At 47.7% G+C, this 71,911-nt stretch overlaps 2 protein-coding genes and 1 long non-coding RNA gene across 3 annotated transcripts; all 3 read right to left on the bottom strand.

The window, feature by feature from the left end:
- Nucleotides 1-59,108: 59,108 nt before the first annotated feature.
- LOC103633617 (mavicyanin) lies at nucleotides 59,109-60,093 on the bottom strand. The gene is made up of 2 exons (XM_008655338.3): nucleotides 59,883-60,093; nucleotides 59,109-59,787 (listed from the first exon to the last, which is right to left on the bottom strand). Exons 1-2 carry the CDS (start codon nucleotides 60,064-60,066, stop codon nucleotides 59,414-59,416), a joined length of 558 nt encoding a protein of 185 aa, XP_008653560.1. The 5' UTR covers nucleotides 60,067-60,093; the 3' UTR covers nucleotides 59,109-59,413.
- A 1,654-nt stretch (nucleotides 60,094-61,747) lies between these two features.
- On the bottom strand, nucleotides 61,748-63,053 carry LOC103633618 (endoplasmin homolog). The gene is made up of 6 exons (XM_035961256.1): nucleotides 63,031-63,053; nucleotides 62,861-62,927; nucleotides 62,774-62,821; nucleotides 62,613-62,693; nucleotides 62,312-62,523; nucleotides 61,748-62,111 (listed from the first exon to the last, which is right to left on the bottom strand). Exons 1-6 carry the CDS (start codon nucleotides 63,051-63,053, stop codon nucleotides 61,964-61,966), a joined length of 579 nt encoding a protein of 192 aa, XP_035817149.1. The 3' UTR covers nucleotides 61,748-61,963.
- A 40-nt stretch (nucleotides 63,054-63,093) lies between these two features.
- Nucleotides 63,094-64,356, bottom strand: LOC109939409 (uncharacterized). The gene is made up of 3 exons (XR_002263727.2): nucleotides 63,671-64,356; nucleotides 63,545-63,578; nucleotides 63,094-63,140 (listed from the first exon to the last, which is right to left on the bottom strand). It is a non-coding gene; the product is annotated as an uncharacterized lncRNA (long non-coding RNA).
- Between the last annotated feature and the right edge of the window lie 7,555 nt (nucleotides 64,357-71,911).

The following is a 71,911-nucleotide window of genomic DNA, read 5'->3' as shown; positions in this document are numbered from 1 at the left end:
CCCTCGGCTGAGTCCGCCATATCCCCTGTGCGCGCCTAGGCCAACCCCAAGCATCTGGTACCCCGTCGTGGCCGGTATGCTCGTCTCCGGTGAGTTCCCGCCGCGGGACCGAGCGGCGCCACCGCGCCCATGTCCGCCCCCTACCGTTAGATCTCGGCCGTTCGCCCGAGATCGGACAGTGTAGAGCTAACCCGAGCGGATCTAATCGTAGCCGTCCGATCCAGATCCAACTGTCTCTCCTCTCTCCCCCTCACCCGCGTCTCTGCCCCTGGGCCCGGCTGGTCAGCCCGCCCTGGCTCGCTGACGCCCTGGCCCCGCTTATCAGTCGCGTCCGCGCACCCACGCGATCTAATCTGGGTCGTCGGTTTCTAATCTGATGGCTGAGATTACCCCGTACCGTCGTTTTGCTTAAGAACCCCCTGGTTTTAGGAAATCAACTTGTCGTCCTCTGTTTTAGCGCATAGGTCCCTGGTTTCTTTAGAATAACCCCTGGACTTTTACTTAATTACAGATTTAGCCTTAATTTCATATTTCAAACTTCAAAACTTGTTTATTTCATATCTTTTTCATATGAACTCCAAATTTAGTAGTTCAAATTGTAAAATGTTTACAAGATTATTCTCTATTCAAATAAAATATAGTCAATTGTAATATGCATACTTTAATTTTTACACTTGGAATATAGAATTAAAGTATATATTTATTTATTTAATGAAATAAATAAAAGAAGAACCCTAGGAATAAAGTACATTCAATCTTGTGAGATTAGTGTTATGCATCACTTGGATTTATTTTTGGACTTAACATTTAGGCCTTAATAACATAAACAGAATTAGGAATGTAATTATGGATAATACCTAAAAGGTAGTCAAATTCCTAAATGAGAGTAGTTTATATTATAATTCTATCTTTCCTTTGTTTTAATCACTACTTAACCTTTTTGAGCTATGTCCCAAACATTTAGAGAGTAATCAATTCCCCAATTAGGATTACTCCATTTTCTTTGTAACTTGATATCATTCCCCTACACTTAATACTATACCTTTTTGAGTTATGTGTCAATGATTGTAAATGTTTGATGTGTTGTTCCTTTATACTTTTCCAAATGTATTGAATATATGCTCGCTTTACTTAGACAACGAGCAGTCCGAGGTTCCTGAGTGTGTTGTTGGAGACCTCCCTGAGCAACAACCTGGTGAAGGCAAGTGTCCTGAGACCTACTATGTCCTACTATACCTTATAATTCACTGTCCCGCATTACATTACTGAAACTTAAGGATTGACTGGTTTGTATTTCCCTTACCCTTGTTTACCTTCTTGGGTTAATCATGATTAGCTTATGCTATTGCTTAAACTTAATCAATGAACATGATGTGATATTTTATGATACGATGATGTTATCCCGATGGGGTCCATGTGATTACTTTAGGGGGCTCAGGCTCTTTCCTGAGTGCCTCTCCGTAAGGACCTGTTTGGGGAGTGACAACTCGGGATAACAGTGCAACCATGAGGGTGGAATGAGACGCCCTTAGCTGATTAATTAGAGGAACCAGAGGAGTAGTTGGCTTCACCGTAGGGCCGTCAATGGGGTCCGGGCACAGTACTTGCTCTACCGAGGCTGGTTGCAGAGGTTCTTTGATTTGGTTTTGTTAGTCACCCTTCCTTTGGGGAGATGTACTATGTTTATCAAACTGGAGAAACCTAACGAGCGGCTATGTCCTCTGGGAAATCTTTGTAAAGGCTACGTAGTGAGACCCTGCTAGGCAGTGGCGGACCTAGGATTTTTACATAGGGTGTGCCGCAACAAAATTTTCATGTAGAATTCTATCTAATGTACATATAATTTCATAGTAAATTTGGTAAACAATTTGATATATAGATATAAAGTTTGACACTCAACAAATAAGCATGAAAATTGCATACATTAAACATAAAAATTGCAATAATACTACTTATCTGGCCCGCGCTTCCTCAACGCCATAAAAGTTTCAAATATATCTTCTTCATTCACTTCGAAGAAAATATCCCTCTCGATGTATGTAACAAGACAATCATCCAAAAGACTATCACACATCTTGTTTCTCAATTTAGTCTTCACCAAACTCATTGCAGAAAATGCCCTTTCAACACTTGTTGTCGCCACCGGCAAAAGCAATACCAATTTGAGAAGCAAATAAACCATATCAAACACCTTATGTCTCTTTGTTTTAACAAGCTTAACCGAGAGGTCCACAAGATTAGTTATGTCTTTGAATCTATCATCTTCTCTTATGCCATCAATATAATTGTCAAGTTGCAAGTCAAGTTTTAACAAGTCAGTGCTTGACATGTCATTAGGATAAAAATCATCTAGCTTTCGTACCTTGTGTGCATCAAAAGAAGCAAAAGAGTTGGAAGGATCCAAGGCTGACATACAAGAAAGCAACTCCATATTAGCCTCACTAAACCAATTATCAAGCTCTAGGCTAATTTGATCAATGACCCCAATATATACTTCTCTTCTGAAGTGGTCATCATTGGTTTGGTTATGAACAAATCGTGATGATCTTCCATAAGGCTTATAATTTCCATCCATAGCACGAACTTGGATATCATGTTTGTTGCAAAATGAAGTGATTCTTTGAAGGAATTGATCCCAACCATCAAGCCTTAACTGTTGCATTCTTCTCTTTGCCACATTAACAAGTGAAATTGCATTGATAATATCTTGCTCCCTTCTTTGCAAACACACTGATAAATCATTTGTATATCCAAGAATAACAAACATTAAGTGTGCATCAAAAACAAAGTCAAATGACTCAAATGCTCCAAGCATAGAATGTTGTCGGGGACCATAATTAGGGGTACCCTTAAGGCTCCTAATTCTCAGCTGGTAACCCCCATCAGCATAAAGCTACAAAGGCCTGATGGGTGCGGTTAAGTCAGGGATCGGTCCATTCGAGGGACTCGATCACGCCTCGCCCGAGCCTAGCCTCGGACAAGGGCAGCCGAACCCGGAGGATCTCCGCCTCGCCCGAGGCCCCCCTCCAGCGGCGAACATATTTTCGGCTCACCCGAGGCCATGTCTTCGCCAAGAAGCAACCCTGACCAAGTCGCCACGCCGACCGACCAAATCGCAGGAGCATTTAATGTAAAGGTGGCCTGACACCTTTATCCTGACGCGCGCCCTTGAGAGCACCTAGAGGGGGGGTGAATAGGTGATCCTGTGAAACTTGAAAACTTAAGCCACAAAACTTGGTTAATCGTTAGCACAATAATTGCCAAGTGGCTAGAGAGGAGTCAAAACACAATAACCACAATAAATCAATCACAGAGATGGCACGGTGGTTATCCCGTGGTTCGGCCAAGACCAACGCTTGCCTACTCCATGTTGTGGCGTCCCAACGGACGAGGGTTGCAATCAACCCTTCTCAAGCGGTCCAAAGACCCACTTGAATACCACAGTGTTTTGCTTGCTTTTTCTCAATCCCGGTTGCGAGGAATCTCCACAACTTGGAGTCTCTCGCCCTTACACTTGAAGTTCACAAAGAAACACGGAGTAAGGGAGGGAAGCAACACACACAAATCCACAGCAAAATGTGCACACACACGGCCAAGAATCGAGCTCAAAAGACTATCTCAAAGTTCTCACTAGAACGGAGCTCGAATCACTGAGAATGACAAACGAATGCGCAAAGACTGAGTGTGGATGATCAAGAATGTTCTAAGGTTGCTTGTTCTCTTCCTCCATGCGCCTAGGGGACCCTTTTATAGCCCTAAGGCAGCTAGGAGCCGTTGAGAGCAAATCTGGAAGGCCATTCTTGCCTTCTGTCGTCTGGCGCACCGGACAGTCCGGTGCACACCGGACAGTGTCCGGTGCCCGATTTCTTTCCTTCTACGGCGAAGTCGACCGTTGGTAGCCAGAGAGCCGTTGGCGCACCGGACATGTCCGGTGCACACCGGACAGTCCGGTGCCCCCTTCCGACCGTTGGCTCGACCACATGTCGCGCGCGGATTTCGCGGCCGACCGTTTGCCCGGCCGACCGTTGGCTCACCGGACAGTCCGGTGCACACCGGACAGTCCGGTGAATTATAGTCGTACGTCGCCGGTGAATTCCCGAGAGCAGCCACTTCGCTCGAGCCAGCCTGGCGCACCAGACACTGTCCGGTGCTCCCAGACTCAGCAAAGTCTTGGCTGCTCGAGCCAAGGCATTTCTAGTTGGTCTTTTCCTGTTTCCAGCACTTAGACACAATACATTAGTCTCTAAAACAATGTACTAAGTCTGAGAAACATACCTTTATCCTTGATTTGTACTTTGTCCACCTTTTTACATTTAGGCACTTGTGTTGGACACTAAACCACCAAAATACTTAGAAATGGCCCAAGGGCACATTTCCCTTTCAGTCTCCCCCTTTTTGGTGATTTATACCAACACAACATAAAGCAACTAGAACAAGTGCAATATCACTTCAAATAAAACTCAAATTTATTTTGATTCAATTTTGGCATATATGGATCATCCTTTGCCACCACTTGGTTTGTTTTTGCAAATCAAACTCAAATCTCTATCTCTAAGTCAAACACACATGTTGAAGCATAAAGAGAGTCATTCCAAAAGAGATTGATCAAAGATTTCAAAAACTCCCCCTTAGATTTCAAATAATCAACACTTCTCCCCACAAGAGGCCACTTCTCCCCACAAGAGGCCCACTTTTGACAAAAGAGACAATGCAAGAGTTTTGCCAAACCAAAAGCTCTATTCTACTATTTTCAAAGTTTCTCAAGTGGTAGCTGATCCATCTATTGCTTTGGCCTTTATTTTCTCCCCCTTTGGCATCAAGCACCAAAACGGGATCAATCTTGGCCCTTTAACCCCATTGCCTCACCAAAATCTTCAATTAAGAGCAAATAGGCAATAAGAGTTTAAAGATGAACTTGGAAAAGTTACTCTTTTCATCGGAGTGCAGTGGAAGTCTTGCATGGTCCAAGTCCACCTCTTGCCTTTCAATTCTCCTTCGAGACTAAATCAAGCAGACTCAAGCATATGGTTAGTCTCAAAGGGTCAAGTTGTAACACATCTCCCCCTAAATATGTGCATTACTGGCACAAGGACTTGTGAGGTCCGAGGAGTGCTTGTACAACTTGAGCACCATAATAAGCAACACAATGCAGAATGAACATGATCAAAGGCATAAACACATGTATGCTACAATTCAATCCAAGTTCCACGAATCTAAGACATTTAGCTCACTACGCAGCCTGCAAAAGGTCTTCTCATCTAGAGGCTTGGTAAAGATATCGGCTAGCTGGTTCTCGGTGCTAACATGAAACACTTCGATATCTCCCTTTTGCTGGTGGTCTCTCAGAAAGTGATGCCGGATGTCAATGTGCTTTGTGCGGCTGTGTTCAACAGGATTTTCCGCCATGCGGATAGTGAAAGGGAATTAGGCTTACACCTAAGTCCTAAATAATTTTGGTGATTGAATTGCCCAACACAAATCTTTGGACTAACTAGTTTGCCCAAGTGTATAGATTATACAGGTGTACAAGGTTCACACTCAGCCAATAAAAAGACCAAGTTTTGGATTCAATAAAGGAGCAAAGGGGCAACCGAAGACACCCCTGGTCTGGCGCACCGGACTGTCCGGTGTGCCACCGGACAGTGAACAGAACCTATCCGGTGCACCAGGGGACTCAGACTCCAACTCTTCACTCTCGGGAATTCTCGGAAGCCGGCGCGCTATAATTCACCGGACTGTCCGGTGTGCACCGGACATGTCCGGTGCTCCAAGGAAGCGCGGTCTCCGGAACTCACCAGCCTCGGTTTCGCGTGGCAGCCGCTCCGCTAAAATTCACCGGACTGTCCGGTGTGCACCGGACTGTCCGGTGTACCAGCGGAGCAACGGCTCTTTTCGGCGCCAACGGCTCCCTGCGGTGCATTTAATGCGCGCGCAGCGCGCGCAGACGTCAGACATGCCCATACCGGTGCACCGGACATCAAACAGTACATGTCCGGTGTGCACCGGACACCCAGGAGGGCCCAGAAGTCAGAAGCTCCAACGGTCAGAATCCAACGGCAGTGATGACGTGGCAGGGGCACCGGACTGTCCGGTGTGCACCGGACTGTCCGGTGCGCCATCGAGCAGACGCCTCCAGCCAACGGTCATGTTTGGTGGTTGGGGCTATAAATACCCCAACCACCTCACCATTCATAGCATCCAAGTTTTCCACTTCTCAACTACTACAAGAGCTCTAGCATTCAATTCTAGACACACTAAAGAGATCAAATCCTCTCCAATTCCACACAAAGCCCTAGTGACTAGTGAGAGTGATTTGCCGTGTTCATTTGAGCTCTTGCGCTTGGATTGCTTCTTTTCTTTCTCACTTGTTCTTGAGATCACAACTCCATTGTAATCAAGGCAAGAGGCACCAATTGTGTGGTGGCCCTTGCGGGGAAGTTTTGTTCCCGGCTTTGATTTGAGAAGAGAAGCTCACTCGGTCCAAGGGACCGTTTGAGAGAGGGAAGGGTTGAAAGAGACCCGGCCTTTGAGGCCTCCTCAACGGGGAGTAGGTTTGAGAAAACCGAACCTCGGTAAAACAAATCCGCGTGTCTCACTTCATTATTTGCTTGCGATTTGTTTTGCGCCCTCTCTCTCGGACTCGTTTATATTTCTAACGCTAACCCGGCTTGTAGTTGTGTTTATATTTGTAAATTTCAGTTTCGCCCTATTCACCCCCCCCTCTAGGCGACTATCAATTGGTATCAGAGCCCGGTGCTTCATTAGAGCCTAACCGCTCGAAGTGATGTCGGGAGATCACGCCAAGAAGGAGATGGAGACCGGCGAAAAGCCCACTACAAGCCACGGGAGCACTTCATCGGAAGAGTCCCGCACCAAAAGGAGGGAGAAGAAGAAGAGCTCCTCCAACAAAGGGAAGGAGAAGAAATCTTCTTCTCACCACAAAGAGAAGAAGGAAAAATCTTCTTCCCACAAGCCGCATCGGAAAGGCGACAAGCACAAGAGGATGAGAAAGGTGGTCTACTACGAGACCGACACTTCATCAACATCGACCTCCGACTCCGATGCGCCCTCCGTCACTTCTAAGCGCCAAGAGCGCAAGAAGTATAGTAAGATCCCCCTACGCTACCCTCGCATTTCCAAACATACACCTTTACTTTCCGTCCCATTAGGCAAACCACCAACTTTTGATGGTGAAGATTACGCTAGGTGGAGAGATTTAATGCGATTTCATCTAACCTCGCTCCACAAAAGTATATGGGATGTTGTTGAGTTTGGTGCGCAGGTACCATCCGTAGGGGATGAGGACTATGATGAGGATGAGGTGGCCCAAATCGAGCACTTCAACTCTCAAGCAACAACAATACTCCTCGCCTCTCTAAGTAGAGAGGAGTATAACAAAGTACAAGGGTTGAAGAGCGCCAAGGAGATTTGGGATTTACTCAAGACCGCGCATGAAGATGATGAGCTCACCAAGATCACCAAGCGGGAAACAATTGAGGGGGAGCTCGGTCGGTTCCGGCTTCGCAAAGGGGAGGAGCCACAACACATGTACAATCGGCTCAAGACCTTGGTGAACCAAGCGCGCAACCTCGGGAGCGTAAAGTGGGATGACCACGAGGTGGTTAAGGTTATTCTAAGATCACTTATTTTCCTTAACCCTACTCAAGTTCAATTAATCCGTGGTAATCCTAGATATACCAAAATGACCCCCGAGGAAGTTATCGGAAATTTTGTGAGTTTTGAATGCATGATCGAAGGCTCGAGGAAGATCAACAAGCTTGATGATGCCACCACATCCGAAGCTCAACCCGTTGCATTCAAAGCAACGGAGGAGAAGAAGGAGGAGTCTACACCAAATCGACAACCAATCGACGCCTCCAAGCTTGACAATGAGGAGATGGCGCTCGTCATCAAGAGCTTCCGCCAAATCCTCAAACAAAGGAGGGGGAAAGACTACAAGTCCCGCTCCAAGAAGGTTTGCTACAAATGTGGTAAGCCCGGTCATTTTATTGCTAAATGTCCTATATCTAGTGACAGTGACCGAGGCGACGACAAGAAGGGGAGAAGAAAGGAGAAGAAGAGGTACTACAAGAAGAAGGGCGGCGATGCCCATGTTTGTCGGGAATGGGATTCCGACGAGAGCTCAAGCGACTCCTCCGACGACGAGGACGCCGCCAACATCGCCGTCACCAAGGGACTCCTCTTCCCCAACGTCGGCCACAAGTGCCTCATGGCAAAGGACGGCAAAAAGAAGGTTAAATCTAAATCCTCCACTAAATATGAATCCTCTAGTGATGACAATGCTAGTGATGAGGAAAATAATTTGCGCACCCTTTTTGCCAACCTTAACATAGCTCAAAAGGAAAAATTAAATGAATTGGTTAGTGCTATTCATGAAAAGGATGACCTTTTGGATTCCCAAGAGGACCTCCTTATTAAGGAAAACAAGAAACATGTTAAGGTTAAAAATGCTTATGCTCTAGAAATTGAAAAATGTGAAAAATTATCTAGTGAGCTAAGCACTTGCCGTGAGATGATTGACAACCTTAGAAATGAAAATGCTAGTTTAAATGCTAAGGTTGATTCTCATGTTTGCAATATTTCAACTTCAAATCCTAGAGATGATAATGTTGATTTACTTGCTAGGATTAATGAGTTGAATGCTTCCCTAGCTAGCCTTAAAATTGAAAATGAGAAATTGCTTGTTAAGGCTAAAGATCTTGATGTTTGCAATGCTACTATTTCCGACCTTAGAACTAAAAATGACATACTACAAGCTAAGGTTGTAGAATTAAAATCTTGCAAACCCTCTACATCTATTGTTGAGCATGTATCTATTTGTACTAGATGTAGAAATGTTGATATTGATGCTATTCATGATCATATGGCTTTAATTAAACAACAAAATGATCATATAGCAAAACTAGATGCTAAAATTGCCAAGCACAACCTAGAGAATGAGAAATTTAAATTTGCTCGTAGCATGCTTTATAATGGGAGACGCCCTGGCATTAAGGATGGCATTGGCTTCCAAAGGGGAGACAATGTCAAACTTAATGCCCCTCCTAAAAATTTGTCTAACTTTGTTAAGGGCAAGGCTCCCATGCCTCAGGATAACGAGGGCTACATTTTGTACCCTGCCGGTTATCCCGAGAGCAAAATTAGGAGAATTCACTCTAGGAAGTCTCACTCTGGCCCTAACCATGCTTTTATGAATAGGGGTGAGACATCTAGCTCTAGGCAACCAACCCGCGCCAAGTTGCCTAGAAAGAAAACTCCTAATGCATCAAATGATCATGCTATTTCATTTAAAACTTTTGATGCTTCTTATGTGTTGACTAACAAATCCGGCAAAGTAGTTGCCAAATATGTTGGGGGCAAGCACAAGGGGTCAAGGACTTGTGTTTGGGTACCCAAAGTTCTTGTGTCTAATGCCAAAGGACCCAAAGCCATTTGGGTACCTAAAGTCAAGAACTAAAATTGTTTTGTAGGTTTATGCATCCGGGGGCTCAAGTTGGATACTCGACAGCGGGTGCACAAACCACATGACAGGGGAGAAAAGGATGTTCTCCTCATATGAGAAAAACCAAGATTCCCAACGAGCTATCACATTCGGGGATGGAAATCAAGGTTTGGTCAAAGGATTGGGTAAAATTGCTATATCTCCTGACCATTCTATTTCAAATGTTTTTCTTGTAGATTCCTTAGATTACAACTTGCTTTCTGTTTCCCAATTATGTCAAATGGGCTACAACTGTCTATTCACTGATGTAGGTGTCACTGTCTTTAGAAGAAGTGATGATTCAATAGCATTTAAGGGAGTGTTAGAGGGTCAGCTATACTTGGTAGATTTTGATAGAGCTGAACTCGACACTTGCTTAATTGCTAAGACTAACATGGGTTGGCTCTGGCACCGCCGACTAGCCCATGTTGGGATGAAGAATCTTCATAAGCTTCTAAAGGAAGAGCACATTTTAGGATTAACAAATGTTCATTTTGAGAAAGACAGGATTTGTAGCGCATGCCAGGCGGGGAAGCAAGTTGGAGTCCATCATCCACACAAGAACATCATGACGACCGACAGGCCGCTTGAGCTACTCCACATGGATCTATTCGGCCCGATTGCTTACTTAAGCATCGGCGGGAGTAAGTATTGTCTTGTAATAGTGGATGATTATTCTCGCTTCACTTGGGTATTCTTTTTACAGGAAAAATCTCAAACCCAAGAGACCTTAAAGGGATTCTTGAGACGAGCTCAAAATGAGTTCGGCTTAAGGATCAAGAAAATAAGAAGCGACAACGGGACGGAGTTCAAGAACTCTCAAATTGAAGGCTTCCTTGAGGAGGAGGGCATCAAGCATGAATTCTCTTCTCCCTACACACCTCAACAAAATGGTGTAGTGGAGAGGAAGAATTGAACTCTATTGGACATGGCAAGAACCATGCTTGATGAGTACAAGACACCGGACCGGTTTTGGGCCGAAGCGGTCAACACCGCCTGCTACGCCATCAACCGGTTATATCTTCACCGAATCCTCAAGAAGACATCATATGAACTCCTAACCGGTAAAAAGCCCAACATTTCATATTTTAGAGTTTTTGGTAGCAAATGCTTTATTCTTATTAAAAGAGGTAGAAAATCTAAATTTGCTCCTAAAACTGTAGAAGGCTTTTTACTTGGTTATGACTCAAACACAAGGGCATATAGGGTCTTTAACAAGTCCACTGGACTAGTTGAAGTCTCATGTGACGTTGTGTTTGATGAAACTAACGGCTCTCAAGTAGAGCAAGTTGATCTTGATGAGATAGGTAATGAAGAGGCTCCATGCATCGCGCTAAGGAACATGTCCATTGGGGATGTGTGTCCTAAGGAATCCGAAGAGCCTCCAAATGCACAAGATCAACCATCCTCCTCCATGCAAGCATCTCCACCAACTCAAAATGAGAATGAGGCTCAAGTTGATGAAGGGCAAAATCAAGAAGATGAGCCACCACAAGATAATGGCAATGATCAAGGGGGAGATGAAAATAATCAAGAAAAGGAGGATGAGGAAGAACCAAGACCGCCACACCCAAGAGTCCACCAAGCAATACAACGAGATCACCCCGTCGACACCATCCTCGGCGACATTCATAAGGGGGTAACCACTCGATCTCGTGTTGCACATTTTTGTGAACATTACTCTTTTGTTTCCTCTATTGAGCCACACAGGGTAGAGGAAGCACTTCAAGATTCGGATTGGGTGATGGCAATGCAAGAGGAGCTCAACAATTTCACAAGGAATGGGGTATGGCATTTAGTTCCACGTCCTAACCAAAATGTTGTAGGAACCAAATGGGTCTTCCGCAACAAGCAAGATGAGCATGGTGTTGTGACAAGGAACAAAGCTCGACTTGTGGCCAAAGGATACTCCCAAGTCGAAGGTTTGGATTTCGGTGAAACCTATGCACCCGTAGCTAGGCTTGAGTCAATTCGCATATTATTAGCCTATGCTACTTACCATGGCTTTAAGCTTTATCAAATGGACGTGAAAAGTGCCTTCCTCAATGGACCGATCAAGGAAGAGGTCTATGTTGAGCAACCTCCCGGCTTTGAAGACAGTGAGCATCCTAACCATGTTTATAGGCTCTCTAAGGCGCTTTATGGGCTCAAGCAAGCCCCAAGAGCATGGTATGAATGCCTAAGAGATTTCCTTATTGCTAATGGCTTCAAAGTCGGCAAGGCCGATCCTACACTCTTTACTAAAACTCTTGAAAATGACTTGTTTGTATGCCAAATTTATGTTGATGATATTATATTTGGGTCTACTAACGAGTCTACATGTGAAGAGTTTAGTAGGATCATGACACAGAAATTCGAGATGTCGATGATGGGGGAGTTGAAGTATTTTCTAGGATTCCAAGTCAAGCAACTCCAAGAGGGCACCTTCATTAGCCAAACGAAGTACACTCAAGACATTCTAACCAAGTTTGGGATGAAGGATGCCAAACCCATCAAGACACCCATGGGAACCAATGGGCATCTCGACCTCGACACGGGAGGTAAGTCCGTGGATCAAAAGGTATACCGGTCGATGATTGGTTCATTGCTTTATTTATGTGCATCTCGACCGGACATTATGCTTTCCGTTTGCATGTGTGCAAGATTCCAATCCGACCCTAAGGAATCTCACCTTACGGCCGTAAAACGAATCTTGAGATATTTGGCTTACACACCTAAGTTTGGGCTTTGGTACCCTCGGGGATCCACATTTGATTTGATTGGTTATTCGGATGCCGATTGGGCGGGGTGTAAAATCAATAGGAAGAGCACATCGGGGACTTGCCAGTTCTTGGGAAGATCCTTGGTGTCTTGGGCTTCAAAGAAGCAAAATTCGGTCGCTCTTTCCACCGCCGAAGCAGAGTACATTGCCGCAGGTCATTGTTGCGCGCAATTGCTTTGGATGAGGCAAACCCTGCGGGACTACGGTTACAAATTAACCAAAGTCCCTTTGCTATGTGATAATGAGAGTGCAATCAAAATGGCCGACAATCCCGTCGAGCATAGCCGCACTAAGCACATAGCCATTCGGTATCATTTTCTTAGGGATCACCAACAAAAGGGGGATATCGAGATTTCTTACATTAATACTAAAGATCAATTAGCCGATATCTTTACCAAGCCACTTGATGAACAATCTTTTACCAGACTTAGGCTTGAGCTCAATATTCTTGATTCTAGAAATTTCTTTTGCTAGCTTGCACACATAGCTCATTTGAATACCTTTGATCATATCTCTTTTTATATGCTATGACTAATGTGTTTTCAAGTCTATTTCAAACCAAGTCATAGGTATATTGAAAGGGAATTAGAGTCTCCGGCGAAGACAAGGCTTCCACTATACTCTACTACTCATCCTTCGCCATCACTCCAAGCATCTCTCTATTCTTTGGGGGAGAAATGAGCATCAAAGAAAAGGACTTCGTCTTTGGTATAATCTTAACTCATTTACTTATGACCAAAGGGGAAGAAATTACTTCGAGGGCTCTAATGATTCCGTTTTTGGCGATTCATGCCAAAAAGGGGGAGAAATGAGCCCAAAGCAAAAGGACCGCACCACCACCACCAAATTCAAAAACTTAGTGCTTTCCAAAAGTATTTATCATTTGGTATCCTATTGTGTTCAAAAGGGGGAGAAAGTAGTATTTCAAAAATGGTATATCAAAACCCTCTTGAACACTAAGAGGTGGATCTCTTTTAGGGGGAGTTTTGTTAAGTCAAAAGAAAAGCATTTGAAACAGGGGGAGAAAATTTCAAATCTTGAAAATGCTTTACAAACTCTTATTCATTTACCTTTGACTATTTGCAAAAGATCTTTGAAATGGATTTACAAAAAGAATTTGCAAAAACAAAACATGTGGTGCAAACGTGGTCCAAAATACTAAATAAGAAAGGAACATTCCATGCATATCTTGTAAGTAGTTATATTGGCTAAATTCCAAGCAACCTTTACACTTACATTATGCAAACTAGTTCAATTATGCACTTCTATATTTGCTTTGGTTTGTGTTGGCATCAATCACCAAAAAGGGGGAGATTGAAAGGGAATTAGGCTTACACCTAAGTCCTAAATAATTTTGGTGATTGAATTGCCCAACACAAATCTTTGGACTAACTAGTTTGCCCAAGTGTATAGATTATACAGGTGTACAAGGTTCACACTCAGCCAATAAAAAGACCAAGTTTTGGATTCAATAAAGGAGCAAAGGGGCAACCGAAGGCACCCCTGGTCTGGCGCACCGGACTGTCCGGTGTGCCACCGGACAGTGAACAGAACCTGTCCGGTGCACCAGGGGACTCAGACTCCAACTCTTCACTCTCGGGAATTCTCGGAAGCCGGCGCGCTATAATTCACCGGACTGTCCGGTGTGCACCGGACATGTCCGGTGCTCCAAGGAAGCGCGGTCTCCGGAACTCACCAGCCTCGGTTTCGCGTGGCAGCCGCTCCGCTAAAATTCACCGGACTGTCCGGTGTGCACCGGACTGTCCGGTGTACCAGCGGAGCAACGGCTCTTTTCGGCGCCAACGGCTCCTTGCGGTGCATTTAATGCGCGCGCAGCGCGCGCAGACGTCAGACATGCCCATACCGGTGCACCGGACATCAAACAGTACATGTCCGGTGTGCACCGGACACCCAGGAGGGCCCAGAAGTCAGAAGCTCCAACGGTCAGAATCCAACGGCAGTGATGACGTGGCAGGGGCACCGGACTGTCCGGTGTGCACCGGACTGTCCGGTGCGCCATCGAGCAGACGCCTCCAGCCAACGGTCATGTTTGGTGGTTGGGGCTATAAATACCCCAACCACCTCACCATTCATAGCATCCAAGTTTTCCACTTCTCAACTACTACAAGAGCTCTAGCATTCAATTCTAGACACACTAAAGAGATCAAATCCTCTCCAATTCCACACAAAGCCCTAGTGACTAGTGAGAGTGATTTGCCGTGTTCATTTGAGCTCTTGCGCTTGGATTGCTTCTTTTCTTTCTCACTTGTTCTTGAGATCACAACTCCATTGTAATCAAGGCAAGAGGCACCAATTGTGTGGTGGCCCTTGCGGGGAAGTTTTGTTCCCGGCTTTGATTTGAGAAGAGAAGCTCACTCGGTCCAAGGGACCGTTTGAGAGAGGGAAGGGTTGAAAGAGACCCGGCCTTTGTGGCCTCCTCAACGGGGAGTAGGTTTGAGAAAACCGAACCTCGGTAAAACAAATCCGCGTGTCTCACTTCATTATTTGCTTGCGATTTGTTTTGCGCCCTCTCTCTCGGACTCGTTTATATTTCTAACGCTAACCCGGCTTGTAGTTGTGTTTATATTTGTAAATTTCAGTTTCGCCCTATTCACCCCCCCTCTAGGCGACTATCAGATAGCACTCTCATTGTCACATAGGAGTGGGACTTTGCTCAGATTGTAGCCAAAGTCTCGAAGGGTTTGCCTCATCCAAAGTAGTTGCGCGCAACACTGTCCTGCGGCAACATACTCGGCCTCAGCGGTGGATAGGGCAATGGAGGTTTGTTTCTTAGAGTTCCACGACACCAGGGACCTTCCTAAGAATTGGCACATCCCTGATGTACTCTTCCTATCGACCTTACATCCAGCATAGTCGGAATCTGAGTATCCAACCAAGTCAAAGGTAGACCCCTTTGGATACCAGAGCCCGAAGCAAGGCGTAGCAACCAAATATCTAAGAATTCGCTTCACCGCCACTAAGTGACACTCCTTAGGATCGGATTGAAATCTAGCACACATGCATACGCTAAGCATAATATCCGGTCTACTAGCACATAAATAAAGTAAAGACCCTATCATTGACCGGTATGCTTTTTGATCAACGGACTTACCTCCTTTGTTGAGGTCGGTGTGTCCGTCGGTCCCCATCGGAGTCTTTGCGGGCTTGGCGTCCTTCATCCCGAACCGCTTTAGCAGATCTTGTGTGTACTTCGTTTGGGAGATGAAGGTGTCGTCCTTGAGTTGCTTCACTTGGAACCCAAGAAAGTAGTTCAACTCGCCCATCATCGACATCTCGAATTTCTGTGTCATCACCTTGCTAAACTCTTCACAAGACTTTTGGTTAGTAGAACCAAATATTATGTCATCGACATAAATTTGGCACACAAACAAATCACCATCACATGTCTTAGTAAAAAGAGTTGGATCGGCTTTCCCAACCTTGAAAGCATTAACAATTAGAAAGTCTCTAAGGCATTCATACCATGCTCTTGGAGCTTGCTTAAGTCCATAGAGCGCCTTAGAGAGCTTACACACGTGGTCGGGGTACCGTTCATCTTCGAAGCCAGGGGGTTGCTCCACATACACCTCCTCCTTGATCGGCCCGTTGAGGAAAGCGCTCTTCACATCCATTTGGAACAACCTGAAAGAATGGTGAGCGGCATATGCTAGCAAGATACGAATTGATTCTAGCCTAGCCACAGGAGCAAAAGTCTCCTCAAAGTCCAAACCTGCGACTTGGGCATAACCTTTTGCCACAAGTCTAGCCTTGTTCCTTGTCACCACCCCGTGCTCGTCTTGTTTGTTGCGGAACACCCACTTGGTTCCCACAACATTTTGCTTGGGACGAGGCACCAGCGTCCAAACTTCATTTCTCTTGAAGTTGTTGAGCTCCTCCTGCATGGCCACTACCCAGTCCGGATCTAGCAAGGCCTCCTCTACCCTGAAAGGCTCAATAGAAGAGACAAAGGAGTAATGCTCACAAAAATTAACTAATCGAGATCGAGTAGTTACTCCCTTGCTAATGTCACCCAGAATTTGGTCGACGGGATGATCCCTTTGAATCATCGCTCGAACTTGGGTTGGAGGTGCCGGTTGTGCTTCTTCCTCCATCACATGATCATCTTGTGCTCCCCCTTGATCACACTCCTCTTGATGAACCTGTTCATCGTTTTGAGTTGGGGGATGCACCATTGTTGAGGAAGAAGGTTGATCTTGCTCCAATTGTTCCTGTGGTCGCACATCACCAATCGCCATGGTGCACATAGCGGCCGTTGGAACGTCTTCTTCATCTACATCATCAAGATCAACAACTTGCTCTCTTGGAGAGCCATTAGTCTCATCAAATACAACGTCGCTAGAGACTTCAACCAAACCCGATGATTTGTTGAAGACTCTATACGCCTTTGTATTTGAGTCATAACCTAACAAAAACCCTTCTACAGCTTTGGGAGCAAACTTAGAATTTCTGCCCTTCTTTACTAGAATGTAGCACTTGCTCCCAAATACACGAAAGTAAGATACATTGGGTTTGTTACCGGTTAGTAGCTCATACGAAGTCTTCTTGAGGAGGCGATGAAGGTAGACCCTGTTGATGGCGTGGCAAGCCGTGTTCACGGCTTCCGACCAAAAACGCTCGGGGGTCTTGAATTCTCCAAGCATCGTCCTCGCCATATCGATTAGCGTCCTGTTCTTCCTCTCTACCACACCATTTTGCTGTGGTGTGTAGGGAGCGGAGAACTCGTGCTTGATCCCTTCCTCCTCAAGGAACTCCTCCACTTGAAGGTTCTTGAACTCGGACCCGTTGTCGCTCCTTATCTTCTTCACTTTGAGTTCAAACTCATTTTGAGCTCTCCTGAGGAAGCGCTTGAGGGTCCCTTGGGTTTCAGATTTATCCTGCAAAAAGTATAGCCAAGTGAAGCGGGAAAAGTCATCAACAATAACTAGACCATACTTACTTCCTCCTATGCTTAGATAGGCGACGGGTCCGAAGAGGTCCATATGTAGTAGCTCCAGGGGTCTTGAAGTGGTCATCACATTCTTGCTGTGATGCGCTCCTCCCACTTGTTTACCTGCTTGACAAGCTGCACAAGGTCTATCTTTTTCGAATTGCACGTTAGTCAAACCTATCACGTGTTCTCCCTTTAGAAGCTTGTGAAGGTTCTTCATCCCCACATGTGCTAAGCGGCGATGCCACAGCCAGCCCATGCTAGTCTTAGCAATTAAGCATGCATCTAGACCGGCCTCCTCTTTTGCAAAATCAACTAAATAAAGTTTGCTGTCTAATACACCCTTAAAAGCTAGTGAACCATCACTTCTTCTAAAGACAGACACATCTACATTTGTAAATAGACAATTATATCCCATATTGCATAATTGACTAACAGATAACAAATTATATCCAAGAGACTCAACTAAAAACACATTAGAGATAGAGTGCTCATTAGATATTGCAATTTTACCTAACCCTTTTACCTTGCCTTGATTCCCATCACCGAATATTATTGAATCTTGGGAATCCTTATTCTTGACGTAGGAGGTGAACATCTTCTTCTCCCCCGTCATATGGTTTGTGCATCCGCTGTCAATAATCCAGCTTGAACCCCCGGATGCATAAACCTGCAAGGCAAATTTAGGCTTGGGTCTTAGGTACCCAACTCATGTTGGGTCCTACAAGGTTAGCACAAATATCCTTAGGGACCCAAATGCAAGTTTTGTCTCTCTTGCATCTTGCCCCTAATTTTCTAGCAACTATCTTCCTATCCTTTCTACAAATAGCAAAGGAAGCATTTAAAGCATGATATATTGTAGAAGGTTCATTAACTTTCCTAGGAACAACATTTCTCCTAGGCATATTCTGAACAACATTTCTCCTATCAACATTTCTATCATGCACATAAGAAGAACTAGAAGCAAACATGGCATGAGAGTCAAAGGCATCATATACATTACAACTCCTATAAGCATTTCTAGATTGTTTCCTATCATGATACATAAAGGCATGGTTCTTTTGCACACTACTAGCCATAGGGGCCTTCCCTTTCTCCTTGGCGGAGATGGGAGCCTTATGACTTGTCAAGTTCTTGGCTTCCCTCTTGAAGCCAAGCCCATCCTTAATTGAGGGGTGTCTACCAATCGTGTAGGCATCCCTTGCAAATTTTAGCTTATCAAAATCACTCTTGCTAGTCTTAAGTTGAGCATTAAGACTAGCCAATTCATCATTAAGTTTGGAAATTGAAACTAGGTGTTCCCTACAAGCGTCAATGTCAAAATCTTTACACCTATTACAAGTTGCAACAATTTCTACACAAGATGTTGACTTACTAGCTATTTCTAACTTAGCATTCAAATCATCATTAATGCTCCTTAAGTTAGAAATTGTCTCATGGCAAGAAGATAATTCACAAGAAAGCATTTCATTTCTTTTAACTTCTAGAGCATGAGATTTTTGTGCTTCTACAAATTTATCATGTTCTTCATACAACAAATCCTCTTGCTTTTCTAAAAGCATATTCTTATCATTCAAGGCATCAATCAATTCATTAATTTTGTCTACCTTGGTTCTATCTAGGCCCTTAAACAAACATGAATAATCTATTTCATCCTCATCACTAGATTCGTCCTCACTTGAAGAAGCATAAGTAGAGTTTCGAGTACATACCTTCTTCTCCCTTGCCATAAGGCATGTGTGACGCTCGTTGGGGAAGAGGGCCGATTTGTTGAAGGCGGTGGCGGCGAGTCCCTCATTGTCGGAGTCGGAAGAGGAGCAATCCGAATCCCACTCCTTGCCTAGATGTGCCTTGCCTTTTGCCTTCTTATAGTTCTTCTTCTTCTCCCTCTTGTTCCCTTGTTCCTGATCACTATCATTGTCGGGACAGTTAGCAATAAAATGACCAAGCTTACCGCATTTGAAGCATGAGCGCTTTCCCTTGGTCTTGGTCTTGCTTGGCTGTCCCTTGCGATCCTTTAGCGCCATCTTGAATCTTTTGATGATGAGGGCCATCTCTTCATCATTAAGTCCGGCTGCCTCAATTTGCGCCACCTTGCTAGGTAGCGCCTCCTTGCTCCTTGTTGCCTTGAGAGCAATGGGTTGAGGCTCATGGATTGGACCATTCAACGCGTCGTCCACGTACCTCGCCTCCTTGATCATCATTCGCCCGCTTACAATTTTTCCAAGGACTTCTTCGGGCGACATTTTGGTGTACCTGGGATTCTCACGAATATTATTCACCAAATGAGGATCAAGAACGGTAAAGGACCTTAGCATTAGGCGGACGACGTCGTGATCCGTCCATCACGTGCTTCCGTAGCTCCTTATCTTGTTGATAAGGGTCTTGAGCCGGTTGTATGTTTGGGTTGGCTCCTCGCCCCTCATCATTGTGAATCTTCCAAGTTCTCCCTCTACCAACTCCATCTTGGTGAGCAAGGTGACGTCGTTCCCCTCATGAGAGATCTTGAGGGTGTCCCAGATCTGCTTGGCATTGTCCAAGCCGCTCACCTTGTGATACTCGTCTCTGCATAAAGAGGCTAGCAACACAATAGTAGCTTGTGCATTTTTATGAATCTGTTCATTAATAAACAAAGGGCTATCCGAGCTATCAAATTTCATTCCACTTTCCACAATCTCCCAAATGCTTGGATGGAGAGAAAACAGGTGAGTACGCATTTTGTGGCTCCAAAATCCGTAGTCCTCTCCATCAAAGTGAGGGGGCTTGCCAAGTGGAATGGGGAACAAATGAACATTTGAGCTATGCGGAATGCACGAATAATCGAAAGAAAGGTTTGAGTTAACCGTCTTTCGTCTGTCGTAGTCGTCGTTGTCCTTTTGGGAAGAAGAGGACTCGTCACTGTCGTCGTAGTAGACGATCTCCTTGATGCGTCTTTTCTTCTTCTTCTTCCCATCTTTTCACTTGTGGCCCGAGCCCGAGTCGGTAGGCTTGTCATCTTTGGGCTCGTTGACGAAGGACTCCTTCTCCTTATCGTTGATCACCATCCCCTTGCCCTTAGGATCCATCTCTTCGGGCGGTTAGTCCCTTTCTTGAAGAGAATGGCTCCGATACCAATTGAGAGCACCTAGAGGGGGGTGAATAGGTGATCCTGTGAAACTTGAAAACTTAAGCCACAAAACATGGTTAATCGTTAGCACAATAATTGCCAAGTGGCTAGAGAGGAGTCAAAACACAATAACCACAATAAATCAATCACAGAGATGGCACGGTGGTTATCCCGTGGTTCGGCCAAGACCAACGCTTGCCTACTCCACGTTGTGGCGTCCCAACGGACGAGGGTTGCAATCAACCCTTCTCAAGCGGTCCAAAGACCCACTTGAATACCACGGTGTTTTGCTTGCTTTTTCTCAATCCCGGTTGCGAGGAATCTCCACAACTTGGAGTCTCTCGCCCTTACACTTGAAGTTCACAAAGAAACACGGAGTAAGGGAGGGAAGCAACACACACAAATCCACAGCAAAATGTGCACACACACGGCCAAGAATCGAGCTCAAAAGACTATCTCAAAGTTCTCACTAGAACGGAGCTCGAATCACTGAGAATGACAAACGAATGCGCAAAGACTGAGTGTGGATGATCAAGAATGCTCTAAGGTTGCTTGTTCTCTTCCTCCATGCGCCTAGGGGACCCTTTTATAGCCCCAAGGCAGCTAGGAGCCGTTGAGAGCAAATCTGGAAGGCCATTCTTGCCTTCTGTCGTCTGGCGCACCGGACAGTCCGGTGCACACCGGACAGTGTCCGGTGCCCGATTTCTTTCCTTCTACAGCGAAGTCAACCGTTGGTAGCCAGAGAGCCGTTGGCGCACCGGACATGTCCGGTGCACACCGGACAGTCCGGTGCCCCCTTCCGACCGTTGGCTCGACCACGTGTCGCGCGCGGATTTCGCGGCCGACCGTTTGTCCGGCCGACCGTTGGCTCACCGGACAGTCCGGTGCACACCGGACAGTCCGGTGAATTATAGCCGTACGTCGCCGGTGAATTCCCGAGAGCAGCCACTTCGCTCGAGCCAGCCTGGCGCACCGGACACTGTCCGGTGCACCACCGGACAGTCTGGTGCTCCCAGACTCAGCAAAGTCCTGGCTGCTCGAGCCAAGGCATTTCTAGTTGGTCTTTTCCTGTTTCCAGCACTTAGACACAATACATTAGTCTCTAAAACAATGTACTAAGTCTGAGAAACATACCTTTATCCTTGATTTGTACTTTGTCCACCTTTTTATATTTAGGCACTTGTGTTGGACACTAAACCACCAAAATACTTAGAAATGGCCCAAGGGCACATTTCCCTTTCAGCCCTTCAGTCGACAGAGCCGAAGTGACCGCCGTCACTTCGCCACTCCACTGACCGGTCTGACAGAAAGACAGCGCCGCCTGCGCCGCTCTGACTGCAGTGCCACTTGACAGAGGGAGGCTGACAGGCAGTCAGGCCCGGCCGCAGGCGCCATAGGAAGCTCCGCTCCGCCCGACCCAGGGCTCGGACTCGAGCTAAGCTCCGGAAGACGACAGCTCCGCTCCGCCCGACCCAGGGCTTAGACTCGGGCTAAGCCCCGGAAGACAGCGAACTCTGCTCCGCCCGACCCAGGGCTCGGACTCGGGCTAAGCCCCGGAAGACGGCGAACTCCGCTCCGCCCGACCCAGGGCTCGGACATGGGCTAAGCCCCGGAAGACGACGAACTCCGCTTTGCCCGACCCCAGGGCTCGGACTTAGCCCTGACTTCAGCCGACGGTCTCCGCCTCGCCCGACCCAGGGGCCCGGACTCGACCACTGTCACTGAAGACAGACTCGACCTCGACCTCGGAGGAGCCTCCACATCACCCAACCTAGGGCGCGGGCCAGCCACGTCAACAGGAGGCGCCATCATTACCCTACCCCGAGCTGACTCAGGCTACGGGGAACAAGACCGGCGTCCCATCTGGCTCGCTCCGCCAGGAAGACAATGATGGCGCCCCGCACACTCTCTGACGACGGCGGCTCTCGGCCCCCTTACGGAAGCAAGAGGACGTCAGCAAGGACTCAACCGCCCCGATAGCTGTCCTTCCGCCAGGCTCCAGCGCTCCCCCGACAGCCACGACATCACACCAACTGGGTGCCAAAACCTCTCCGGTTGCCACGACGGCGTGTACTTAGGGCACTAGCTCTCCTCCGCTAGACACGTAGCACTCTGCTACACCTCCCATTGTACACCTGGATCCTCTCCTTACGACTATAAAAGGAAGGACCAGGGCCCTCTTAGAGGGGGTTAGCCGCGCGGGGACGAGGACGAGACAGGCGCTCGCGTGAGGCCGCTCGCTCCCTCTCCCACGTGGACGCTTGTAATCCCCTACTGCAAGCGCACCCGACCTGGGCGCGGGACGAACACGAAGGCGGGATTTCCACCTCTCTCACGCCAGTCTCCGGCCACCTTTCTCCCCCCTTCGCGCTGGGCCTCGCACCGACCCATCTGGGCTGGGGCACGCAGCGACATTTCACTCGACGGCCCAGGGACCCCCCGGTCTCGAAACGCCGACAGTTGGCGCGCCAGGTAGGGGCACGCTGTGTGTTGACGAACAGCATCCCGTCAAGCTCCAGATGGGCAGTCTCCAGCAACCTCTCCAACCCAGGACGGTGCTACGACATGATGCTCCTTCCACTGCCGTGCGACAGCGACAATGGCGGCCGACAGCCCGCCCGCCGGCGGCGGAGTCGACGACGTCTTCCCCGCGTGGTGGAAGAACAACGTTCGAGCTCACCCCGTCCTCTCCCCCGCCGACGGAGGAGGAGGTGGGACAACCAAGGCCAAGCAGGAGGCAGCCCCTCGTCGGCTGTCGAGCGAGTCGACAGCGCCGGCGCCCCAACGGGGGGCGCGTCGGGTATCGACCTTGCGTTTGAGACGAAGACGAGCGCCGTCTCCCCGCAACACGCCTATTCCGAGCAAACGGACGACGCCAGCGCGCTCGCGAAAGGCTTGCTGGACGTCACCCTCGTACCTGAGACGACGGTGCGGTCAGTCCCCGACGTGACTTCATCACCGCCCGTCGACCTAGAGGTACCGACCGATTCCCATCTCACGCCTTTCAGATTCAGCCTCGAACCGCCAAGCGACCTCGCTTTGGCGGACGCTCTCGTAGAGGCGAGTCCAAACCCTCTGGGGTATCGTGTGCGGTCACCCTGGGACCGGCTGACGGACGTCTCGACCTACGGGCCCTCTGGGTCCGAGGAAGACGACGCGCCCGACTTCTGCTGGGATTTATCTGGACTTGGCAACCCCAGTGCCATGCGGGACTTTATGACCGCGTGCGACTACTGCCTTTCCGACTGTTCTGACGGTAGCCGCAGCCTCGGCGACGAGGACTGCGGCCCAAGCCGCGAATGTTTCCACGTCGATCTAGGGGGTCCCTCCGAAGGCAACCATCTCGGCATGCCGGAGGACGGTGATCTCCCTAGGCCGTTGCCTCGCGTCGATGTCCCACGGGAGCTAGTTGTGGTCCCCGTTCCGGCGGGGGGTCACGACCCACAGCTCGAGCAAATCCGCAGGGTGCAGGCCAGGTTCGACGAGGGGGCAGGAGCACTTGAGCCGATCCGCCGGGACGTCGGGCAGGAATGGGCAGGCCAGCCTCCGGCCGGAGAAATACGTCATCTACCCCAGGGCTTCCAGCACCGCATCGCCGATGATGTCAGGGTCAGGCCACCACCCGCATCCAGTGGGGTCGGCCAGAACCTGGCTACAGCAGCAATGCTTCTTCGTGCGATGCCAGAGCCATCAACCACCGAGGGGCGACGAATCCAGGGAGAGCTCAAGAATCTCCTGGAAGGCGCCGCGGTCCGACGGGCCGAGAGTTCCGCCTTCCGAAGGCAGGGGTACCCCTCGGAACATCGTGTCGCGACTTCCCGATTTGTGCGGGAAGCCTCGGTCCATACCGGGCGCACGCGCAACACAGTGCCTGCGGCCCCAGATCGCCTCGGCAACGAGCACCATCGCCGCGACTGTCGGGCCCACCTCGACGAGAGGGTGCGCCGAGGCTACCACCCCAGGCGGGGAGGACGCTACGACAGCGGGGAGGATCGAAGTCCCTCGCCCGAATCGCCCGGTCCGCAGGCCTTCAGCCGGGCCATACAACGGGCGCCGTTCCCGACCCGGTTCCGACCCCCAGCTACTATCACAAAGTACTCGGGGGAGACAAGACCGGAGCTGTGGCTCGCGGACTACCGACTGGCCTGCCAACTGGGTGGAACGGACGATGACAACCTCATCATCCGCAACCTCCCCCTGTTCCTCTCCGACACCGCTCGCGCCTGGTTGGAGCACCTGCCTCCGGGGCAGATCTCCAACTGGGACGACCTGGTCCAGGCCTTCGCCGGCAATTTCCAGGGCACGTACGTGCGCCCTGGAAACTCCTGGGACCTCCAAAGCTGCCGGCAGCAGCCGGGAGAGTCTCTCCGGGACTACATCCGGCGATTCTCGAAGCAGCGCACCGAGCTGCCCAACATCACCGACTCAAATGTCATCGGCGCGTTCCTCGCCGGCACCACCTGCCACGACCTGGTGAGCAAGCTGGGTCGCAAGACCCCCACCAGGGCGAGCGAGCTGATGGACATCGCCACCAAGTTCGCCTCTGGCCAGGAGGGGGTCGAGGCTATCTTTCGGAAGGACAAGCAACCCCAGGCCCGCCCACTGGAAGATGCCCCTGAGGCGTCAACTTAGCGCGGCGCCAAGAAGAAGGGCAAGAAGAAGTCGCAAGCGAAACGCGACGCCGTCGACGCGGACCTTGTCGCCGCCGCCGAGTACAAGAACCCTCGGAAACCCCCCCGGAGGTGCCAACCTCTTCGACAAGATGCTCAAGGAGCCGTGCCCCTACCACCAGGGACCCGTCAAGCACACCCTTGAGGAGTGCGTCATGCTTCGGCGCCACTTCCACAGGGTCGGGCCACCCGCGGAGGGTGGCAGGGCCCACGACGGCGACAAGAAGGAAGATCAACAGACAGGAGAGTTCCCCGAGGTCCGCGACTGCTTCATGATGTATAGTGGGCAAGCGGCGAACGCCTTGGCTCGGCACCGCAAGCAGGAGCGTCGGGAGGTCTGTTCGGTGAAGGTGGCGGCGCCAGTCTACCTAGACTGGTCTGACGAGCCCATCACCTTCGACCGAGCCGACCACCCCGACCACGTGTCGAGCCCGGGGAAATACCCGCTCGTCGTCGACCCCGTCATCGGCGACATCAGGCTCACCAAGGTCCTCATGGACGGAGGCAGCAGCCTCAACATCATCTACGCCGAGACCCTCGGGCTCCTGCGTGTCGATCTGTCCTCGGTCCGGGCAGGCGCTGCGCCTTTCCATGGGATCATTCCCGGGAAGCGCGTTCAGCCCCTCGGACAACTCGACCTTCCCGTCGGCTTCGGAACACCCTCCAACTTCCGAAGAGAGACCCTGACGTTCGAGGTGGTCGGGTTCTGAGGAACCTACCACGCGGTACTGGGAAGGCCATGCTACGCGAAGTTCATGGCCGTCCCCAACTACACCTACCTGAAGCTCAAGATGTCGGGCCCCAACGGGGTCATCACCGTCGGCCCCACGTACAAACACGCGTTCGAATCTGAGGCCCTCATCGCCGACCTGGAGAGCCTCTCTAAGGAGGTGCCAGACGTGAAGCGTCATGCCGGCAACTTCGAGCCAGCGGAGACGGTTAAGTCCGTCCCCCTCGACCCCAGCAGCGACACCTCCAAGCAAGTCCGGATCGGCTCCGAGCTCGATCCCAAATAGGAAGCAGTGCTCGTCGACTTTCTCTGCGCGAACGCCGACGTCTTCGCGTGGAGTCCCTCGGACATGCCCGGCATACCGAGGGATGTCGCCGAGCACTCGCTGGACATCCGAGCCGGAGCCCGACCCGTCAAGCAGCCTCTGCGCTGATTCGACGAAGAAAAGCGTAGAGTCATAGGCGAGGAGATCCACAAGCTAATGGAGGCAGGGTTCATCAAAGAGGTATCCCATCCCGAATGGCTTGCCAACCCTGTGCTTGTGAGAAAGAAAGGAGGGAAATGGCGGATGTGTGTAGACTACACTGGTCTAAACAAAGCATGTCCGAAGGTTCCCTACCCTCTGCCTCGCATCGATCAAATTGTGGATTCCACTGCTGGGTGCGAAACCCTGTCTTTCCTCGATGCCTACTCAGGGTATCACCAAATCAGGATGAAAGAGTCCGACCAGCTCGCGACTTCTTTCATCACACCCTTCGGCATGTACTGCTATGTCACCATGCTGTTCGGCTTGAGGAATGCGGGCTCGACGTACCAGCGGTGCATGAACCATGTGTTCGGCGAACACATTGGCCGGACGGTCGAGGCCTACGTCGATGATATCGTAGTCAAGACGAGGAAAGCCTCCGACCTCCTTTCCGACCTTGAAGTGACATTCCGATGTCTCAAGGCGAAAGGCGTGAAGCTCAATCCCGAAAAGTGTGTCTTCGGGGTTCCCCGAGGCATGCTCTTAGGGTTCATCGTCTCCGAGCGGGGCATCGAAGCCAACTCGGAGAAGATCGCAGCCATCATCAGCATGGGGACCATCAAGGACTTGAAAGGCGTGCAGAGGGTCATGGGATGTCTTGCGGCACTGAGCCGCTTCATCTCACGCCTCGGCGAAAGAGGTCTGCCTCTGTACCTGAAAGGGAAATGTGCCCTTGGGCCATTTCTAAGTATTTTGGTGATTGAGTGCAAACACAAGGGCTTAAATGTGAAAATATGCTCATGGATGAACAAAGTGCAAATCACACGTAAAGGTATGTTTCTAAGCCTTAGTACATTAGTTTTGTGTACTAACATCTTGTCTAAGTGTTAGAAACAAGAGAAAGAAGAAAAGAAAAGAAGTGGAGAGTGGCTGTGTACAGCCAAAGGCTGCTTCGGACTGGGGCACCGGACTGTCCGGTGTGCACCGGACAGTGTCCGGTGCGCCAGACCAGCGCGGAGCAAACCAGCCGCTCTCGGGTTTTTCTCCGGCGACTTCGGCTAAAATTCACCGGACTGTCCGGTGTGCACCGGACTGTCCGGTGAGCCAACGGTCGGCCGGGCCAACGGTCGGCCGCGCGATCGGCGCGCGACACGTGGCCGAGCCAACGGTCGGAAGGAAGCACCGGACTGTCCGGTGTGCACCGGACATGTCCGGTGCGCCAACTGTGCGCAGATCTGACTCAGACAGCAACGGTCGGATGCGCTGTTTAAGGAAACAAATCAGGCACCGGACAGTGTCCGGTGTGCACCGGACTGTCAGGTGCGCCACGAGACAGAAGGCAAAGATGGCCTTCCAGATTTGTTCCCAACGGCTCCTAGCTGCCTTGGGGCTATAAAAGGGGCCCCTTGGCGCATGGAGGAGCACACCAAGCATTCCTACAACCTTTCTAAGCACCAAGACATTGATCTAGCGCATTCGATTCATTGTGATAGCATATAGAGCTCTTGTGGAGTCGTGTACTCTTTGAGTTGTGTTGCGAGCTCTTATTGCTGCTTGTGTGCGTGTTGCTCTGATCTTTTGAAGGCTTGTGTGCGTTGCTCATTCCCTCCCTTGCTCCGTGATTCTCTGTGAACATCTTTTGTAAGGGCGAGAGGCTCCAAGTTGTGGAGATTCCTCGCAAACGGGATTGAGAAAAGAAAAGCAAGAACACCGTGGTATTCAAGTTGATCATTGGATCACTTGAGAGGAGTTGAGTGCAACTCTCGTCCGTTGGGACGCCACAACGTGGAGTAGGCAAGTTTTTGTACTTGGCCGAACCACGGGATAACCACCGTGTCATCTCTGTGATTGATTTCTTGTGGTTATTGTGTTTTGACTCCTCTCTAGCCACTTGGCCATACTTGTGCTAACCCTTAACAAGTTTTTGTGGCTTAAGTTTTGAAGTTTTACAGGATCACCTATTCACCCCCCCCCCCCTCTAGGTGCTCTCAATTGGTATCGGAGCCGTTCTCTTCAAGAAAGGGACTAACCGCCCGAAGAGATGGATCCTAAGGGGAAGGGAATTGTGATCAACGACAAGGAGAAGGAGTCCTTCGTCAACGAGCCAAGGGATGACAAGTCCAATGACTCGGGCTCGGGCCACAAGCGAAAAGATGGGAAGAAGAAGAAGACAAGGCGCATCAAGGAGATCGTCTACTACGACAGCGATGAGTCCTCTTCTTCCCAAAAGGACGACGACCACGACAAACAAAAGACGGTTAACTCAAACTTTTCTTTTGATTATTCGCGCATTCCATATAGCTCAAATGCTCATTTGCTCCCTATTCCACTTGGCAAGCCTCCTCACTTTGATGGAGAGGACTACGGATTTTGGAGTCACATAATGCGTACTCACCTATTTTCTCTCCATCCAAGCATTTGGGAGATTGTGGAAAGTGGAATGAAATTTGATAGCTCGGATAGCCCTTCATTCATTAATGAGCAAATCCATAAGAATGCACAAGCTACCACTGTTCTTCTAGCTTCATTGTGCAGGGATGAATATAACAAAGTGAGCGGCTTGGATAACGCCAAGCAGATCTGGGACACCCTCAAGATTTCTCATGAGGGGAATGACGTTACCTTGCTCACCAAAATGGAGTTGGTGGAAGGCGAGCTTGGACGATTCGCGATGATAAGGGGCGAGGAGCCAACTCAGACATACAACCGGCTCAAGACCCTTATCAACAAAATAAGGAGCTACGGAAGCACGCGATGGACGGACCACGACGTCGTCCGACTAATGCTCAGGTCCTTTACCGTTCTTGATCCTCATTTGGTGAATAATATTCGTGAGAATCCCAGGTACACCAAAATGTCGCCCGAAGAAGTCCTAGGAAAATTCGTCAGCGGGCGAATGATGATCAAGGAGGCAAGGTATGTGGACGACGCCTTGAATGGACCGATCAACGAGCCGCAACCTTTTGCTCTCAAAGCCACAAGGAGCAAGGAGGCACTACCCAGCAAGGTGGCGCAAATTGAGGCAGCCGGTCTTAATGATGAAGAAATGGCCCTCATCATCAAGAGATTCAAGACGGTGCTAAAGGGTCGCAATGGACAGCCGAGCAAGACTAAGACCAAGGGGAAGCGATCATGCTTCAAATGCGGTAAGCTTGGTCATTTTATTGCTAACTGTCCTGATAATGAAAGTGACCAGGAAAAGGGGAACAAAAGGGAGAAGAAGAAGCACTACAAGAAAGCCAAGGGCGAGGCGCATCTAGGCAAGGAGTGGGATTCGGATTGCTCCTCCTCCGACTCCGACAATGAGGGACTCGCCGCCACCGCCTTCAACAAATCGGCCCTCTTCCCCAACGAGCGTCACACGTGTCTCATGGCTAAGGAGAAGAAAGTAAGTACTCGAAACTCTACTTATGCTTCTTCTAGTGATAATGATTCTAGTGACGATGATGAAATAGACTATTCTAGTGTATTTAAAGGTCTAGATAGAATTACAATTGGCAAAATTAATGAATTAATTGATGCATTGAATGAGAAGGATAAACTCTTAGAGAAACAAGAGGATTTATTGTATGAAGAGCATGATAAATTTTTAGAAGCTCAAAAATCTCATGCTCTAGAAGTTAAAAGAAATGAGATGCTTACTTGTGAATTATCCTCATGCCATGAAACAATTTCTAAATTAAAGAGCATTAACAATGAGTTGAATGTTAAGATAGAAATAGCTAGTAAATCAACAACTTGTGTAGAAAATGTTGCTATTTGCAATAGATGTAAAGACTTTGATATTGATGCTTGTAGTGAACACATAGCCTCTATTGCAAAGCTAAATAATGAAGTGGCTAGCCTTAATGTCCAACTTAAGACTAGCAAAAGTGAATTTGATAAGTTAAAATTTGCAAGGGATGCCTACACAATAGGAAGACATCCCTCAATTAAGGATGGGCTTGGCTTCAAGAGGGAAGCCAAGAACTTAACAAGCCATAAGGATCCCATTTCCGCCAAGGAGAAAGGGAAGGCCCCTATGGCTACTAGTGCTAAAAGGAACCATGCATTTTTGTATCATGATAGAAGACAAACTAGAAATGTAAGTCATGATGCTTTTGATTCATATGTTTATGATTCTCATGCCATGTTTGCTCCTAGTTCCTCTTATGTGTATGATAGAAATGTTACTAGGAGAAATGTTGTTCCTAAAAGAAATGCTATTCATCATGTGCCTAGAAGGAATGTTATTCATGCTCCTAGGAAAATAGCAAATGAACCTTCTACAATTTATTGTGCTTTGAATGCTTCATTTGCAATTTGTAGAAAGGATAGAAAAGTAATTGCTAGGAAGTTAGGGGCAAAATGCAAAGGTGATAAAACTTGCATTTGGGTCCCTAAGGAAATTATGACTAACCTTGTAGGACCCAACAAGAGTTGGGTACCTAAGTCCCAAGCCTAAATTTGCCTTGCAGGTTTATGCATCCGGGGGTTCAAGCTGGATTATCGACAGCGGATGCACAAACCATATGACGGGGGAGAAGAAGATGTTCACCTCCTACGTCAAGAATAAAGATTCCCAAGATTCAATTATATTCGGTGATGGGAATCAAGGCAAGGTAAAAGGGTTAGGTAAAATTGCAATTTCTAATGAGCATTCTATCTCTAATGTATTTTTAGTAGAGAGTCTTGGATATAATTTGCTATCTGTTAGTCAATTATGTCATATGGGATATAACTGTCTATTTACAAATGTAGATGTGTCTGTCTTTAGAAGAAGTGATGGTTCACTAGCTTTTAAGGGTGTTTTAGACGGCAAACTTTATTTAGTTGATTTTGCAAAAGAAGAGGCCGGTCTAGATGCATGCTTAATAGCTAAGACTAGCATGGGCTGGCTGTGGCATCGCCGCTTAGCACATGTGGGGATGAAGAACCTTCACAAGCTTCTAAAGGGAGAACACGTGATAGGTTTGACTAACGTGCATTTCGAAAAAGATAGACCTTGTGCAGCTTGTCAAGCAGGTAAACAAGTGGGAGGAGCGCATCACAGCAAGAACGTGATGACCACTTCAAGACCCCTGGAGCTGCTGCATATGGACCTCTTCGGACCTGTCGCCTATCTAAGCATAGGGGGAAGTAAGTATGGTCTAGTTATTGTTGATGACTTTTCCCGCTTCACTTGGGTGTTCTTTTTGCAGGATAAGTCTGAAACCCAAGGGACCCTCAAGCGCTTCCTCAGGAGGGCTCAAAATGAGTTTGAGCTCAAAGTGAAAAAGATAAGGAGCGACAACGGGTCCGAGTTCAAGAACCTTCAAGTGGAGGAGTTCCTTGAAGAGGAAGGGATCAAGCACGAGTTCTCCGCTCCCTACACACCACAGCAAAATGGTGTGGTAGAGAGGAAGAACAGGACGCTCATCGACATGGCGAGGACGATGCTAGGAGAGTTCAAGACCCCCGAGTGCTTTTGGACGGAAGCTGTGAACACGGCTTGCCACGCCATCAACAGGGTCTACCTTCATCGTCTCCTCAAGAAGACGTCGTATGAGCTACTAACCGGTAACAAACCCAATGTATCGTACTTTCGTGTATTTGGGAGTAAATGCTACATTCTAGTAAAGAAGGGTAGAAATTCTAAGTTTGCTCCCAAAGCTGTAGAAGGGTTTTTGTTAGGTTATGACTCAAATACAAAGGCGTATAGAGTCTTCAACAAATCATCGGGTTTGGTTGAAGTCTCTAGCGATGTTGTATTTGATGAGACTAATGGCTCTCCAAGAGAGCAAGTTGTTGATTGTGATGATGTAGATGAAGAAGATGTTCCGACGGCCGCTATACGGACCATGGCGATTGGAGAAGTACGGCCACAGGAACAAGATGAATGAGATCAACCTTCTTCCTCAACTATGGTGCATCCCCCAACCGAAAATGACGAACAGGTACCTCAAGTGGAGGCGCTTGATCAAGGGGGAGCACAAGATAATCATGTGATGGAGGAAGAAGTGCAACCGGCACCTCCAACCCAAGTTCGAGCGATGATTCAAAGGGATCATCCCGTCGACCAAATTCTGGGTGACATTAGCAAGGGAGTAACTACTCGATCTCGATTAGTTAATTTTTGTGAGCATTACTCCTTTGTCTCTTCTATTGAGCCTTTCAGGGTAGAAGAGGCCTTGCTAGATCCGGACTGGGTGTTGGCCATGCAAGAGGAGTTAAACAACTTCAAGCGCAATGAAGTTTGGACACTGGTGCCTCGTCCGAAGCAAAATGTTGTGGGAACCAAGTGGGTGTTCCGCAACAAACAGGACGAGCACGGGGTGGTGACGAGGAACAAGGCTCGACTTGTGGCAAAAGGTTATGCCCAAGTCGCAGGTTTGGATTTCGAGGAGACTTTTGCTCCTGTGGCTAGGCTAGAGTCAATTCGAATCTTGCTAGCATATGCCGCTCACCATTCTTTCAGGTTGTACCAAATGGATGTGAAGAGCGCTTTCCTCAACGGGCCGATCAAGGAGGAGGTATACGTAGAGCAACCCCCTGGCTTCGAGGATGAACGGTACCCCGACCACGTGTGTAAGCTCTCTAAGGCGCTCTATGGACTTAAGCAAGCCCCAAGAGCATGGTATGAATGCCTTAGAGATTTCTTAATTGCTAATGCTTTCAAGGTTGGGAAAGCCGATCCAACTCTTTTTACAAAGACATGTGATGGTGATTTGTTTGTGTGCCAAATTTATGTCGATGACATAATATTTGGTTCTACTAACCAAAAGTCTTGTGAAGAGTTTAGCAGGGTGATGACGCAGAAATTCGAGATGTCGATGATGGGCGAGTTGAACTACTTCCTTGGGTTCCAAGTGAAGCAACTCAAGGACGGCACTTTCATCTCCCAAACAAAGTACACGCAGGATCTGCTAAAGCGGTTTGGGATGAAGGACGCCAAGCCCGCAAAGACTCCGATGGGGACCGACGGACACACCGACCTCAACAAAGGAGGTAAGTCCGTTGATCAAAAAGCATACCGGTCAATGATAGGTTCTTTGCTTTACTTATGTGCTAGTAGACCGGATATTATGCTTAGCGTATGCATGTGTGCTAGATTTCAATCCGATCCTAAGGAGTGTCACTTAGTGGCGGTGAAGCGAATTCTTAGATATTTGGTTGCTACGCCTTGCTTCGGGCTCTGGTATCCAAAGGGGTCTACCTTTGACTTAGTTGGATACTCAGACTCCGACTATGCTGGATGTAAGGTCGATAGGAAGAGTACATCGGGGACGTGCCAATTCTTAGGAAGGTCCCTGGTGTCATGGAACTCTAAGAAACAAACATCCGTTGCCCTATCCACCGCTGAGGCCGAGTATGTTGCCGCAGGACAGTGTTGCGCGCAACTACTTTGGATGAGGCAAACCCTCCGGGACTTTGGCTACAATCTGAGCAAAGTCCCACTCCTATGTGACAATGAGAGTGCTATCCGCATGGCGGAGAATCCTGTTGAGCACAGCCGCACAAAGCACATAGACATCCGGCATCACTTTTTGAGAGACCACCAGCAAAAGGGAGATATCGAAGTGTTTCATGTTAGCACCGAGAACCAGCTAGCCGATATCTTCACTAAGCCTCTAGATGAGAAGACCTTTTGCAGGCTGCGTAGTGAGCTAAATGTCATAGATTCGCGGAACCTGGATTGAATTGTAGCATACATGTACTTATGCTTTTGATCATGTTCCTTTTTGCATTTTGTTGCTTACTATGGTGCTCAAGTTGTACAAACACTCCCTGGACCTCACAAGTCCGTTGCAAAGTAATGCACATGTTTAGGGGGAGATGTGTTACAACTTGACCCTTTGAGACTAACCATGTGCTTGAGTTTGATAATTTAGTCTCGAAGGAGGATTGAAAGGGAAAAGGTGGACTTGGACCATGAAAGACTTCCACTGCACTCCGATGAGAGGGTAACTAATTCCAAGTTCATCTCATGAAATCTTATTGCCATTTGCTCTTAATTGAAGACTTTGGTGAGGCAATGGGGTTAAGAGGCCAAGATTAATCCCGTTTTGGTGCTTGATGCCAAAGGGGGAGAAAATAAAGGCCAAAGTGATAAATGGATCAGCTACCACTTGAGAGATTTTGAAAATAGTAGAATAGAGTTTTTGTTTTGTCAAAAGCTTTTATTGTCTCTTATTGTCTCTATTGTCAAAAGTTGGCTCCTTGTGGGGAGAAGTGTTGATTATGGGAAATAGGGGGAGTTTTTGAACTCTTTGATCAATCTCTTTTGGAATGACTCTCTTTATGCCTCAACATGTGTGTTTGACATAGAAATAGAGATTTGAGTTTGATTTGCAAAAACAAACCAAGTGGTGGCAAAGGATGATCCATATATACCAAAATTGAATCAAAACCAATTTTGAGTTTTCATTTGAAGTGCTTCTGCACTTGTTCTAGTTGCTTTATGTTGTGTTGGCATAAATCACCAAAAAGGGGGAGATTGAAAGGGAAATGTGCCCTTGGGCCATTTCTAAGTATTTTGGTGATTGAGTGCAAACACAAGGGCTTAAATGTGAAAATATGCTCATGGATGAACAAAGTGCAAATCACACGTAAAGGTATGTTTCTAAGCCTTAGTACATTAGTTTTGTGTACTAACATCTTGTCTAAGTGTTAGAAACAAGAGAAAGAAGAAAAGAAAAGAAGTGGAGAGTGGCTGTGTACAGCCAAAGGCTGCTTCGGACTGGGGCACCGGACTGTCCGGTGTGCACCGGACAGTGTCCGGTGCGCCAGACCAGCGCGGAGCAAACCAGCCGCTCTCGGGTTTTTCTCCGGCGACTTCGGCTAAAATTCACCGGACTGTCCGGTGTGCACCGGACTGTCCGGTGAGCCAACGGTCGGCCGGGCCAACGGTCGGCCGCGCGATCGGCGCGCGACACGTGGCCGAGCCAACGGTCGGAAGGAAGCACCGGACTGTCCGGTGCGCCAACTGTGCGCAAATCTGACTCAGACAGCAACGGTCGGATGCGCTGTTTAAGGAAACAAATCAGGCACCGGACAGTGTCCGGTGTGCACCGGACTGTCCGGTGCGCCACGAGACAGAAGGCAAAGATGGCCTTCCAGATTTGTTCCCAACGGCTCCTAGCTGCCTTGGGGCTATAAAAGGGACCCCTTGGCGCATGGAGGAGCACACCAAGCATTCCTACAACCTTTCTAAGCACCAAGACATTGATCTAGCGCATTCGATTCATTGTGATAGCATATAGAGCTCTTGTGGAGTCGTGTACTCTTTGAGTTGTGTTGCGAGCTCTTATTGCTGCTTGTGTGCGTGTTGCTCTGATCTTTTGAAGGCTTGTGTGCGTTGCTCATTCCCTCCCTTGCTCCGTGATTCTCTGTGAACATCTTTTGTAAGGGCGAGAGGCTCCAAGTTGTGGAGATTCCTCGCAAACGGGATTGAGAAAAGAAAAGCAAGAACACCGTGGTATTCAAGTTGATCATTGGATCACTTGAGAGGAGTTGAGTGCAACTCTTGTCCGTTGGGACGCCACAACGTGGAGTAGGCAAGTTTTTGTACTTGGTCGAACCACGGGATAACCACCGTGTCATCTCTGTGATTGATTTCTTGTGGTTATTGTGTTTTGACTCCTCTCTAGCCACTTGGCCATACTTGTGCTAACCCTTAACAAGTTTTTGTGGCTTAAGTTTTGAAGTTTTACAGGATCACCTATTCACCCCCCCCCCCCTTCTAGGTGCTCTCAGTACCGCCTCCTAAGGAAGGCCGAGTGCTTCACTTGGACCCCCGAGGCCGAGGAAGCCCTCGGGAACCTAAAGGCGCTTCTCACGAATGCACCTATCTTGGTGCCCCCAGCTGCCGGAGAAGCCCTCTTGATCTACGTCACCGCGACCACTCAGGTGGTTAGCGTCGCGATTGTGGTTGAGAGGCAAGAAGAGGGGCATGCATTGCCCGTTCAGAGGCCAGTCTACTTCATCAGCGAGGTACTGTCCGAAACCAAGATCCGCTACCCACAAGTTCAGAAGCTGCTGTACGCGGTGATCCTGACGCGGCGAAAGCTGCGACACTACTTCGAGTCTCATCCGGTAACTGTGGTGTCATCCTTCCCCCTAGGGGAGATCATCCAGTGCCGAGAGGCCTCGGGTAGAATCGCAAAGTGGGCGGGTGAAATCATGGGCGAAGCAATCTCGTTCGCCCCTCGGAAGGCCATCAAGTCCCAGGTCTTGGCGGACTTCGTGGCTGAATGGGTCGACACCCAGCTACCAACAGCTCCAATCCAACCAGAGCTCTGGATCACGTTCTTCGACGGGTCGCTGATGAAGACAGGAGCCGGCGCAGGCCTACTCTTCATCTCGCCCCTCGGGAAGCACCTACGCTACGTGCTATGACTCCATTTCCCGGCGTCCAACAATGTGGCTGAGTACGAGGCTCTGGTCAACGGGTTGCGGATCGCCATCGAGCTAGGGGTCCGACGCCTCGACGCTCACGGTGACTCGCAGCTCGTCATCGACCAAGTCATGAAGAACTCCCACTGCCGCGACCCAAAGATGGAGGCCTACTGCGATGAGGTTCGGCGCCTGGAAGACAAGTTCTACGGGCTCGAGCTCAACCACATCGCCCGGCGCTACAACGAGACTGCGGACGAGCTGGCTAAAATAGCCTCGGGGCGGACAATGGTTCCCCCGGACGTATTCTCCCAAGAACTGCATCAACCCTCCGTCAAGATCGACGACACGCCCGAGCCTGAGGCCCCCTCGGCCCATCCCGAGGTACCCACGACACGGTCTGAGGCACCCTCGGTTCAGCCCGAGGTACCCTCGGCCCCCGAGGGCGAGACGCTGCACGTCGGGGGGGAGCGAAGCGGGGTCACGCCTGATCAAAACTGGCAGACCCCGTACCTGTAATATCTCCACCGAGGAGAGCTACCCCCCGACCTAGCCAAAGCTCGGCGGTTGGCGCGGCGCGCCAAGTCGTTCGTCTTGCTGGGAGATGAGAAGGAGCTTTACCACCGCAGCCCCTCAGGCATCCTCCAGCGATGCATCTCCATCGCCGAAGGTCAGGAGCTCCTGCGAGGGATACACTCGGGGGCTTGCGGCCATCACGCAGCGCCTCGAGCCCTTGTCGGGAATGCTTTCCGACAAGGCTTCTACTGGCCGACGGCGGTGGCCGTCGCTACTAGAATTGTCCGCACCTGCGAGGGGTGTCAGTTCTACGCAAGGCAGACCCACCTGCCCGCTCAGACTCTACAGACGATACCCATCACCTGGCCTTTTGCTGTGTGGGGTCTGGACCTCGTCTGCCCCTTGCAGAAGGCACCCGGGGGCTACACGCACCTGTTGGTCGCCATCGATAAATTCTCCAAGTGGATCGAGGTCCGACCCCTAAACATCATCAGGCCCGAGCAGGAGGTGGCCTTCTTCACCAACATCATCCATCGTTTCGGGGTCCCGAACTCCATCATCACTGATAACGGCACCCAGTTCACCGGCAGAAAGTTCCTGGACTTCTGCGAGGATCACCACATCCGGGTGGACTGGGCCGCCGTGGCTCACCCCATGTCGAATGGGCAAGTAGAGTGTGCCAACGGCATGATTCTACAAGGACTCAAGCCTCGGATCTACAACGACCTCAACAAGTTCGGCAAGCGATGGATGAAGGAACTCCCCTCGGTAGTCTGGAGCCTGAGGACAACGCCAAGCCAGGCCACGGGCTTCACGCCGTTCTTTCTAGTCTATGGGGCCGAGGCCATCTTGCCCACAGACTTAGAATACGGTTCCCCGAGGACGGGGGCCTATGCTGACCAAAGCAACCAAGTTAGTCGAGAAGACTCGCTGGACCAGCTGGAAGAGGCTCGAGACAAGGCCTTGCTGCACTCGGCGCGGTACCAGCAGTCCCTGCGACGCTACCACGCCCGATGGGTCCGGTCCCGAGACCTCCAGGTGGGCGACCTGGTGCTTCAGCTGCGACAAGACGCCCGAGGGCGGCACAAGCTCACGCCCCCCTAGGAGGGGCCGTTCATCATCGCCAAAGTTCTGAAGCCCGGAACGTACAAGCTGGCCAACAATCAAGGCGAGGTCTACAGCAACGCTTGGAACATCCAACAGCTACGTCGCTTCTACCCTTAAGATGCTTTCAAGTCGTTCATATACCTCGTTTCCACGCAAAGTTTAGTCATCAAGGAAGGGTCGGCCTCGCCTCGGCAAAGCCCGACCCTCCCTCGGGGGCTAAAAGGGGGGAACCCCCTCTGCGTCGAATTTTTTCCTCGAAAAAAGATCCTTTTTGCCAGAATATCTTTCGTGCTTTTCGACTACTTCGAAAGTGGATCCTGAAAACGACGGAGTACACGTAAGCAGCCAAGGCTGACCGAGCCGAGGGACTCCTACGCCTCCGGGATACGGATACCTCACTCATCACCTTTTGCGATAAGTAACTCACGTTCGGATAAGTGATTCCGCGGACCGAACAAGTCTTCACGTTCGAAAGCTCTTCTGCCGGAGCGACTCTTCGAGCCTTCTCGACTGCGTCAGTGACAGAACCCCATGGACGGGTAAGAGTGCGCGTAAGCGGCAAGGCCGACCGAGCCGAGGGACTCCTACGCCTCCGGGATACGGATACCTCACTCATCACCTTCCGTGAGAAGCAACTCTCGCCCGCACAAACAATTCTGTTACCGACAAAAAAGTCCAAATACTCGAAACAAGAGGAAAAGAGACGCAGCTTTACAACACGGCGAGGGTGTGTTTTGGCCTCGGCGACCGCAGAAAACACACGCTACAAGATAATCCGATCCTGCAAGCTCGGATCTAGACAGTTGAGGGAGCCGCAGCACCCTCGGCGTCGACAACACCTTCGGCGAGGTCCGACCTAGCCTCGGACGGCGACGCGGTCCAAGGATCTCTACTCCGAAGGACGGCGTCATCACCACACCCGGGCCATCGCCGCCAGGGTCTTCTCCGAGAATCCGGCTCGGGCAGGCGCCTCGGCTGGTCGCCCCGAGGCCTCGGCCAGTTGTCCCCCGAAGACATCAGCCCGGCCCGAGACCTCGGAAGATCAACTCCGGCGTCGGTCCCGCTAGCGGACGACCCGGCCAGGCTCCGGCCAACCAAGTCTTCCTTTCGAGCCAACTCTGCCTCTGTCCATGCTGACACCGCTACCCCTGGCCTCGGCTCATCGAAGAGCGGTCGAGGGGTTCCTTTAACTAAGCAAGGGAAGCCTCAGACAACAAGGTCGACTGAGCCGAGGGACTCCTACGCCTCCGGGATACGGATACCTCACTCGTCACCTTTACACGGGGCGACTCACGCTTGGTGAAGCGGTTCGGACAGCCAACAGGCGAGTCTTAGTGCTCGAAAATAAGGAAAAAACACGGCTCCGTGCCGAAATTACATACATGTTCAGGCCTCGACATCCACAATGAACAAAAACACTGGCATTCAAAGTGCCATTACAAACGGAACTCCGGTTCCGTCCCCGCGGGTATGAACAACCACCACACCAGGGAGCCTGCGGGGCGACGAGTTCCGGGTGGCTCGCCAGCGACCTCTGCAGCAGCAGCCATGGTCCCAGGACGGACGCGGCCACCAGAAGGCTCTCGTTCGCGTTCCCGCTCAAGGGACGCGAACCAACCATCAAAGCCAAAGAGCAGGCCGCTCCAAAGCGCACCGGCAGCTCCTCGTTCCCGTCCTCGCCACGAAAGCGAGGAAGAGGGCGGAATGTTGCATCCTAGCTGGGCAGCAACAGTTCGCCTTCCCCAACATGGCTGGAGGACGCCTCCTCCGCAGAGCTGGAGGATGGTTGCCACCACCAGAAGCTGGAAGAAGAGGTGGCCCGCCGGCCCGCGCGGGAGGTAGAGCCCCGGCTCGCCTCGCTCTCTGCCCCAGCAAGGATGATGAACATCCTTGAAGCTGAGGGCAGGATCAGGATCACAGCCCGGCTTGCCTCTCCCCATCCAGGGGCTGGAGGTCACCGTCTTGGGTGACCGCCGGCGGAGGGGTGCAACCGGGCTGCATGATGAAAATCCTTGAAGCTGAACGATGGCTGAAAGGTACCAACTCCCACAGAGTTGCGTTCCCCCAGCGACAAGGTGGAAAGCTTGCGGGTATCCCCCATCCGGGGGCTTGGAAGGCGGAAAGGCACGATGCATAAGGGAGCGCAAAGACATGGTCGCCTTTCAAGGGGGTCACCCTCCTTTTAAAGGCGACTCTCCCTACTTGCGTCCTCAACCGTCGGGGGCTGAGTCTTCTCCAACACGCTCCAAGGTCCTCCCCCTACGGCATGGGGGCTGGGTCCCACACATCATGCAAGCCGGCCCAGAGTAGAAGAAGCCAAACCGCCGCGCGCGGTGCGTGCAATCGCCCAGCGGATTACAAGCGGCTCTCCACTTTTGCCCAGACCAGCGGGCGAAAGGGCGGGCAGCCGTGCAGGCGGCATGCAACTGCGCCAAGTGGGCGCACTTCTCCGACTTCCAGCACGCCCAGCATGGAGGCCCAGGCCCACGCGTCATGCAACCGGCGCGCCGGATGCTTCGTGCAAGCAACTGCACCGCCACTTGCGCCACTACCGCGCCTCCTCGACTGCGGAACCGATACCGTGACTCGAGGCGACCCAGCGCACGACCCAGCAGCGCCAGCCTGGCGCGACGGTCAATGCAGCCAAAAATGGGCCGCCAGTAATGGCGGTGGCAGGCGGGCAGGAGCAGCGGTCACGTCGACAGCCAAGCTTACGTCCCATCCGGGGACAGCGAGAGAACCCTCTCTCACGGCGTGAAGACGACGCGCCCGTGTTCCGTTCCTCGAACGGCCCGCGCACGCGCAACGGCAGCCCCGCGAACCACTCGCCCCGTCGCATTACCTTCGCGGTGGGACAGGCGGCGCCTCTGGCAGGAGAAGCAAACGACGCTACGCCTTCGCCATAATGACCGCGTCAAAAAAGGTACGCCGCGTCGTTCGATTTCGTATCCTTTTCCTTTTTTCCTCTTTCTCTCTCTTACAACAGGGACCGGGAAAGGGGGATACCCCGAAAAGGATCCTTCCCCGTCAAGGAACCAGGCTCCGAGCCTCCCTACTGATCAGAGGTTCGAAGGCTGGCCCCTCGGAAGGGTTCAACAGCCGCCTCAGAGCACGTGGGCTCCACACCCACTACTGGTCAGAGGTTCGAAGGCCGGCCCCTCGGAAGGGTTCAACGGCCGCCTCAGGCTACTCGGGCTCCGCGCCCACTACTGATCAGGGGTTCGAAGGCTGGCCCCCGAAGGGTTCACAACCGCCTCAGACACAGAGCGAGGGATGACCATGGGTACGTTCGATACACAACCAAGGCTCGGGCTGCGCTCCCAAGGTACCCTAGGACATTTCCGAGACCAGCGGGAACGATCTTGTAACGGAATCCCATCAGAGGGAGGCATCGAGCCCTCGGACCCCGTCGACAGGGGACCGGGTCCGGCAGATCACCCGCAGGTATTTTTGGGCGCGCCTCTGGGCCTCTAGCCGACCCCTAGCGAATGGGGCACGGACGTCCGCTCGGATTACCCGCCTGCAGCTCACCGGAGACACCATGTTCGGTGCCCACTGAGGGCAACATGGCGCTTTCCCCCTCCTCCTTGCGGAAAGGCGACGCAGGGGCGTATGTAAAAAAGTCGAGTCTGCCCCTGATCGCCCTCTCGCCCTGTGCAGAGGCTCGGGGGCTGCTCTCGCAAACCCGGCTTCGGCCAAACCGTTGACAGCGTCAACATACCAGCTCGAGAACTTGGGACTCGACCGTACACCCGGGCTACGGCCAGCTCGCATCAGGGAACGACCAGACCAGCCAAAGAATTACGCGAGGCATTAAGACCTCGGAGGAGTCAAACCACTCCTCCGAGGCCTCGGGGGCTACACCTGGCGGGTGCGCTCACGCGCACCCACCGGAACAAAACGCAACCGAGAAAGGCTGGTCTCCTTGCAAAAAAGTGCGACGAAAGCCTCCAAGCGAGTGCTAACACTCCCTTCGAGGCTCGGGGGCTACTGTCGGGGACCATAATTAGGGGTACCCTCAACGCTCCTAATTCTCAGCTGGTAACCCCCATCAGCATAAAGCTGCAAAGGCCTGATGGGTGCGGTTAAGTCAGGGATCGGTCCATTCGAGGGACTCGATCACGCCTCGCCCGAGCCTAGCCTCGGACAAGGGCAGCCGAACCCGGAGGATCTCCACCTCGCCCGAGGCCCCCCCTCCAGCGGCGAACATATTTCCGGCTCACCCGAGGCCATGTCTTCGCCAAGAAGCAACCCTGACCAAGTCGCCACGCCGACCGACCAAATCGCAGGAGCATTTAATGTAAAGGTGGCCTGACACCTTTATCCTGACGCGCGCCCTTCAGTCGACAGAGCCGAAGTGACCGCCGTCACTTCGCCGCTCCACTAACCGGCCTGACAGAAAGACAGCGCCGCCTGTGCCGCTCCGACTGTGGTGCCACTTGACAGAGGGAGGCTGACAGGCAGTCAGGCCCGGCCGCAGGCGCCATAGGAAGCTCCGCTCCGCCCGACCCAGGGCTCGGACTCGGGCTAAGCCCCGGAAGACGGCGACCTCCGCTCCGACCGACCCAGGGCTCGGACTCGGGCTAAGCCCCGGAAAGACGGCGAACTCCGCTCCGCCCGACCCAGGGCTCGGACTTGGGCTAAGCCCCGGAAGACGGCGAACTCCGCTCCGCCCGACCCAGGGCTCGGACTTGGGCTCAGCCCTAGAAGACGACGAACTCCGCTTCGCCCGACCCCAGGGCTCGGACTCAGCCCTGGCTTCAGCCGACGGTCTCCGCCTCGCCCGACCCAGGGGCCCGGACTCGACCACTGCCACTGAAGACAGACTCAACCTCGACCTCGGAGGAGGCTCCACATCACCCAACCTAGGGCGCGGGCTAGCCACATCAACAGGAGGCGCCATCATTACCCTACCCCAAGCTGACTCAGGCTACGAGGAACAAGACCGGCGTCACATCTGGCTCGCTCCGCCAGGAAGACAATGATGGCGCCCCGCACACTCCCTGACGATGGCGGCTCTCGGCCCCCTTACGGAAGCAAGAGGACGTCAGCAAGGACTCAACCGCCCCGATAGTTGTCCTTCCGCCAGGCTCCAGCGCTCCCCCGACAGCCACGACATCACACCAACTGGGTGCCAAAACCTCTCCGGTTGCCACGACGGCGTGTACTTAGGGCACTAGCTCTCCTCCGCTAGACACGTAGCACTCTGCTACACCTCCCATTGTACACCTGGATCCTCTCCTTACGTCTATAAAAGGAAGGACCAGGGCCCTCTTAGAGGGGGTTGGCCGCGCGGGGACGAGGACGAGACAGGCGCTCGCGTGAGGCCGCTCGCTCCCTCTCCCGCGTGGACGCTTGTAATCCCCTACTGCAAGCGCACCCGACCTGGGCGCGGGACGAACACGAAGGTCGTGGGATTTCCACCTCTCTCACACCCGTCTCTGGCCACCTTTCTCCCCCCTTCGCGCTCGGCCTCGCGCCGACCCATCTGGGCTGGGGCACGCAGCGACATTTCACTCGTCGGCCCAGGGACCCCCCGGTCTCGAAACGCCGACAAATGTATTCTTGTCCAATCACTTCTAATTGTAGTATCCTCTCCAAGAATCATGAGAACATCTCGGATTATAGGATACATAGTAATTATGTTGCATATAGTTGTGTAATAAGAGCCCCATCGAGTCTCACCAGGCCTAGGCAACCCCATCTTTTGATTCAATCCTCTCCCAGTTTCAAGTTCACCACATTCAAGTGATTTCATGAGATTCTCAAGTCTAGCATCTCGAAGCATACCGTGACGTTTTCAAGAAACTCCAACGATATTCAATAAGAGAGTTACTTGATCAAAAAACCACACACAATCATTATTTCCCTTGGCAACAACAACAATAACTAGTTGGAGTTGATGTTCAAAACAATGGATATAATAAGCAGAAGGTGACTCTTGCATGATCAATGTTTTCAATCCTTTAATATCACCTCTCATGTTGCTAGCCCCATCATAACCTTGTCCATGAATTCGTGTCAAAGTCAAGCCATGACTAACAAGTAAAGCTTCAATTGCATCCTTAAGTGATAAAGAGCTAGTATCATCTACATGAACAACTCCAATGAAGTGCTCACATGGCCTTCCCAATGCATCAACATAATGCAAACAAAGAGCTAGTTGTTCTTTGTGTGATATGTCACTAGACTCATCCGCTAAAATTGCAAATGGCTCTTCCCCAAGCTCTTCAATTATTTTCTTTCTAGTTTCTATAGCGCAACACTGAATAATCTGCTTTTGTATCTTTGGGCTAGTCAAAGTGCAATTACCTGGAGCATTGTTAAGAACATACTTGTTGACCTCTTCACTATTTACAACAAGAAATTTCAAGATTTCAATAAAGTTTCCTCTGTTGCTAGACTCTTCACTTTCATGATGTCCACGGAATGACAATCCTTGATGCAAAAGAAACTTCAAACGTCGAAGTGAATATGCCAACCTTATCTTATAAAGATTGCGATCATCATCACTCCACTTCTCAATTTTGTTATCAATTGTTGCATTAGGATTTATAAAACCAAGATATTTCTCTTCGGCTGTCTTATGTGACATAGAACCCACATGTTTTAGAAGTGATTTAGACCCTTTATTCCAATTATTCCAACCATCTGAAGTAAATACAGAAGTCCATTTACCCTTATTTGCTTTACTTTTGAATAAGTAGCACATAAAGAAAAATGCAGCATCTTTCTTGACACTATATTCAATCCAAGGAATTTTTTGAAACCACACAAAATTAAATGGCGATCTCTATCTCCAATTTTCCTATTTGGGAATTCATGTGCATATGGTTGAAATGGACCTCTAAGAATATATGCTCTTCGAATTGCATCGTGATCATTAGCATTGTAACTTGCAATAGGTTGTCTTTCACCTGGATCATGTTGAAGACGACTGACATCATAAAGTCTTGATGGTGGCGGTGCAAATGGCATTGGATTCACAATTTCTTCATTTATCCTTTCTTTCTCTTGTTCTTGAGGTGTCAACGCTTGAGTAACATCCGGAGATAATGAAGAAGTAATAAACTTCTGTTTTTTGCAGCATGATTACGAAAAAGAGAGGCAATATCTCTCTGCTTCTTCATATTTTAGTCACTACAAAAATAATAGTAGTAAATCAACAATCAATAAGACAAAAATCCTAAATCCTAAACCAGCAGGCAGCAACTCGTACCAATCACCACCAGCAGCAGGCAGAAACTTGTCAGGAACAGGCTTATAGGCAGTGCCGCAGTGGCGGTCTGGGCATCTGGCGAGTCGGTGACTGGCGTCTGGCGGACAGCCGTACAGCGGCGGCAGCGCGCACTCGCCACTTCGTCTTTGCCAGGAAGGTAGGAAGCCAGCCAGCCAGGTCTCCAGCCGCTAGGGCGCCAGGAACAGGCGAATAGCCGCACCCACACTCATGGTAGCTGAAGGATCGGAGAAGTTGAAACGGCCTTCGGGCTTCGGCGCTCGACGGCTGAACGGGTGGGTCCCCGGTGGGCCTGGCTTAAGGTGTGTCAGGGCCCATCCAGACCCCACCCCCTGTGGGTCCGCCCCTGCTGCTTGGTCACCTTGGTAGTGATCAATGGGGAGGCTAGAATCCCGGGCAGAATGGGAATCACGGCTTGTGGGTAAAGTGTCCAGCCTCTGCAGAGTGTTAGAAACTGGTATATCAGCCGTGCTCACGGTTATGAGCAGCCTTGGGATCCTCTTCGATTAGAAGAACAATGGTTACTTATATGATGATGATGATTAACAATGATGATTATAATTCTGATCTCTGGTATTTCCTCTCGGAGGGAGTGCCTTTGGGTAATAATTGGGTTATTACTAAAATTTGGCTCTACTTATAGTAATAAAACTCGACTAACTAAAAGCAACTGCTCAACCTTAACTCCACATACAGCTAGTCCACTTTAGCCAAACAGGACATTTGCTGAGTACGTTGATGTGTACTCACCCTTGCTTTACAAACCACCCCACCCCAGGTTGTCCCCACTGTTCTCAGTGCTCAGGAGGTGAAGCTGGCAACATGGATGACTTCGAGGAGTTTTAGGAATACGATGAGTTCTAGTTTATCTTAGTGGCAAACCCCCAGTCAGCTGCCTGTGTAGGCTTACATTCTACGTTTCGTTACTCCGCACTTTGATTTAATGTTGAACACTATGTTTATGTAATAGACTATGTGGATGTCTCAGACATCTTGATGTAACTAAGTACCTTTCTGCTGTTTAATTCAAGCATTGTGCGATGATGTCTGTTGGGGACTTGTTCTCAAACGCTTCAAGTTAAGAACAAGGCAACATAGAAAAATGTTAATCGTTAAAGTCCTTCGTCCTTCGAAGCATTATTCCCCTTAGGATATAATGACTTTCGGACGAAGGTTATGAAGGGCGTACCTTCATAAATACAATGACGGAGGATGGATTATAAAGAATAACATAGACAATTGCATATTATTATTATTAATTTATTTTTGCATTATTGTTATGTAGAAACAGAAATAACATCGAATTACAAATGTACCTTCAGCTTGAAGGAAATGAAAGTACAAGCGTGACGCAAAAGCGATTGACCGATCAGCGTGAACAGTACGGAGATACTGTTCACCTATTTATAGGCACGGGACACAGCTCATACAGAATTACATTCATGCCCTTTACATTTGGTAATAATTCTATAGTAATCCACCGAGGTCTGAATGGCCTTTTCATCTTTAAGTCGGATTCAATTTCTGCCACCACACCGAAGCTTTCCCGCTCACATCTTCGGCGCTGTATCAACCTTCGTATTATTTTGGGCTTCTCCTACTGTGATACCGACTCGAGTCCGAAGATACCTGTTCACACACATTATACTCCAGAAATACTGTTAAATCCTGTTTTTGAGGACCTTCGTAAGCCGAAGGCCCCCAACAGTAGCCCCTCGCAATATTAATTTGTTTGAAATAATAAATTTAGATTGCGACATGGACGAAGGCTTTACGCCGAAGGTCCAAAAAAACACCTTCCCTTTGCTAGAATAGCAACATTCACTGACAAGCGGGGTCTTTCAATTTTCAACGCACTGGGCGTATAAATACGGTCATACCGCAAACTCATTTGGCACGCTCTCTTGCCATCTGCTCCCGCTCACTCAATTTTTAGCTCTTGTTCACTAAGATTTGCTGAGCTTTTAGTTTTGAAGCTTCGGCTTTGAAAACAGTTTTTTAGTGTTTCCGAAGATGTCTGAAGATAAGAAGGCTGCTGCTGAGATGAAGCTGAGTCTCGACGAAGAGAAGAACTTGGGGTTTCTTATAGCGATGTCGAAGACCAATACAGAAAAAATCACCAAGGAGATTCTGGAAGGTTTGTCTGAAGATACTGGTGACAGCGACAGTTATGATGTGGACAGTGGTGGTGAAGACTCCAAAGATCGCCCTTGGCGACCAAGCCATGCGGTTTTCGGCAAATCAACTATCAAAGAAAATCATCTTGTCAACATGAGAGGAAGGTATTTCCGGGATCTGTCCATTGTGAGGGCCGACGAAGGGGAAAAACTTGTCCACACCCTGAAGAGAATGAAGTCGTAGTGTACCGAAGCTTTTTAAAAGCTGGACTACGATTTCCCTTGAGCGAGTTTGTCATAGAGGTGCTGAAAATATTCGAAGTTTATCTTCACCAACTTACCCCCGAGGCAATCATAAGGCTGAATATCTTCGTGTGGGCCGTGAGAAGCCAAGGTCTGAAGCCTGATGCAAAAAGTTTCTGCAATATACACGAGTTATTATGCGAAACAAAACCTTGGGGTAAAGAACAGTATCACAACAATTTTGGCTGCTACAGTTTCGTTTCTCGGTCCGGGTCAAGCTGTCCCGTGCCAACCTTTCGGAAGAGATGGCCCGGCGACTGGATGACAGAATGGTTTTATGTGAAGAATGACCTGACAGTACGAGAAGATATCAAAGGTATAATTATGCGCCCTATTTGGCAAAGCTTCGGCCTTCGGAGGCCGAAGGTTGAAATGAATGAAGCTGCCGAAGAATGCCAGAGAGCCTTCGGCGTTATTTGTTCTTTTATTGGAACGAGAGATTTGGTACAAGAGCATATTGCCTTCAGGGTATGGCCGCTCGCGGAGAAATGGGAAATGCCGCAAGAAAACATAAAAGAAGCCGACGAAGGTGGACTTATCAGGCTGAAGTATACTTTTAAGTTCGGAGATAAATACGTTGAGCCAGATGATGACTGGTTAAAAAGCATTGAAAATTTAAGTGATGAACTGCTCGGGGCTTATTCGAAGGCCGAAGATACTGCACTGTCAGCAGCCTTCGGAGGCCGAAAAAAGAAGAGGCTGAATCGGGTGTTTGATGCAATCGGGTTCGTCTACCCTGACTATCGTTATCCCATTCGAGGGCAGAAAAGAAAAAACACAATCTCTGTGAAAGAAGAAGCTGCAACTGCTCCTAGCGAGCCAGAACCGAAAAGAAAGAGGATAAAAGTCCTCACACATCGGCCGCGCTATATTGAACTAGCTTCGGTGCTTGAGTTCACCGGAGAAACCTCTTCGGCCACCGAAGCAGAAAAGCCAACCAAACCAACCTTGTTGCCAGAAGTCGCAGAAATGGCCGAAGCGCCAACAAGGATAGAATTGGAAGAACCGAAGATTTTGTTACCAGAAACAAAAGAGGTGGCCGAAGCGCCATCCACAGAAAAAATGGAAGAAGTGAAAAAACCAACTGAGGAAAAAACATCAGAAGTTTTTAGTCCTGCAGCAAATGTTGAGATAGTAAAAAATCGAAAGGTGCTAGCAGTGACTCCGAAAAGAAAGAGAATGGCTAATGTGCTAGATGTTCTGGAAACAATTAAATCATCAAGCACACCTCCGAAGAAAACTGTTGCCATTCCCGAAGCAAAAACTGAAATTTCTGATATTAAAGTTCCAGAGCAAGAAACTGAAGCCGAAGTTGGGTCCTCAGAGCCCACGAAGATAAAATCCTTGGAAACCGAAGAAGAAAAAATAACAGGGCCAACTTTTGAAGAAATCAGTGTCATTGCCCCCGAAGCATCCCCCAAAGTCCTTGATTATATTGTTCGTCATGCTTCGGGGAAAAAATTATCAGAAAAAGAAAAGCAAGAGGCCCAGCGCTATGCCCAAAAACTGAAGTATCCAAAGGGGGCGTTAATATTCAATGGTAGTGGAGAAGAAGACTTTTTGTATTGTCTCCCTGACAGTAAGGAGATTTCTGTCTGTCGGGAGATGAGCAAGAGCTTCGGATTCCCAACACTAGAAGACGGGCTCTCGGTGCTGTCGAAGAACGATCTGGCCGACAGCCTGGCATATAATAGTTTAAAGGTGCAACAAATGGGAACTTTGTATTTTTTGTTGAAACCAAAAATTTTCGTTTGCTTAAATCTAATGACATACACATATTCTTCTTTGCAGGGCCTGATACTTAGCAATGCCCTTAGGGCCCAAAAAGATGCTGAAGACGAAGGGTGTGCTATAGCCCTAAGCAACCTTCGTTCCGAAGTAATTGAACTGAGGAACGAAGGTCTCGAAAAAGATAAAATATTACATTCATTAATAAATAAAATAAAGGAAGACGAAGCTACTTTTAAAGGTCAAGCTGAAGCTCAGAAACGCGAAATTGAAGATCTTCGAAAACAACTGGCCAGAGCCAAAGAGGAACGCATGCTTGAAGAAACGAAACGAGAACTCAGTGACCAATGGGCAAATCATTTAGAGGGAACTGTTGAAGAGCTTCGTTCATCCAAGAAAAGATGTTATAACAAATCTATAGAGTGTGTGAAGAAGTTGAAAGCTAGCTTCGCCAGTGTCGGCGCTTTTTCGAGCGAAGAAAACTTTACAAGAGGCGACCCCAAAGGCCCTATCGAATGGATCGATCACGAAGCTGAGGCTTTCGAGGAAATTTTAAACAGCCGCGGAGACATATGCGCTTTCTCAGGTGCCAGGGGAATTGCCACCATCTTAGAGAAAAAGGGCTGCGAGCATGTAAAAATTTTAGCACAATCCGAAGCTGGCTTGTCCTTTGAAGATGCAAGAGATCCTTCGGCCGAAGCTAGCATGGTAGGTGGAAAATTTTTCACCGACGTCTGGGATAATGGTGGCCGAGAAATGGCCCGAGAAATTATTCGAAAAAGCGAAAAGGGCATTCACGATGCTAGAGAAGTGGCTGAAGCTGCTGAAAAAAGCGCAGAGCCCGAAGGACAAATAGGTATCAACTAGTGGTTTTTATTGTGTTGTAATTTTCGATTTTAAACTTCGTTCGCAATTTGTGATAGCAGTGTAGCCGCATCCTGTCCTCCTTCAGATCCTACTAAAGCGTCTTCGGGACCTCCCCCGAAAGGAGACGACGAAATTAAAGAGATGGCTGAAGCTATCATGGATGAAGTTGTTAATCGGCTCCTGAACGAAGCTGCAGAAGTCGTTTTGAGAGAAGATTAAGTATTATTATAAAAACTTCTGAAATGTAATATATTGTAACATTTTATAACCCTGAATGTAATATACCTGTTTTTATTGTTCAATTCTTTACGATGCATGAAATTTTACACATACCATTTTTGAGTTTTTGACGAAAAAACACCTTCCCTTCTTTTCATGCTTCGTGAAGAAGAATTTTTCTTTGTCACAACAATCTCCATAGTGTTCTGATGAATAATATCCAGGCTTCGTGAAGATATTTTCCGAAGCTACACTTCTGAAGATCAATAATGTATCTCCTTGTGACATCATGATTTTTCCCTTTTTTCGAAACGTTCTTCTACAGATTGATATTGCGTCCGCCTCTTGTGCCATATGCAACATGATGTATGATGCTTATGCTATGCGAAATGATGCGATGATGTTATGTTATGCGAGGTGGTGTTTATTCCGAAGATACACACACATCCCTGCAATAAAACACACAATCTTTTATAAGCCTCCCTTAGGAGCTTCTTCGCCTTTTACTTCAGCGGAATCAGCGTTTATTTTTCGCTGTAAGCTCTGCATTCCCTTAGGAACGACTTTGGAGCTTCTTCGCCTTTTACTTTCGGCGGAATCAGCGTTGACTTTTCGCTGTAAGCTCTGCATTCCCTTAGGAACGACTTTGGAGCAGAAAACTTACACTGCGCTCCCCTTGGAACGGCTTTTTATGACTTCAGCAAACTTACTCTGCGTTCCTTAGAACGACTTTTTTGTTGCTTCGAAGAATTTTTTGATAATTCGAAGGTCCTCCTTGTTATTACAAATCTTTATACTTTGCCAACTTAAACCTGTGGAGAAAATATATTTTCCTTGTGGCAAAGAACGAAACTATTACATGAAATTTAAAAGATGTCCTTTGTTACACGGAAAATAGAACTGAATAAAAAAGACTGCTATCTATGTAGGATATTTGTCAATAGATGTGCTTTGACTCTGGCACAGTGCTGTTGACTGTGCGAGCTTCGGACTGTTCTCTGAAGTCCCTTTGGTGTGGAGCATATTGGCTCCCTTCTGGCTGCTGGCCTTGTTGCAGCGGTGGTGGAGGCGGAGGCTGTTGCCAGGAAGCTTGAGGTTGACTCGCCGAAGCAACAGAAACTGCAGGGTGATTGCCTACATACTCTGGGATGTAAGGCGAATGATACGAAGCAGTGTGCATGACCTGCTTCGACTGAGCTTGTTGTGCTGCCGCTTCGGCTATTTCCTTTTGCTTCTGGATGGTAACATGGCACATCCTGGTGGTATGACCTTTGTTCTCACCACAGAATAGGCAAAAGATTCTTCTCGGTTGATCGCCAAATCTTCCGCCGAAGCCCCTGGCGCCTCTGCCTCTCGGAGCTGGTGGTCGGAAAGAGCCTTGCTGTTGCCCCGAAGCTTGTGAGGAACACTGTGGCCTTTGCTGTTGGCTCCCTCTATCGTCATTTTGGGTAGAGTTATGAATTGATCTAACGTGCCTCGGATAGAACCTCCCTCCGAAGCCCCTGGTCATTTCAGAAAACCTGAAAGCCTCCTCCCTTCTTTGGCGAAAATCATTATCGGCCCGAATGTACTCGTCCATCTTCTGGAGCAGCTTCTCCAAAGTTTGAGGAGGCTTCCTAGCGAAGTACTGAGCTGACGGTCCTGGCCGAAGCCCCTTGATCATGGCCTCAATGACAATTTCGTTGGGCACTGTTGGTGCCTGTGCCCTCAAACGCAAGAACCTCCGGACGTACGCCTGAAGGTACTCTTCGTGATCCTGGGTGCACTGGAATAGAGCTTGAGCCGTGACCGGCTTCGTCTGGAACCCTTGGAAGCTGGTTAACAACAAGTCCTTCAGCTTTTGCCATGAAGTGATGGTTCCTGGTCGAAGGGAGGAGTACCAGGTTTGAGCAACACTCCTGACAGCCATAACAAAAGATTTGGCCATGACCGCAGCATTGCCACCATACGAAGATACTGTTGCTTCGTAGCTCATCAAAAACTGCTTCGGGTCTGAGTGACCATCAAATATGGGAAGCTGAGGCGGCTTGTAGGACGAAGGCCAAGGTGTAGCCTACAGCTCAGCGGACAGAGGAGAAGCATCATCAAAAACAAAATTCCCATGATGGAAATTGTCATACCAGTCATCTTCATTGAGGAAACCCTCCTGATGAAGGTCTTGGTGCTGAGGCCTTCGGTGTTGCTCATCCTGAGTAAGATGACGAACTTCCTCAGAGGCTTCGTCTATCTGCCTTTGTAGTTCAGCTAGCCTGGCCATCTTTTCCTTCTTCTTCTGCACCTGTTGGTGAAGCATCTCCATGTCTCTGATTTCTTGGTCTATCTCATCCTCTAGTGGTGTCGGGCTAACAGCCTTCCTTTTCTGGCTTCGGGCCTCCTGAAGAGAGACAGTTTCCTGATTGTGGTCCAGCGGTTGAAGAGCTGCAGTGCCAGTTGCTGAAGCTTTCTTCGGCGCCATAGCGAAGGTTTATGATCGCCGAAGGTGTTCAGAAAACTCAGAGTGGAAGTGAGTTCACCGGAGGTGGGCGCCAATGTTGGGGACTTGTTCTCAAACGCTTCAAGTTAAGAACAAGGCAACATAGAAAAATGTTAATCGTTAAAGTCCTTCGTCCTTCGAAGCATTATTCCCCTTAGGATATAATGACTTTCGGACGAAGGTTATGAAGGGCGTACCTTCATAAATACAATGACGGAGGATGGATTATAAAGAATAACATAGACAATTGCATATTATTATTATTAATTTATTTTTGCATTATTGTTATGTAGAAACAGAAATAACATCGAATTACAAATGTACCTTCAGCTTGAAGGAAATGAAAGTACAAGCGTGACGCAAAAGTGATTGACCGATCAGCGTGAACAGTACGGAGATACTGTTCACCTATTTATAGGCATGTGACACAGCTCATACAGAATTACATTCATGCCATTTACATTTGGTAATAATTCTATAGTAATCCACCGAGGTCTGAATGGCCTTTTCATCTTTAAGTCGGTTTCACTTTCTGCCACCACACCGAAGCTTTCCCGCTCACATCTTCGGCGTTGTATCAACCTTCGTATTATTTTGGGCTTCTCCTACTGTGATACCGACTCGAGTCCGAAGATACCTGTTCACACACATTATACTCCAGAAATACTGTTAAATCCTGTTTTTGAGGACCTTCGTAAGCCGAAGGCCCCCAACAATGTCCAATTATGTAATCGTTGTGTACGTGAGTTCTGATCCTGGCACGTACATGGTTCGCATTCGATTTACCTTCCAAAACTGGGTGTGACACTGACCAAGTGGCAAAATAAGCGCACCTATATAACACAACCACACCATGGTTACAACCATGACATGCCCTGAGCTCAAAGGTTCCGACGACCCTAAGGTCCTAGATCGCCCCTTTCCTTGATGTATTTTCTCTCACCCTTTCCTCAATATCAAGAAACCTAATAAGCTCTGCTAAGCTAAACACTTCTCTCTTGTGTTTTAGAGAAATAACAAAATCCCTCTAAAAAGGTGGCGGCTTAGCGATAACACCGCCGGCCACAAACTTGTAACATACATGAAAAATACTAGACGTCCTTAGCTAGTCCTTGTATCTCATGAGCTTATTCCACTACTTGTCGGTTATCACCATTCTGAAGTCATACAACTGCTCTATGATGTACATCTTGCTACCAGTTTTAGAAACACCAAATTTTCATCAAACACATCTTTATCTACAACTTTAAATTGTAAGTTTTCTTTATATTTGGAGTTTTCTTCCTCTCTAGGTGTTGAACTATTCATGTAAACAACTTAAATTCTTTATGTACAACATCCTAAACATTTTTGTTCATTGATCTTAAGTGTGTGCATATTTTCTTTTTTCAATATTCATAGTTTGTTATGTCAAATTGAGGTGGACTTTCCATGTTGTCATATGAGCCATCTTTATAACTAAGCTTGGTAGTCTTTAAAACTAGAGGTGATCAAGGCTTTGATAACACTTTATAGGATCTTACAAGACGTTTGTTGCAGCTGAAAGTTTCTATGGCTGCGACATTTCCAAAGGAAACTACGATACTTGGAAGTAGCTAAAGCTTGCAATAGCTACAGTCGAGCTACGGTACTTGGAGCAGTCGAACAACTTCTTAGATAGCTATATGGAGGTGAATAGCCTATAAAAAATTATGTAACAAAATCTTATTAATTCTTAGATAGTACTTTGTGTAATATGTAAATATATAGTAAGTGTAACTTAGAATTTAAACCACATGAGGCAAGAGGTAGACACAATATGAGGTTCAATTGCTTGCTGACAACGTACATGATCATTACGGTGAGTCTAAGCCTAGATGATTTATGTTCTTATTGGTGTAATACGGCAATCCCACATAGGGCACCATAAGAATCATTGTAAGGGAAAACTCCAACAAGCAACTATTCTACTAGAGTTGGTATTTGCGACTCTCCTATAGGAATGACCACAAAAGCCCCATACAATATGATGATGGGAGCTAGCAATAGTCACCAAAGCACCTCAACGACCTTTGTCTGCCTCTAAAGCATCTAGGTGGAGACAACCACCAAGAGTAACAAGAATCAGGTAGCTCAATAAGAACACTAGTGCCACTAGATGCAAGCTCTCAACACAATTCACTAGGCATCACTCCCCCAAACTTAATTTGGATGAGTCACTAACATTAGATGTGAGTGGAAGATGTTTTCTTTAGCTTATTAAGATGTGTATTCAGTTGGGAAGCTAGGATGTCCTCCCTAGGCCCACACAACCTCAATTTATAAGGTTCTAAGGGCCAAGTAGTTAATGGAACCAAGTCATTGCAGATTGTGAGTCATTGGAATGTCAGACGCCCTACCATTAGACCATAACGCATGGGTTTGATGCGTGTAGATGTTTTGTGTACTAGCCGTTTAAACATTACCATTGTCACCTAATGACTACCTGACTGTATAATCTAACGCCTTAGAGTCTCACGACTGTTAAACCAAAATTTTAGGGTCCAATGACCTTTAGAAATAAACATGAGAGCAGTCAATCCATGTCAAACTGGTTTGACGATCACTGTTGCACCAAAGTTCATGAACTGAGACATGTGCCACCAGTCATATAGGTTGTCTAAAAGTGGGACCCCTTGGTGAATAGTATGCTCGTCCCATCTGACGCCACGATTTTCTCAATCGTCATGTCGGGTATCGTAATTAGGGGTACCAGGGTTACGTCCCTAAACACGCTTAACACCTTGAGAGCACCTAGAGGGGGGGTGAATAGGTGATCCTGTAAAATTCAACACTTAATAGCACAACTTGATTATGAAATGTTAGTAAGATTAAAGCCAGGTTGCTATAGCGAGAACTCTTGAGAAGAAACCAATCATAAAGAAAAGCGACACAAGAGACACGATGATTTTATCCCGTGGTTCGGCCAAGTAAAACACTTGCCTACTTCCACGTTGTGGCGTCCCAATGAACGAGGGTTGCACTCAACCCCTTTCAAGTGATCCAATGATTCACTTGAATACCACGGTTTTCTTCCTTATACTTGTTTTCCCGTTTGTGAGGAATATCCACAAGTTGGAGCCTCTCACCCTTACAAAGTTGATCACAATAAGAGCACACGAATAAGGGAGGGAAAGAAACACACGCAAGAATCACAGTGAACACACGCAAGAATCACAGTGAACACACGCACACAAGTCAAGACGTGAGCACAAAACACGACGCAGGGAGTTTACAACTCAAACGGTGCTCAAATTTCAAACACGATGATCTGATTGTGTGGTTGCGGAGTCTAGGCATCTTAGAATGTTCAATGGATGCTTGGTGTAGTGCTCCATGTGCCTAGGGGTCCCTTTTATAGCCCCAAGGCAGCTAGAGCCGTTGGAAATCCATTTGGAAGGCAATTCTTGCCTTCTGTCTGGTGGCACACCGGACTGTCCGGTGGCGCACCTGATAGTGAACAGTATGCGCACAGTACGCAGTAGAGAATCCCCTGATTGACTGATTTTCTTTTCTGTGGGGCACCGGACCGTCCAGTGCACCATTTGACCGTTGGCGCTCGTCGACGTGGCACATAGCCATTGCGCGTCCAGAGCACCGGACTGTCAGGCGCCTCGCGTGGACTGTCCGGTGCCTCACACGTATTGTCCAGTGATTTATAGCCGACGTAGCCAGGAAAAACCCGAGAGCGACGAGTTGCGCAGATCTTGCACCGGACTGTCCGATGCACACACCGGAATGTCCGGTGAGTAGCTCCGGACCGTCCGGTGCTGCGCAGTCCAGCACCTTTTCTTCATTTCTTTCTTTGTCTTCTTTTGATTCTTTTGGACTTGACTTAGCTGAATCCCTGGCACTTAGACAATAGTGTTTAGCATATAAAATAATTGACCAAGCGTCTAGAGCTTACCTTTATTCTTTATTTGCATTTCTCTAACACTTGGCACACATCACCTTAATACAATATGTGTTGGGCATCTAATCACCAAAATACTTATAGAAATGGCCCAAGGGCACATTTCCCTTTCACACCTAACTACCCAAAAAGGATCATAAGACACATTCCATGAGGTTAAGAAAGGATGAGCCACGATTCGTCCGAGACCTCGCTCGACGGTCGCTCAGAATTCTGTCTCGCTTGAGCCTGCCCACGGAGGCGACCAAAAAACAAAAAGCTCATGGCGAGACAGCCATGAATTCTAGAGTTCGAAGGTCGATCCACGAAGGGCTTGTGGTTGCTCCAGCAAAAATAGAGCGAGAGGCAGCTGGAGACAGGCACACTAGCGGCCAGGACCCACGTATGAAACATTAAGGGTGTCACCAACTCGTGTTCGAGTCCTCAGAAAGTATGACTCATGGTTTATCATGGAGAGAGGCTGCGAGCCATCGGTTCCAATCGAACGGAACCGACAACTATATGAGTCGGTGCCCGAGAGTATGAGGACGGTCCCAAAGAGACCTCGCTCTTGGGTCCTGCAGAAGGAACCAAAGCCTCACTCGAATTACCCATTTGAAACTCACCGAGCGCTAGTGCTAGCCCATCGAGGAAAATGTGGTATAGCACACCTCCCCATTCCCGCAAAGGGGATGCACAGGGGAGAGTAAAACTAAAAAGATGGCATAGGCCTCCCAGACAGACCCCTCACCGAGCAGGGGCTCGCCCTGCACGAGTATGGCGGATGGGTAAAAGTTGCACGAAAAGCACCCCCTAGACCCAAAGGACTCGAGACAAAGCAGGGTCAGGGGGCCAAAAACCATACGCGTCATTGGAGCAGCTGAGTCGTAAGCAGAGCCATGGAAGATTACGAATCACGAAACTACGATCGATTGTGTACTATTTCTTTCACAACACCACCCCGAGCACGACGTTCGCAGCGGCATCGAAATCTCCTAACAATAGGTCCAGATCTGCCATTGACGAACCCTCAAGCGGATTGATGGCATCATGGAAATTACCACCGAAGTGTAGCAGCACAATAGCAAGAGTCATTGCCATGCCCCGGTGAGTTCCGAGTTCCACGGTCTCGCACACACGGGCTAGGATATCAAGGAGACGCAAATCGTAGCCCCCACCATGAACCCGAACAAGCCTCCTAATTCGCGCATAGGTAAAGACTCAAAAGCTCAAGCTCCAGCGAGCGCTACGAACAATGTCACCCACAGAGCGAAAAGCGACAGATTGTCTTCTTCATTATTCCGGAAAGTCACAACAGGGCATGTTACAACGCGGGTGAGCTAGCGCTACAAACAATATTGTCCATAGACAATATCATCCCTATTGAAGGGAGCGGGGGCCACCCTGCATCAGAGAGGCATCAGAATCGATAGAAGAGAGGAGGAGTCATACGGGAAAGGCGAGGCCTTACCCTAGAGCTAGATAGACGGAACGTGGCTTCCTCGCGACCCTAGAACCATCAGCTGACCCTCCAGCGGACCCCATACAGAGCGAGGGCCCAAGGACGAAAAACTCTAGGGAGATGATAGACAGACGACTGCCCAGAGCTTATAAAGGGGGGCAAAAGCACACAACTCCGCCCCAAGGAGACAGCATGCTACGTCGGAGGCGGTCCGAGTCCCGAGGGCATAAATATCATAGTCACTCAAAAGACGAAAGGACAAACGTCACCTTACCCTTCATCAGCTCCCGATGGGAGATACTCTCCCCAAAGAGGCTTGGGGGCTATTGTCGGGGATAAGTTCCCCGGTCTCTGGAGCCCATCGGTCAGCAAGCGCGCATAGGAAAAAGCCTCCGGTGACTGAGGCCCGTCGGTCAGCTGGAGGAGAAAGGAAATGTCTATCGTAGAAGCACACCCTGGACGAAAATGCTATATTTGATTATATAGTTGATGTTTATGAGTTTTTTTTTCTTTCTCTTCTCTCCACTTACACTTCACACTAGTATAAAAAGTTTTGCAATCTATTTTTACTAGCGTTTTTCAGAACAACCAAAACTTGAAGCTAGCAAGTAAAAATAAATCTTTTCACCGTCGTTTTTTTAGAACCGTCAGTAAAAAATCAACCAATAAACATTTTGTACTAGTGGTATGAGCCCCTTTTATCTCTTCTTGCTTGAGCACTTGAGATCCCTACCAAAAGGACCCAAACACACGTACCGATAATAACATTTTGAGTACAAAGTCAACACTATCAATCAAACGTAGACATGCATGCGCACGCCATTACTTGCATAGCAATAGTTCATCCCAACCATCAATTCCAAGAAAACGTCCAGGTCAACCATCACAAAAAAAAAAGTAGTATTGGTAACCACCGTACCTACCAACGACGACGACAATCAAGTGAGAACGAGCAGGCCGATCGCCGCGAGGAATGGAATCCGCCCCACCTCCGCCCACGCGCGCCGCCGTGAAATCAACGGCACGCAGCCCGAGCTCGGCGGCGGCGGTGGCGGTGGCGTCAGGGCCGGCGGGGGCGGCGGCGGCGGGGGCGGAGGGGGTGGCGCGGCCACGGCGATAGAGAACTTCATGCCCCCGAGGCAGTGGCCGGCGACGTTGCAGAGGAAGTAGTAGTCCCCCGGCACGGTGAGGTTGACGAGGTCGTGGCCCGTCGCCCACACGCGCGTCGACTGGTTCGCCGGCGGCTCGCACGTCCGGAACTCGTCCTGCGTCACCTGGTACACGTTGTGCTGCTCCTTCACGTAGTTGAACACTGCGGGGCGCGTCGGCAGATTGTTTGTGAATCGGATCAAACAGCAGGAGAGAGGAGGCCAGCAGCAGCTAATAATATATACAGGGCGTACGTACCGAGGGTGTCGCCGGCGGTGAAGTTGTACTTCTGCGACCAGATGAGGTAGTTGGGGCCGATGGCCCACCCGGCGGAGTCGCCGACGGTGTAGTCCGTCGCGCCGTGCCGTCGAGCTGCTGCAAGGAGGAGGGCGAGGTGGAGAATGGCTGCTGCCGTTGTGAATGAAAACGAGGTGGCTCCCATGATTGCTTGAGTTGTTGGCTTCCATGATCGCGTCTATTGGCATATATATACCCGGCCGTGACTTTGACTGTGTACTCAGTCAAAGTCACTGCTTGCTGCCGCTTTCTCAGCTGAAGTGGCCAGGCTCGCAGAAGCCCACTCAAGTTTGCATACGGGCCCGTGAAAAGCCGTGAGAAATTTTGCATCCCGGCTGAAGCTAACTGAGCCATAACTTATCTAAGATTAGTCGGTAAAAAAATTAAAAAACTAACTTTAAACAGAAAAGATTAAACAAACTATGATAAGTTAGACAGCGAACCAAACAGACCTAAGTCTCCTATAACCACTATATTAGATTGCAAGTCCTTTAACGTAAACAAAGCTTTGGACAACTTATTTACTCAGGGATTATCTACCCTAAAACCTGCAAATCTCTCAAGTGCCTCATACCTATACCTCGATCACATTTTCTGAATGAGACTACATGTAAGGATTTTGTAAATAAATCAGTCATACTACCACAAGACTTGAATTGTATGATCTCCACCTCACCGCTTATTTTGGAGTTCGTGAGTTTAGAAGAACTTAGGAGAAATATGCCTAGTCATATTACTCTTAACTAGCTAGTCGGTTCTATGTACACTGTTATGGCTGTTGTACATCACATAGATAGATCTTCTTTATTTATAATATCTTTCGTTTTTACATCACAAGCAAACACTAGCTCAGATGGTTGAAGGTGCTACTTCCACCAAATGTTGCTAGGTTCAAATCTCCTCACCAACAACCTTTTTGTATTGTAGATTGTATATATATATATATATATATATTATCTATTAGGAGCCTTGCGCTTTCAAAGAGTGATCGGAAGCCCGGACCTAACGCAACCTTTCGATTCGGCCGCACCACCTTAAATAGACCAGACCGAGCGCGCGACGGCGGCCTTGCGGGCTAGAGGATCCTGCGCGGACCACGACAGCGATGGCTGACATGCGCGCGGACGGGGCACGGATCTGGCCAATGCGCAGCCAGCCAGGCGAGCCGGCGAGGATGGGGGCACGACTCTGGCTGACGCACGGCCGGGCGGTTCCGGCGTGGACATACACTACTACAGATTAAGCTATATGAGACGGTTAATTTTCAGTTATTAAGACGCTTATGAAGTGTCCAATTTTGATGGAGTCGCAAAAGATGTCCCACATTTAAGATGGTTATAAACCGTCTTAAAAGATATTATATAAGACAGTTTTTTATTTATAACCGTCTGAAAAAGGTATTTGTTTAAGTCATTTTGTCCGATAAACCGTCTGAAAAAGATATTTGTTTAAGTCATTTCGTCCGATAAACCATCTTGAATTAGGTTTTTTTAAGACACTGCTTCTAAAGAATCGTAGAGAATACAAACATTAAAAGTCATAAATTATTTATCAAACCGTCTCGAATATCCTACAATAATAGACGATTACAATATGAAAACCATCTTATTTAGGTGACTAATAATGGACGTTTTAGAAACCGTCTTATTTAGGAGACTGATATTAGACATTTTGGTAACCGTCTTATTAAGATTTAAACGAAATGACTTACACGACGGTACATTCTTCAATTTATAATCATTTTTTCAGACATCATGTTATAATGATTTGAAAGAGAAATATACATACATAAGTGTGTACTCTAAATCTAAACTAAAATACAATTGTTTGCACTAATGTTAAGCCTAACTTTATATGAATTAAAGTCTCCACACTTTTGCGACCACCAAATTTGAATTCTATTCTATGTTTTCCTGTACAACAAATACGAGAAAACTAGACATAGCAAAAAGCTCCAAGCAGCACGTGGATGGTCTCAAAGCTGCCCTTGTGCTTCTCCCTGTTCTTGATGACTCCTACACGCCCGGTGTTCCTCCTGCCAGTCACCATGACCACGTTGCCGACGTCAAACTTGATGAAGTCCATGATCTTGTTGGTCTCCAGATCGATCTTGACCAGCGCCTCCATTGCTTCGTACAGTTGCAGATACACTTTCTTTTCTTCCATCTTTTTAGCTCTTTCCTGCCTTCTCTGCATCAATTCAGAGTTCAGACTATATATCGAACGAAGGTTTCAAACCACAACGAGCATTGGCCTGGCCATTGGTTAGAGAACATCCTATACAGTCCCTGGTGGAAAACAGACAAACTATGGATTCAACGGGCTAAGACTCTGAGCAGACACACTGAAACCCAGTACAATACTGAGACCAATCATCACAGAGAACTCACTGTATCAGCTTTGACAAGAGACTCGAGCAGCTCCTGTTCCTGCACTCATAAACAAATATTATGAGTGCAGTAATCAGCTGGAAAGATGAAAAGGCAGTACCTGAAGTGCCAGATTTAGCAATCGTTCCAAGGTTCTTAATAAGATCTTCCTTGGTCATACCAATACCCCTATCCGGAATGGAGAGGATTTTCTTCTCTTTGTCCAACTTAATCTGCATAAGCATAGACCAGATGCCTTGAGGTCTGATTCTAAAGCGTTGCCCAACAGAAGAAAAAAACAGCTCTCAGCATTGAAATCTACCTGAATCTCAAGCTTTGCAGTGTCCCCTTCACCCAGAACTTCCTTATCAGTAAGGGAAAGGAACCTAATCTTATCCAACGCCTACAGACATGCAGAACACCCAGTTAATTTCGAGCATCCACAATGCAGAACAAACACAGGGGTCAGTATGTAATACATACATCAGAGGCATTAGATATGAGCTCCCTCAGGAAGATATCCTTGTTGCTCTAGAGTGAGTTGATGATGATGTCCATGAGTCTGGAAACCTCAGCTTGGAACTCAAACTTCTCGGCTGAGCTCCTGAGAGTCTTCCTAGAGATAGACTCGGCTTCCCTGCACGCAACAAAATCATATTATTCATAAAAGTATTGATAATATGACAAGACAGTAACAACCAGCACTGATTGGCAGAAGGCTATGCGCACCTCTGGGCAACCTCAGAGTCGGTGGACAGGCCATGAGGGACAACACCAAGCTTCTCCTCTACCTTCGGTGGGTTAGCCAAGTCATGGCTGCTCTCCTCGGCATTCACTTGTAGCTTCTTAGCTGCAGTATAGGCAGGGTCAGAACAAGATTGAAATTCCATAAGGATTAGAAGATTGAACTTGCAGTAATATGTAGAGTTTTGGTGTGCAGGTACAGCACAGTAAATGGAAATGAAATCAGAGCTGCCACTAGACTACAAGGTCCTTTTAATTCAACAAGAGTAGTATGATAGGGACATGTGCAGTGAGTCCTCGAATTTACTAAGATCCAGGTAGGTGGAAGCTAAAAATGGATGAAGTTACAGGTCTAAACCCCATTAAACCCAAACGGAACAAACCACATGCTCATCACCAGAAATGGAAAACATAGAGGGCCCCATGACGGATCTGAGAACTAGCTAACAATCTCGAACTCGGAACAAACCCGGCCATTACATTGGATTGAAGAGACTAGGAGCCGCTCACCTCCCCCATCTAGCGGCAATTCTAGACGCGAGATCTACCAACAAAATGGAATGAAATTTTCTAGCAGAATGTTAAATCAATCGAGTAGCTTGCAAACATAGTGTAGGGGAAGGTGGAAGAAAGTACTTGGCTGCAGAACCGCTGAGCTTAGCAACATCCTCTTCTATTTTAGAGAGGACTTCCTTCCGCTTGTCATCAGCAGCATTGAGAAACTCCTTCACAAGAGGATTCAAGCTTGGCACAAGCCCATCCTACACAGCAACAAATGAACAGAATCAGACAGACAGTTCAGGAGCAGCGGTTCCTTGATGATGGCTTCTGGAGCTTTGAACAGGTCCCCTTCTCCTCCCAGGTCATATTCTGATACCATGGATGGCTGTACCAAGTTCCCCTGTGCAGTAACGAAACAGAGATGAGAAGAAAACTTCCAATGGGCTAGACAGACACCACTACCAATTTCAGTGCAGCACAAAGTAAGCAGCAACCAATCAGACAGACAGTTCAGGTTCCAGAGCTCTGCTTCAGACAGACAGTTCAGGTTCTAGAACTCTGCTTCTAAACAGGCAAATTAATTGCCAAAACTCAGTGTGTGGACATCAGATAAACTCAGAGTGTGGACATCAGATAAACTCAGTGTGGACATCAGATGATCCAGAAAGAACTCAAATGTAAGGCTTCTGAGCAAAATGACACAACTTATGTTACTAGACTCACGCCAATTTCAAGTGTGCCCACACAAATCAAACAAAACAAACTACACTAGCAGTACAATTTGCTCAGCCTACTTATCACAATTCACAATTGCACTCCACTATCAGCAGGACAAACTGAAACGGAATAGACTGAAGACTCCTGTGTCACCAATTTCAAAACAAGATGAACAACATTCGAGACAACTAAAACGATCGCCTCCACAGGCAACTTGATTAGCTCAACGATGCATACCATATTTCATAGTGTTGCAGTAACACATCGATACAGATAATAATAGCATAAGACTTCAGCAACTTGCCATCAGTAAAAGGAAACTAGTAGTAATTACAAGCGTAGCGGTATATGTCTAAATAAATTGTTAGTAGGATGAACAAAGCCTGAAATAATCTTATTGTCTGTTAAGAATATATTTTTGTGGTAGGTCACCATTGCCAATGCTTTGTTTAGTTTTTTTTGTCTTGTTTGTATTGACCTGCTATGTGAAGTTGCAGATAATAGACACTCCTTTCAACAGATATAGTAATTAACAAGTTGCAGGGTACTGTGAACTGACAAAACTACCTTTTAAACGAAAGCACCGGATGTATGACAAAAAAGAAAGGGGCACAGCCATACAAAGCTATGGCAACAACTACATGTTTTAAGAAAGGTTGGCTATTCACAATTAATTTGTATTTTACAAAAACAACAGTATAACTAACTACATCAACAAACACTATCTTAGTAGCCATAGAAGTGTGCCAAACTTAAATATGTGCATTGCAAAATGTTTGTGTTTTGCATCTCCAACGACGACAAAGGCCTTCTGTCCCAAACTCCCAATCCAAGGTAGGGTCAGCCACGTCACTCTACCTCGCGACTTCAAAGTCGAGCTATATCACCCTAATGGTTTCACCATCCAATCCTGAACATATAACCTACAAGTTCTAACACATCTGCTGCTCATTCTGTCAAGTTCAGCAGGCCACACAATCATGTCTGGAAATAAATAAAATAGCAAAATACTATGTGCATTTATTTGAGCCCAAAAATAAAATGGAGCAAGCAAAATATAGGTACCTTCGCTGCTCATTCCATCATTCGTCTAGAAGCGACATGAAGCTTTCTCCGGTCTCTCTGAAATCCGCCAGCATGCTGCAGATCTCTCACTGTGCAAGAAATCTATCTGATGAAGGACTGCAACTTCAACTCCTGCAGCACCATGCATTCGCTCGCCTGCGCGCCCACGCACTGCCGCACACTGAATTTGCAGGTCCATCACATGATATGAGAAACAATTCTGTATTGTGCGCCTGAAGTAATTGTCTTCTCCATGCTCAAGTATGAATATACCAACTCTACTTTTAAAAGAAAAACTATTACTCATAGAAAAAAGGAGCATACCTCTTCCCTGTTTCCCCAGCCATCATAGGCTACATAGTATCCATTTTGTGCTATAGCTCCAACTGTTGCTTTATACCTAGCATTTTAGCCAATCAAACATGTTGTAATGAAATGAAGTGAAAAATATTAAAGATAAGATTATCTATACACAAACAATGATAGGTATATCAAAGAGAAGCTCACACATTCTCCATCTTCACTCCACCCAGCTTGAACTCTAGTACCAACGACAAACCTATGGGAATGTGAAAGATCATCCACTCCCTGCCACAAGACTGTCAGAGTAGAGTAGGAAAGCAAGCCATTATGTCTTAATATAAGCAATATAAATTGTAATTAGTCAGGACGATCCCTTTTATCAATGGAACAATTGCCATGTATTTATCACTTATTCAGTATTCCAGCTAAGAAAAGAACCCATCTAACGAGTACCGAAGAATAAAGCTACCTCAGACTGGACTCTAGCTGAATAACCTAGTGGTGATAGACCTACAACATTCTGGGCACTCTCGGTTTGCTTTGCAATTGTCAAAATATCTTCGGCTAACGCTATGACTTGCAATAATCACAAAAAATGATGATAAGCATTATAAACACGAGTAACCTCCTAGTAGTATTAAATATGCGCCAGTATTTCAAGATCCAACTTAGATCAGCAGCACCAACAATGAAATCGGTAGGGAATATAATCTCGCTGAATTTAACCACATACTGAAGGAAGCAGTAAAAATAGAATGATGCTCAACTACTGTGTTTTGTAGAGGAAACTTAGGTTGGATGAAACCAATACACAATTTTGTTGATCTCAAGTCAGACTAAGACTAACCTTACCTACTTTCTATTGCTGATTAAAACATTAAACACCATAAGTCCCTAACTGACAGCAGCTTTATGCAATTCTCCATGTCAATATAAAAAATAGAGCAAATCTAATTTATGGACATTGATGGAAGCCGAGCCAAATTTTGTATATGGACAAATTGAGGCATTTGTTTGGACTCCAAACTCTAACACGACCTAATTCAAATTGTTCTATATATAGTATGTGTTAGAAAAGCTCAAATTACTTTTGATTTGGAGAAAGATGAGTGGATGGCCATATTTGTATTTTATAACATGTGAGAATGACTAGACAAACTGGATTGACTATTGACAGTTCGATGTTTGCCCAGCTTCAAGGATAGTCTCAATAGAGGTTTTATAGAGTACTATAGGCATTAAATACGATGATATAAAACTGTATGGATGAAGAGATAGAACCTAGCGCGAGCCGTCAAAGGTTTGCTATCAACAATAAGGGTTGTCGTAGATAGAGCATCAGATGTGTTATCACACTTACTGAAAGCCTTCAGCTCAACTGCCTACAAGAAAGTTCACTGTTATTAGTCAACAGAAAACTAAAGGTGTGGAAGCAAACGATATAGCTAGGAAGACTCGTCAAGTTATATTTTCTTTCTTTCCTTTTTTATTTTGCATTTGAATGAAAACAGTAAGACTGTTAAGGACACAATATGCATGATTTCGAAATGAATTAATCCATTATGAAACCATAATACCGGTCTAAAATAAGAGTTCATACTTAGGTTATATAAGAGTAAGAAGAACAAGTTCTAAACATAAGCACATATATCTTTGGGTTATCACCTTTCTAGCTTCAGATGACACCTTTTGAGCGAATGCTTTACTTAGAGGAACTGAAACACTAAAGACAGCACAACTACCTAAAGTTTTTGGGTAGAGTAGAACACTCGCTTTCGCCAGAGCACCTGTAAAAATGGGGACACAAGTTGTATTGTTATCATCTTATGACCTTGAATACTAAACGCAAATTAAGCTCAGTGATTTACCTCCTTGGCTCATCCCAGAAACCAATATGTCTGTCGGACTCATTTCTGCGGCTACTTCTTTGTCTAGCAATTCATGCACATACTCAATAGCTTTAAGGACTTCTTTCTCATCTCTACCAGTTTTCTACAAAAAAAAGAGACCATAATAGTGGAATAAATAATTCAAACTATATGCGTTAGTAGTATCTAAAGAAAGTAGTTAGTTGTACATAATGTAGAAGAAAATTGTTCTTTGTATTCTATATAACAATAGTTTAACGGTGATAAGACATTGGTACTATCAAGCTACCCTCTCTGATCAACAATTCAAGGACATGATAGTTCTCATAAAGCCATAGGACTGAGTTTGGAAAAGCATGGTTTATAACGCACGACAATGATACAAAACTTACACATGAAAATAAGAACTTCTATGAAAGAGGAATGCCAGGTTGTGCTTATATTACTATATTGTTTTTGCTGTTTAATCACTTGTTTTTTGATACTCCTTTGAGATTAGCTTCCAAATAGCACTATCCTTTTATGCCAAGTACCAGCACAATCAAATACATGAAGCACTGATCGATTTTCTAAAGCATAAGCAAATGTGTACTTCTAGGATATGGTCTTGAGCAAAGCAAACACCATATTTTAAAGAAGAGTAATACAATTTTCATCAGAGTGGAGCAGGGTACTGTGAACTGACAAAACTACCTGTAAACAGAAGCACAATCAAAGACAGTACATACCTGTTGTATGTCGTACCGTCAGTACAACGATGAGGATTCCCTGCCGCCCTCCATGCCGCCAGCGATAGGTGAGGGCTCCTCAGGGCACGTTGTTTGTCCATCATCTTCCTCCTCCTCGAAGATCACCTCATCGGCCCTCTCAGACGACATCGCCACATCATTGAGCGCCACAATCTGGATCGACACCTAGCTTAGCCCATCGCCGGTCACTGGCTGTTGGGCTCCTCCACCTAGAATGAGGTAGAGGATGTCAGAGTAGTCGAGCAGGGTGGTGAGCGGCGCCTAGATGAAGCTCAACACAGATGCATGCCATACCTGCCTCCTGGACAATGAGGGTGGGGCGATTGTGATGGGGCACGAGAGAGATGGGGCTCCAGAGGCGGGGCCGTGTTGTGATGACCCGTGGCCGAGGGTAGCAGATCTACTCCGACGTGAGCTCTCCTTGCTACGGACGAGGCCACCACGGTGACAACCGAGGAAGAACTCTCCAGGTAAGCAAGACACAGGAATGATTCCAATATCTGGATTTCTGTTATTCAGTTCGTAACTGCCTTCTCAACCACCAGATCTAGTATTTATAGAAGTCTATCTTCCTATTACAAGCCTATTAACAGGCCATTAAGCAGACTAACAGGCCGCACACAGGCCCATCTCACAGATCTAAGAATACCAATACTACTACTAGGCGATAATGCAACTTCACATACCTAGGCATCTGACATCTTCCCCTCGCCTAGAGTTTGATTGTCCCAATCAAAATCAGCAAAAAATCTGGTCTTGAGCACATCATAATCCTCCCAAGTAGTCACTTCATCAGTAAAATGTGACCACAACACCTTCACCTGAACCACTGGATGATTTCCTCTACGCACCAATCGTCGTTCCAAAATCTTCAATGGTTTCACATCAGCACCAGATAGATCCACCATCTGAGATAAATCTGAATACACAGGAGTAGTGGAAGGAGTAAAAGCCTTCAGTTGTGAAACATGGAATACTGGATGAATCTGAGAAGAAGATGGAAGCTCCAACTTATATGCCACCAAGCCAATCTTTTGAAGAATTTTGAATGGACCGAAGTATTTGAGAGCCAATTTAGGACAGGGTCTACTAACCACTGTAGACTGCACATATGGCTGTAATTTCACCAAAACGAACTCACCCACCATAAACTCCCTGTCAGTCCTGTTTTTATCAGCTTGCATCTTCATCCGATTCTGGGCAGAAGCCAACTTCTGCTTAAGTATTTCAGAATGAGCCTTCCTCTCAGCCAACAGTCCCTCCACCAATTGATCCCCAGTTTTGGCCATCACAGGAGCAGCAGCAAACACAGGTTCATAACCATATAAAGCCTTGAAAGGGGAACATTTCAGAGCTGTGTGATAAGAGGAATTGTACCAAAATTCTGCCAAAGGAAGCCACTTTTTCCACTGAGTTGGGGAATCAGAAATTGCACACCTCAAATACATTTCCAAACATTGATTGACTCTCTCGCTCTGACCATCAGACTGAGGATGATAAGCTGTAGTAAGTGCCAACTTAGTATTGAGTGCAGAAAAGAAAGCCTTCCAAAAATTGCTAGTAAACACCTTATCTCTGTCAGAAACAATAGATCGAGGTGTACCATGCAATTTAACCACATTATCCAAAAATACTTGAGCCACCTTGGCTGCAGTAAAAGGATGTTTGAGGGGAAAGAAATGTGCAAATTTAGAAAACCGATCCACCACAACCATAATAGAATCATACCCTTCTGATTTGGGCAACCCTTCAATGAAATCCATAGTGAGATCCTGCCAGACACCTTGAGGAATTGGCAAAGGTTGAAGAAAACCTGGTGGATGAATTCTCTCTGCCTTGGCCTGCTGACATATTGAACACTGCTTAATAAAACACTCCACATCAGCCTTCAAACCCTTCCACCAAAACAGCCTTTTTACTCTGTGATAAGTAGCTTGACCACCAGAGTGACCTCCCACAATACTATTGTGCAGGGCATCAATAATTTTTGTCCTTAGGGCAGAATTGTTAGCCACCCAAACCTGATCTTTCCTCCTGATAATCCCTTGTTGCAAGGAAAACCCCTCTTCATTAGGACTATGTACTGCTAACTGAGCCAGTAATGTTTGAGCCTCAGCATCTGTGGTATAAGAATTCATCACCTCCTGAAGCCATACAGGTTTTACTTCCACCACAGATTGTAAAACCATGAAATGTCCCACCCTAGACAAGGCATCAGCAGCCTGATTCTCTCTACCCTTCTTGTACTCAATTTTGAACTGCAGACCCATCATCTTTGCCATAGCCTTCCGCTGCAGGTCAGAATGTAATACTTGGTTCTCTAGAAAACTCAAAGCTTTGTGGTCAGTTCTAATAATGAACTCAGCCCGCTGAAGATAAGTTCTCCATTTCTCAACTGCCATCAGCAATGCCAGAAACTCCTTATCATAAATGGATAACCCTCTGTTCTTCATACTCAATGCCTTGCTTAAATAAGCAATGGGCCTCTGTTTTTGCATCAACACTGCTCCTATGCCATCATCACAAGCATCTGTTTCAACCACAAAACTCTCTTCAAAATTAGGCAAAGCCAGTACTGGAGTGGACATCATCGCTCGTTTTAACTCCTGAAAAGCCTTCTCAGCTTGATCTGTCCACTGAAATCCTTTGTGTTGTAATAAATTGGTGAGAGGTTTTGCAATCACACCATAACCTTTCACAAATCTTCTATAATAACCAGTCAAGCCAAGGAACCCTCTTAACTCAGAAATTGATGTAGGAATGGGCCATCTCTCCATAGCAAGAGTTTTAGCTGGATCAGTAGAGACTCCTCTTTGAGAGATTACATGTCCCAAGTAAGTCAATTGGGTTCTACCAAAAACACACTTGGATTTCTTCAAATAGAATTGATGCTCCTTCAACTTCTCAAACACCATCCTTACATGTTTCATATGCTCTATCCAAGAAGCACTATAGATCAAAATATCATCGATGAAAACCATTGCAAATTTCCTCAAGAAAGGATCTAAAACAGAATTCATGGCACATTGGAAAGTGGCTGGAGCGTTGGTCAATCCAAAAGGCATAACTCGAAACTGATACAGCCCATGATGTGTTTTGAAGGCAGTCTTATACTCATCTGCCTCACTCATTCTAATTTGATGATAACCAGCTGTAAGATCCAAGCTAGAAAAATATTGAGTACCAGCTAATTCCTCCAAAATTTCTTCCACTAAAGGCATGGGAAACCTATTCTTGATAGTCAAGTCATTTAACTTCCTGTAGTCCACACAGAATCTCCATGACCCATCTTTCTTCTTGACCAGCAATACAGGAGAAGCAAAAGGGCTGACACTGGGAACAATAAGACCTGATTCCAGCAGTGCCTTCACCTGCTTTTCTATCTCATTTTTGTGAAAAGGTGAATATCTGTATGGTCTGGAATTCACTGGTACTGCACCAGGTAACAAAGGAATGCAGTGATCATACTGCCTGGAAGGTGGTAACTGCTGTGGTACTGTAAATAAGTCATCAAACTCTACCAATAAATTCTGAAGTTCTTCCTTCAGTTCACAATTATTTGTGTCTTCCACAGTTTCCAGCAAAACAAAGGCCCAAACCTCATTTCCTTTCAGCCATTTATGCACTTGCAAAACTGAGACATCTTGTATACAATTCTGATGTTGTGAGGCATC

The sequence above is a fragment of the Zea mays genome, chromosome 7, assembly GCF_902167145.1.
Source record: "Zea mays cultivar B73 chromosome 7, Zm-B73-REFERENCE-NAM-5.0, whole genome shotgun sequence".
Classification (NCBI taxonomy): Eukaryota; Viridiplantae; Streptophyta; class Magnoliopsida; order Poales; family Poaceae; genus Zea; species Zea mays.
Note: the sequence above shows the minus strand (reverse complement) of the source record. Positions and strands in the feature narration are given on the sequence as shown.

Excerpts from the sequence above, each read along its gene's own strand:
- LOC103633617 (XM_008655338.3), bottom strand. The coding sequence starts at position 60,066 with ATGGGAGCCACCTCGTTTTCATTCACAACGGCAGCAGCCATTCTCCAC. Across the intron at positions 59,788-59,882 it reads CACCGCCGGCGACACCCTCG|TGTTCAACTACGTGAAGGAG; the intron begins GTACGTACGCCC and ends CGCGCCCCGCAG.
- LOC103633618 (XM_035961256.1), bottom strand. The coding sequence starts at position 63,053 with ATGGCCTGTCCACCGACTCTGAG. Across the intron at positions 62,822-62,860 it reads AGTTTGAGTTCCAAGCTGAG|AGCAACAAGGATATCTTCCT; the intron begins GTTTCCAGACTC and ends AACTCACTCTAG. Across the intron at positions 62,694-62,773 it reads TCATATCTAATGCCTCTGAT|GCGTTGGATAAGATTAGGTT; the intron begins GTATGTATTACA and ends GCATGTCTGTAG.